The 69,199-nt window shown below is 45.4% G+C and overlaps 1 protein-coding gene across 2 annotated transcripts; it reads right to left on the bottom strand.

Moving 5' to 3' along the window:
- Nucleotides 1-34,031: 34,031 nt before the first annotated feature.
- Nucleotides 34,032-50,857, bottom strand: C16H16orf72 (chromosome 16 C16orf72 homolog). 2 transcript variants are annotated; one of them, XM_048320751.1, is made up of 4 exons: nt 50,466-50,856; nt 49,643-49,723; nt 45,312-45,587; nt 34,032-37,471 (listed from the first exon to the last, which is right to left on the bottom strand). In XM_048320751.1, the coding sequence occupies exons 1-4, from the start codon at nt 50,683-50,685 to the stop codon at nt 37,227-37,229; spliced, it is 822 nt and encodes a 273-aa protein (XP_048176708.1). In that variant the 5' UTR covers nt 50,686-50,856; the 3' UTR covers nt 34,032-37,226. The 2 variants fall into 2 exon arrangements, with proteins under 2 accessions (XP_048176708.1, XP_048176709.1); XM_048320752.1 differs by lacking the exon at nt 49,643-49,723 and having other exon boundaries at nt 50,466-50,857.
- Nucleotides 50,858-69,199: the final 18,342 nt, after the last annotated feature.

The following is a 69,199-nucleotide window of genomic DNA, read 5'->3' on the forward strand; positions in this document are numbered from 1 at the left end:
TTCATGAGGACCTGTTACATTCCTACTCAAAACCTGCTGCACTACGCAATGGCCTTTTATGTTTGCTTTTTTTTTTCCTTCATTAATTCTGACATTGACCATTATCACATCCTGCTTTCTGTAGTAATTACAGCAGACAAGAAAGATGAGCCTGAAACATCAATGGATGCAAGTAACACTTGACTCTACCGTGTTCCAAATCAATTCTCTGTAGTGTGGGCTTATCTTGAGCAAAACAAAAGAAATCTGTGAGAAATTAAGTGCAGCAGACGCGAAATGCAGGTTGGAAAGTGCTGCAGATGAGGACCCTGGTAGTTTTTGAGGAGGATATGACACTTTAGGGTGCAGATACCTGAACTCTTGCTGAATGCACTGGACAGTGTAAACTCGGTGTGTGGTGCTCAGCACAGACCCAGCATGATCAATCCCACAACAGCTTAAATACGTGCTAAAGGGATTACCTGGCCAACATGACATTTCACATGGTGCCAGCTCACCTTCAGTTGCCTTCAAACACGTGGCAAAATGTGGACAATAAATTCCAGGATGCCAGCATAACATCCTGAATGACACCACAGCACTGAGCAGCTCTGGCTCTGTCAGGGTCACATGCTGTGACAAATTCAGACTCACCTCTTTTTGCCCTAAGGAGCATTTGGCAACTAAACAGCAACCTGCTGAGGTGCTCTAAACCATCCTAGCCAGGACCTAAGATGGGAATGTGACTGAGAAGTCCTCCTTTCTCTAGGTTTTGGGATGTCTCATAGACATTTCCCAGCTTTGTCATTGGAGAGGTGCACACGTGACAAAGCTGGGGACCAGAAGCTCACCAGTGTGGCACCATACTGAGGGAAGTGGTCATGGCTCTTGGTTCTCCTCTTCAGCACCTGAATCTACAGCTTGCAGTTCAAGGCTCCAGATATTCAAATCTAATAATTTCACTAGTGACTCACCAGCAAACAAGCATTCTCTGCACTCTTTAGTCCAGCAGGATATATACTTTTCAAAAAGTAAAAACCTGACTTTCTTTGACACAAGGGAGTTATACAATCACTTAAAAGTAAGTAGATAAACTCTAAAATTATGTCTTTTTTATAATTGCTGTGCTGGTTACTCTAAACTGATGGACAATGCCTTTATTAGCTGATTGCAAGTAAGATTCTGTCTAAATGGAGAGGAAGATGCATAAGCATTTGCTAGAAAAAAAGCTTTGTGATTTTCCTTAAAACTCTCATTTATCAATATTTTAGTTCACATTTAGCCTCCAGCCCCTTATTCTGCATAATCTCCATTAACTTTTTCCACTAAGATTTCATTAACTTTTACTACTAACATTATTGCTCACCAAAGTCTAAAGCAAAAGATGAACCTGGGAATGGAAAACACTTGTACATTTTTATCCCTTATGCAGCATGCATAAAAGGAGTATGGTTTCTGTTTCTCAGCATCCCTGGGGGATTCACTGCTCCAAAGAACCCCACCACTGATGAAAATACCTTATTCCTTACCTTTACTTATTTGCCTGTAACTCTGAGAATAAAAGCAACAGACTTTTGCAGGACAGCCAAACTTCGAACTGACCTGGTGAAGGGGGCAAACTCCTCTGCAGTGCTTCTGCTCCCCATGGGAGAGATTTTGACTGCATCCTCAGCAGCACAACCTTGGAACAATTTCAGTGTGGCAGAGCTATTATAAATCCATGAGAGCACAGCAGAGCTCAGAGTGGGGCCTGTCTCAAATGGCAGTTCCACACAACATCCATGTATTGCTCCTTAATGGGCCATCTCTTAAGGTCTGTGAGCAAGAGCACACTGCCACTGCCCCCTCAGAGGCAGAGTGACTCCTTCTGCCTGTTGCCATTCCCCAGAAATGCAGGAATTCCACATACCAGAGACAACAGCTCTGTGTGGCAAAGAGGGAAGATAACAGGGAGGGTACAAATTAAACTCAACAGCACTGAAAGTGCTTCAGCATCTACTTGTGGCAAGTCCTACAAGAATAATTGTAAATGGTTTGGAGTTATTCTAGTAGGAATGATCTAATAGTCAAATTGGTTTTGCACAGATCATTGTTATAATGGGTAGCATGAAAAGGAGGCAGAATTATGCTTCCTCCTGAGCCTCCTGTATTAAAGTTAATTTCATCAGGATAATCATTGCCTGGGAGTACCCAGCCCTATTAAGACCTTTCTTTTCATGTATTAGTGAATTATGTTTTAATTCCTCATTATCAGTGATGGAAATACTATGCAGAAAACCCATCACACATGGATAATTTGGGACCATGCACCCATCTCTGCCAGCTGCCTGCTCCAAGGAGCTGCCGTGCTCCACGTTGTCCTCACACGCCTGAGCAGCACCTCAATTAACAATTTTGTGTATCATTACCTGGACTGAATTTATTCTTGATCTTTGGCTCCTTAATACAGAATAATGCAATAATATTGTGCCAGCCAGAGGGCTGGCTTTCCATAGATCATTCAGAATGTTTTTCTATTCCAAATTTGAAGCCCTTAAAGGCACTCCTACTCCACTGCTTATTGAATCTTGTGGATGTTTCTTATCTCATCTACTTCTCCTTGTCTCATTCTGTTAGAGACCCTCCCTGTTGGATAAAGTCATCAGGTCTTTGAATAAGGAGAAACAATTTCTTTCACTTGATTAACTGCATGACTTAATGCTATCAGCTCCATTAGGGGACAGGAGCATGAGACAGGCTATCAGGGAATCAAAGTCAGTCACAGCCACACAAATCTCTGCAGCAGCACCATGAGGTTTGAATAATCAATTGCACATTCCCAGGGAGTTTACCTCCAATAATAAAAATTTTTTTTGCAGCTTTCAAAGGTGTTGTGCTGCACACGTGATTGACAGTAGAAACAAAATTCCTACAGCATCACTTCTTATGTTATTTGCAGAGCTTGAGATGGGTAAGGTGCAAATTTGGAACTACTCAGATATGAAAATATGCTATTATGGAAAAGATATGTGTAAGTAACTGCATTTATTAAAATGAAATAAATTAACTTTAGCTCTATCCAGGTGCAACCGATCAGGAGAGCACCTATTGCAGAGTGAACTCTCAGCTGCCTGAAGCCTGAGAGAGTCCTGCCCAGGTTATCAGTAACTAATAACTCAGTAAGTGCTTCTTGGTAGGTGTGAGGTCTAAGCCAGTGCTAACCTGCTCAGTGGTTGTTGAGTATTTGAAAGAAAGCTGCCCACTGCTCCAGGTGGGTGTTTCCAAGTCCCAGGGAGCCACACAGTTCTGCCACTGCAGGCACCACAGCACGTGTTGGACATGGCTCACAAACCCCGAGCTTTCCTGGAGCCCAAGGACAGCCAGTGCAGCTCCAGTCCCTCCTGCCCTAGCCATGAGCTCCTGTGCCTCCAGCCCACGAACTGCTGGGCTGCAGGGAGGGTTGGAAGTCTTGCTGGGGAGGAGACAAAGTGCAGTGTGCTGGCCGAGTCAGATAAGGCCTTTGCTTTTAAACCAAGCAGTTTGGTTCAATCACTGATACACACAAGCTATTTTTGTCTGATGGGATTCATCAGTCAATTCTGGTACATCAGTATCCACATCAAAACTGTCACATGTGGTAGATGTCTCAGGAAAAGGAACTGGGACTGGAAGTCTAATAAAGCCAACCAAGACTTCAGAGAAACTCTGAAAATGTGGAGCCCAGGCCAAGCACCCAACTTGGGAAGTTCCTGTCTGAAGTTAAAACCCTTTTACCACCTCAGTCCCAGAAGCTTCCCAGAATAAACATCACTACAGCTACCAAGAACATGGAGTGAACTGCAAAATAATTAAACTCATCATGTGCCAAGGGAAACCTGGCTGATTGCTGCAATGCTGATTAGTTACTCCCCCTGCTCCGGAGAGCATTAGCATGAGAGCAGAAGACAGCTTTGATAGTCACTGAAATCTCAAGGTTATCTCTTTGGCAGTGTGGCTGAGGTTATCGGCCCAGGAAAGGCTTGTTTCAGCTCATTATCACAACCTCTTCCCCTCCTGTTGCCCGTACCTCTGTGAGGGTGAGGCATGACCTCCCCAAACAAGAAATTAGTCCAGTCTAGGGCACTTCCAAGTAACCACTATTCTTCCTGCCTGCTGAGGACACTGCTCTCACACAGCTAGATAGTAGAGTAACTTACTCCACTCTCTGCAGCAGCTGCTTGCCAGAGATTAGGACTTTCAGCACTTTTTTTAACTAAAAGAATTTACATCTTCAATTCCCAGTCAATTCTCAGCCCTGCTGCAGTTCAGCCATCTGACAGAAGTGCACCAAACCTCATGTTTGGGAAATTCGTGTGTATATATATATATATATATGTTCCCAAGTAAGATATATAAATTATCTGAAGCCCAGCCTCCAGGCCCTTTTCAAAGCTGCTCAGCTCCAGCCATCACATGCTGCAGGAGGAAGCAATAGGTCTCATACCCAAGTAGATTAACTCTCCAGAGCTTTTCTAATTAGAGACACCAGCTCCTTGCCAAGGCAATGTGCTTGCTGAAGCTTATTTTAGCTCTGCAGTTCTGACAAACCAGTCACTTTTCTTCTTATGGTCTTGTGTAATTGGAAGACAAACTTTTTCTGAATAATGAATGCTCAGAGACACCACTATTCATGAAGCAGCTTATTTTCATGGTAAAAACAGATCTACAAAATGATAGCTTAACAGTAACAGAGAATTCGCCCCTGTAAATCCCAGAAGCAGAGAATGGTCGAGATTGGAAGGAAACCCCACTCCAGCCCCTGCTCACACTGGAGCCAACCTCAGCATCAGGTCAGGTTGCTCAGGGCTGTGCCCAGTGAAGCTCTGAATGTCTCCAAGGACAGAGGTTGCCCTGCCCCTCTGGGTCCCCATGGCGACATCTGACCACCCTCACGGAGAAAACAATTCTCCTATCTAACCACAATCTCACTTGCTGCAAACAGCTCGTGATTGCCCTTTGCTATGCAGCTCAGAAGAGAGCCCAGCTCTAGTCCTGCAATTTCTCTCTAGATGATATTATATTTATTATTTGAATTGATCCTTGGTGCTCTCCATATTTTAAGCTTTTAAAAACGAGGCCTTATTTAGTTGTGAGAGTTACTGGGTAGAAACGGGAAGAGATGCTTTTCTACACAAGTGGCTCCAGTGCATGAGGGTCCCTTCTGCAAGGAAACAAGGTGACCTAGCACCACAGCCCCAGCAAAAACTCCTGCTAGGCAAAGGAATGTACATTTTCTAACTTACCTTTCCTTTCTGCTTTACTCTGAGGGGTGTTTGATAGAGGTCCCCAGGACTACAGCTCCTGTCACCACAGAGCACCATGCCCAAGTCTCAGCAGCAATTCAGTGCATCATCCAGGCAGTGAGGAGGATTAACATGCTTTCCTAACTCCTTTTGAACTTTTTCCTCCTACTGGGACAGAATTCACAGACGTTTCTAGTCCTTTGTTCTTCCCCATAACAAAGAGGGGAAGAAAAACCGGGTGAAAAAACCATTTTTCTTCCTCTTCCATCAGCTGTGAGCAGATCCAGGCTCCCTGATGTGCAGCATGAGCAAATAGCACCTTTCAGTGGAGGTCTGAGGAGCCAGCAGATGGAGGTTAGGGGTGTACTGGCTTCTCAAAGGAGCAGTCCAAGAGCAGGACAAAGCCAACACTTGGGTGTTATAGAGAATCCCAGAAAACAGAAGAGATTTCCATTTGCCCTGATGGTTTCACTCCATGTGTTACCTGTCTCCTCAAACCTCTGAGCTGAAATCAAGAACTGCCCACCCTTCCCCACAGCTGATGTGTGTCACATCACAGAAACGAGGAAAAGATGGGAGCAAACCAAAGGTCAATGCAATACAGAGGGTTTAATAGAGTTTTCTGTGCTTTTTTCCTTGGACAACACTGAGGGTTCAGCCCTTTGTCTTAACATACCACTACAGGTTTTGGCAGGTATGTAATAGAAAAAATACCACAGGGACATTTATTGTGTTTCCTTTTCTGCTTTTCTCCTTCCCCACACCATCTTGGGAAAAAGTAGGTAGAGGAGTTTCAGCCATTGCCAACTGCTGTATTAAAACAATAGAAATTTGGGAAGCCCCAAAGCAGCAGATCACAGCAGGGCACTGAAGAACTGATTGTGTACCTAAGCACGTTTGCATCCCACCTAAGTTTCAAACATTAATTTAAAGTGTTAAATGCCCACAGCCCCCACACAGCACCCTTCAAACTGCAGAGGGAGAAACAGCTGAGGTGAGCTGAATAACAACCCAGATGTGCCATCGGTCTCTGCTTCCTGCAGAGTGAGCCCACAGGGAATACTGTCCCATCCCATGGAATAAATGTCAAACCTCAGGTGAGGTGAACCCTCCCAACAGCCACTACTGCCACCAACAGCTCCCCAAGGGCCAAACATCGGGGCTCTTCACCATTCTGTATTACTTAAAAATTCAGCTGTTGATTTTAGCAGTCTGTCACATCACAGCATATTGCTCTTCTCTCTTTAAAACAGATAGTGTGGGGTGTGTAAAATAACTGACACCCCCTTTTCCCCTCTATTCAAGCTTTAACTCCACAGAAAAAGTCCTTCTTCCCTAGACCTTTGCATGCTGCTCCTACATGCAAGACACAGGCTAAAGCACTAACCCTGAACGAGCTCCTTGTAGCACAAATTCAGCAACCGCACCAAACCACAAGGCAGATCTTGTAATTTGCTTTCTACTAATTTACATTATACATTAATCTAACATTATACATCAATCAATAGGTGAGAAGATTTCACTGCTCACTGGTTTTGCAGAACCGATTAAAGGAGTGATAAAGAAGATTAATTTATTACAGGATCTGCTAGGAGGCTAAACGCTTGCAGGAGAAAAGGAATTATTGACTTAGATTTAACAGAGGAATAATTCCTGTTCATACATGTGTACATATATATAGAATAAGAAGCAGGAATATATGGACCAAATGGCTTTGGCACCGGCTATCGAGTGGGTTTGCTGGGCACAGACTGGAGATGAAGGGTGGGGAAAAGCAGCACAGACGTTCCTTCTCTTGCAACCCTCTGCACTGGTGGAAAAGCACCACTGTTATCCTCTGGATGCAGAGACTTAGAAGCCTTTAAGTGTTAAAAGGTAATAAAAAACCCACCAATGAGCCTCAGTGAGCTGTGTTGCCACTAATGCCACCGGCTCAGCAGGGAGCATGGGAGGGCACCGGACAGAGTGATGGCCCTGGGTGGGTGGGTGGGTGGCAGCAGACAGGCCAGCACAGCACCACACACGACACAGCCCCAGCATGGCCAAGCAGCAGAACCCCATCAAGCAGCTGCACAGTTGGTTTTACCACCTCCAGCAGCCGAGGTGGCTGTGCAGTGTGCTGTGACATAGATGTGCCCTAACAGCATCTGCATCACTTCTGCTCGTGATGCTAACCTCCAGGGCTCACCTCTGCATCTACCAAGACATGGTGGGCTTGCCTTTTAATTCATCTACCTAAAAAAAGGAGCAGTTTTACATTGGGATTTAGCTGCAGCCTCACAAAACCCTGACACACACACGGCACCAGTGCCACTCATCACGGGGAGTTTGGCCACAGCAGCGCAAGGAGGGACATCCCCAGCAGAGCAAAGATTCACATACAAAGGTAGTGGCTGGGGGACCACAATGGGCAGTGATCCACCCGTGGCTGTGTGTCCCTGTGTGCCAGACTGTGGAGTGCCAGCACGTTGTGTACCGGGCTCGTGGCACGGCCGGGATGCAGCGAGAGCCACCGCAGCGTGAAAGGATTGGCATCTGCCCAACGGGCTCTGCTTAATGGACTGATTTTAGATACATATATTTGGACAAAGAGCAGTCGATATCACACAGAACAGCATAGCACATGCATTGTCTGCAGCCAATTATGCTGCTCTCTCTGCTGTACAATATTAATTTTAATGTTACCCTGAAAGGAGGGAGGACAGCAGGTCAGCCAAGGAAAATGACAGTGTTGCTGTACAATCCAGCCCTCATTTCTTTGAAAACCCATGTCAATCCAGTGCAAATCCTGTCAACCAGGCCCTTAGAGAGCATGGTTTGAGGAAATCCATTAAGCCTTTACCCTGTTCACCATCACATCACTGCCATTTTGTCTTACCAGTGCCACATGTGCCCTTTGGGCTCTGCTGCTCTCTCCACTCCACACCCAACACAGCATCTCCCTTCCCACCAGCTCTCACCAGCAACAGCACACCCCAGCTCCAGCAGGACAGAGTCCCAGGCACTCAGGTCACCCTCCTCTTCCTGACCAAGCACAGGTTGTTTGGGGCAACATAAATGCCCAAATTGAGCCTGGATGCCTGGGGGCCTTAGCCCATGCCTCAGTATCTGACTATTGATTCACCCAGCACAGGGCAGCACCATAAGGAAAGTTGCATTATGGCACCAAGGATGCTGCTCCGAGCCAAAGAGCCTGTCCTCAACACACCACTGCAGTTTGTTGGGTCACAGCATCCTTCATCTCTTTGCACATCAAGTCATAATTTGTGAAATCCCTTTCTCCTAGCCCTCATCTGACTCTTCTCCAAGGCTGAATCTCCCCTCACAGCATCTTCAGTGCTTGGAACTGAGTCTCATATTACCTGCCTCTATTTTAAAGCCTCAAAATGACAAAAGAAAAAAAAAACCCAACACCCAGAATAGCAATTATTTTAATTACTCATTTTGGGTGCAAAAAGACCCTCAGTTGTTTGATGCCCTTGACTCAAAGGTATAGCTGTTATAAGCAGCTGACCAGCACAACACACACTGCTGCCATGCCCTCTGCAGTACCTGAACGTGCTTCTCGATCCCAAATTATAGGATATTAACATTTGCAAAAGCTTTTGAGTGTTACAGGGCAGGAAGCATTACAGGAGGCAGCAGAATCAGTATTATTTATATAGATCTCATTATTATGAACTAGAACTCCACACTGTCACTGTAATAAAGCATTACCCAGGAGGCCACTGAAAAACCTGAACAAAATCCTGTAATACAGGATGAAATAAGAACAAAAAAGGAGGCAGCCTTTCAGATGGCTTGATGTTATCCCTTTAAACGGGGCTGCCTTGACATATGCTGTGCATCGCAGGGGACTGGCACGTCAGCAGAGCTCTCCACGACAGCCGCGGGGCTCAAAAATCCACCTTTCCATTCCCACCTGTATTTTTGGGTTTAGTTCTTCCCATTTTGTTTTTCTACTGATGTGAATATGCCTCTTCTGTTGGGGGATTTGGCAGTTAGAAATCCCAGGAGATAGCCCTGGCAGGTACTGCCTGATTTGAAGGTAATACTGAGCAATCTCCCAATGCTGAAGATCCCTAACAGGGACAGATTGAGGCATATTCCTCCTGAAAGACGGGGCTACTGCTCTGCAGAACCCCACAAGCTATGATGTGCCCTCTCTTTTCAAACAACCAGCTACAGAAAAGACAGCAGCAGCACGTGCTGCAGAAACAGACCCAAATATTGGGTGCCTTTGGACCCTGCCCAAAGGATGAGCAGATTCTCCCTGTGCAGAGCCGGGGTTTATGCTGTACCTCCAGTGTACCAGTGCTGCTTTGCCTCTGCCCAGGCATGGCTGTAGGCTTGGCTGGGAGTGGGTTTCCACCTATGGACAAGGTGGCTCTTTATTTTTAGGCACAGGCTCCTTAAATGCAGTGTCCCAGGAGGTGGAGAGCCCTCCCCTCAGCTCCCACTGAGCCCTTCAGCACCACTGCAACAGGTGAGGCACACCCAGGGGACAGGGAAAGCCAGTATTTTTCGTGCTCTTGCTGAGAGAAGCTTGTTAGTATTGATATAGAAACCCAAAACCAGGACACTCCAGCCCCTCTTATTTGTAGAAGCAATAATTCTCTGTAGGCTCTTAAGGAATACAGAACAAACCATGTGCAAAGTAACCTCATTTCAGATCTGGATCCGTTCCAGGGCAGTTGTGGACATTTATCAACATGTGGTGATTTGCAGCAGAATTTTCAGTCAGCGTCTCCATCATGCCCACATGAGACCCTAAGGAGCAGTGGGCTGGTACAGGGAAAGGCTGAGCTGGGGCTCTGCAGCACCGACAGAGCCCCAGCCCGTGACTGCCCCAGGCAGTGCCAGCCCAGCCCCAGGAAGGGCAGCTGAGCAGGGTCTGCCAGGGCTGCCCTGCTGCCTGTGAGACAAGCTGGGCACAGAGCCAGCTGGGACAGGGACAGGCACAGGCTGACCACGCCAGCCAAATTAAACCCATCCAGAAGCACCCACCGAGCTGGGGCCAGCTAAAGCTGCTGGTTGTCACCAACAGGGTTGCTATATTCTAACTCTCAGTTAGTTTCACAGCACTGCTGGGACCTGCACCTCTGGCCAGAACCTCTTCTCTTGTGACCAACTCTCATTTAACAAACTCCTGAACAAGTAGGTTTGTATTTCTTCCCAGCAAGCATGTGGACACAAGGTGCCAAGGATACCCCTGAGTAGTTCAAGACAACTACTAATACATTAAAAAAATATAGCAAGATCCATCTGAGGACTATGGATAAAGCTCAATATAAGCCAATACATATAAAATACAAATACATGGGGTATCGGGGAACTAAAGATCAGCTAATCTGCATGTCATAAACCATGGAAAATAAAATGTCAAGTAAACCAGGTGTTTGGGTTGCATCAGTGCTTTGACAGAGACCTGAGATTAAAGCAGACTTCCAGGTGCAGCTTTTCAGTCTAAAAGTATTTTATAAAAGAAAAAGGCACTCAAATTATTTTAAAATCAGTTAACCAATAGGTACTACATGATAAACAGACACATAGCCAAATGGTTTCTGTCCTTGATCCAACCCTATTCAGTACATTACTCAATTATCTGAGAAATGCACAAAGCCAGTGCTGATGCAGTGTGTGCACAGCAGTGCTGGGTGCCAGGAACAGCATTAATGATGGGAAGAGATCTGGAAAGCCGGGCAATATCCGTTTATTTGAGCAAAGTGCTCTCAATAGCTGCAAATGGCACGGTGCCTGTCTAAGGACCAAGTACACAGGTCATGCTAATCATACAGATAACAGCAATTAAGGAAAGGAAATGAGGAGGTTTGTACAAAACCAGCCGTACATGAACTCCTCATGTGATGCTGTTACTAAGAGGGGAAAAGCAACCCAGGGCTACATAAATAGGAGATTAACAAGCAAGCACAGGGAAAGGGTGTTATTTCAGCATCCAGTATCCAAGATACCATTGCTAAATGCTGTGAGCAGCTCTGGTGACCATATTGCAAAGATAGGCCTGAAAATATATGAAGGTTTCAGACAAGACTCTGAAGTCATATTGGCTCTGGAAAAGTTGCCTGATAGTAAGAGGCTTTTGTGGCTCAGCCTATGCAGCTTCCCAAGAGGTGGGAATATAATAATAAATAATTCAGCCCCAGTCTGCAATTACCTCTGAGAGAAAGAAAATCTGATAGAAGGTGACTGCTGGCCCAGCCAAAATGGACACAGTGCAGAAGCAGTAAATGCAGCACACATTTTAAAGCAGAACCCTGGGCTGTGATCAGCTCCACTCCACTCAGTGAGAAGCACGAGTGACGTGTGGACAAAATGCCAGGCTGAAGTCAGGAGGCCAAAGCAGAAGGTGCAGGTGGAGTTTGGATGTGCAAAGCAGCACCTCCTAGCTTGGACACACAAGTGAGAAGGGTGTGGGGATCCTGCAGGTGACAAACCCCTCCCGGTTGTGCTTAATGGCTCTCCCCAGCTGCCCCATCTCTGACCCATGTGTGACACATCCCTTAACAGTATCAAAAATGAGGTTAGTGGTAGTGGGAAAAATTCCAAGTGAATAAGAGTAAAGGATGCTCCCTGGAGAGTACCTGAGGACCCAACAGCTCAAACTGCCTGTCAGGGCCATTTGCAGCACAGGACACTGAGATCTTTGGGCTTTAATCCTCATATTGACAAATGAACAACCTGAGGATGGTTTCAGGCTGTGTTACTGTACCTTTCCACTGAGGCAGGATTCAATGGATTTTAAAAACGACAGATCACACACAGGACACTGCCTCCAATGCCTCAGCAGAGCTGCCCAGCAGCCTCACAGCCTCTCCCCAGGTCCCCACGGTTTGCCCAACAGCCACGAAGCCTCAGCAAAGTCACCAGCATGGAGGAGCAGGACAACCCCCTCCCCACTGGCCACCTCACCTCTGCAGAACTGCAGGTCCTGATGCCAGCCTGAAGGCAGAAATACTCATTTCTGCTCACTAGAGAGTGCACTGGGGTCAGGTCAGGTTATCATGCATGAGAGGAGCACAGGAAGGCATGTCAAGCCTTTATGCCAATGATACATAAATGAAGCACCTTCTGCAGTCACAGGTCTGTTGTGCTTTCCAAACCACCACAAACACTTCCACCCAAACCTGTGCATGGATTAGCTGGGGGGGGGACTCTGCACATCATCCAATTGACAGGAGGGGAAAAAACATGACAAACCTCCAGAGTGATTAGGCAACATTTCACAGGACAGAACGGCAGATTTAATTCAAGTCTGGAATTTGTTAGAATGCTTTGACTAAAAAGAAATAAAGGCTGGCAGTATGATGGACTATATTGTAATGGAATCCACAGCATCTTTTCCAGGCAAAAGCTACTTGTTACAATAAATGATCTAAAAAAATCAGTATTCATATGAGAATCAGTGTGCATCCACAAAATAGGAGTTGCAAATACATTAGGCTTAAAACAATCTCAGAAAAAAATCATTTTCAGTTAAGTTCCCCCATATCCTGCCCTCTCAAATGACTGCAAAGAGCATCCAGTCTCAGAAATCCCATTATCTGCCTGTTCTTGTCATAAATTCAGCAGTGTTTCTTCGATAAATTACATTCCTTTCTATTATATTATTTTAGTAAAAAGTACACATCAGAGCTCTTAATTAAAGCTCACACCTGTAAATTGGATTTTTATGTATATAATTGGAATATATACATGTGTAGAATATAAATATAGTACATGCACGTAGAGGTGGGATCAGGATGTTCCATTACCAAAACAGCACTATCATTTCTACAGCTCTAAAAGATCCTATTGTGATCTGTGATTTATGTATTTGTGGGAGCTGTGCTTGTCACCCAGAGCTCCATGCCTCCTTCATTCCTCCGGCTAAAATAGATTCATTTTTTTAGTTTGTCTATGTGATAAGCTATTCTGGAAGAGTTATTCTTGTGTGGATGCCCTCAGTCTGAAATGAAATACTTTATCATTTTGATTTAGCTTTATCCATATGCTCAAAATTCCCCTAGTCCACATGAGGAAACCAAAGAACAAACTGAGCAGTAAGTCTGCTTCCAGTCCAAATGTCCCAACATTCGTGTCAGGCTGAAAAAGCTCCTCAGTAACAAAGTGCCCTCACACACACTGGCTGTACGTGTTCACCCTCCTGGGGGAGGGACTGGTCCAGCCAAGAGCAGAGAGGCAAGGGCAGAGAGAAGACTGCACAAATGCCATCACAGGATGCAAGATATGCCATCATCGTTCTTGTGTTCATCACTTCTGTGAGGCACATTCTGCACTTTCACCCCTTTTGCAGACCAGCAGCTGAAGTGTGTGTGGGAACACAGAGAATTTCAGTCTCCGAGAGATTTGGGTGCTCTCATCACAGATGTCCATCAAAAACACACAGTAGTTCCAGCAGCTTGCCCAGGTGCAGGAAATGAGCCTGTGGCAGTGCAGGGAATTAGTCCTAAAGTGGCCTGAGTCCAGCTTTGGAATTGGCCTTTGCTATGCTCCCACTTAATACAAAATTGGCTTCTTTCGGAAAAGTGTCACTACAAGATTTTCATTTTATATGACTTTACTTAAAATTAGCTTATGCCAAGCATGTAGGAAACAAGAAATTAAGGAAAAGCACAGAAAGCCCGGCCACACAGCTTAAATTTATTTTTGCAGTAGGTGATGGATGGGAGGACGAGCCCTCAGCCTACAAAGGAGCAGGGCTGCAGCTCCCCACTGAGCGCTTCCTAGGGCCGGCCCCGAGGTGTGGGGCTGGCACAGGGACACTGTGACTGCTGCATCCCCCTGCCCACGCCAGCGGCCGGGGCAAAGACTGTGGCCCTGACCCCACAAAGCTGCCTGGCCTTGCCAGCAAGGCCGGGATTCATCTCTTCTCCATTAGCAGCGCGTTTGGCCAGACTCGGTGCCAGCCTGGGGCAGCAGCAGCAGCATGGGAAGCAGAGCAAACCTCGCGGCCCCAGGACACGGTGACACAGTGACAGGGGCTTTACACGCGGTGTCACAGGGGATGGATCCAGCTTCGGAGGCTGCAGGAGCGCATCCCACAGCCCCACCTGCCCCGAGGAGGCGGCCGATGAGTCACGGCCGTAGGTAGGTCAGGCTGGAGCGCTGCCGGCAGCAGCAGCCGAGCCGCCCCTAAAGCATCCCCGCGGGAGACAAGCAGCCCATTCACCTCTCTTTTCCCAGCCGGCAGAAATGAAAAACCCAGCCAGGAGCTTTACAGCCTCTTTATTTAAAAGATAAAACGGAAATAAACTTTCGAATGACGTTAGCTAAAACTTTGTAAAATAAAACTTCCATTAAAAGGGGCGGCTGAAAGCAGATATTTCTGAAGCTGTCGCATCCTCCACAGCGCTCGCGCTTATCGCATCCCGAACCCCCGCCCCCGGAGGAGCCGCTGCCTCCCACTGCTCCAGCCTCGCGTTCCCTGCTCTAGTTAAAATAAAAGGGAAGGAACCCTGCCTGCAAACACAGGCTTGCCCGGAGCCCAAGCTCCCAACGATCAAGTCGCTCTGTCAGGTTAATTAGCACATAAATTAAGAAATGTTTTGCTCGCAGTAGTACCAGGCACAGCCAGGGCCCTCCTTGACACGGCACAGAAGGAAAGCTGTGGGGATGGAAATGAATGAAGCGCCAGGGAGCTGGGGCACAACTTTTTTGTCCTATCTATGGCCCGTGGTGCAGAGTCTCTCAATAACCAAAGCAAATGAAAAAATTCACCCTGTTTCTATCATAGCAGCTATTTCTTCCTTGATTACATTTCAAGTTTTCTGCTTAAAAAGTTAGGAGATCTTTTCCAAATATTTCCAAAATGGGCATCTAAACTATGCTTCAACCACACTCTTTCTGGAGCCAGACCATAGCTGGGAACAGCCCTGAAGCTTCACCACCAGGTCAAGCCCTCCATCTCAACCTCTGCCACCACACCAGAAGAAATTGGTACATCTACAACCACCTTCCATCCCGTATTGCTCCCCTCACACCCAGGCAAGATCTTTGGACAATAGCAATAACTTATAAATACTTATTTTTATGAAGAACCATGAATTACACACATTACTCAAAAGAAACCTAGAAAGCAAGGAGGTCAAAATGTCAGTGTTCACAGTAGTGAGCAATTTCATTCAGCTGCCCAAAATTTTTTCTAGGTTCCTTCTTACCTGAGGATGGTACAGTCACAGAAAGACTTGAAGAAACTTATTCTTCTGAATGGAGAAAAATAAAAAAAAAAAATATCTTACCAGTAATACTGAGCCAGCCTGCCAAAGGAAAATGGAAGACAAAAAAATATGATTAATGATGCCTTAATCTTTTAGTGCAATGATTTCTGCCTTCAAGGGATTTCTGGTAAATAGCACAAAAATTCTCACCAGGAAATTCCCAGACGTATTAATCTTGCTGCTGGGCCCTGGCAGGTTCTCTGTGCAGCAGATCGCAGTCAGAGGCTCCTCAGTGCAGTGAGGGTGTTGCTGGGCCAGCAGACAAACATGAAAACCTATTTCAGCTCTAAAAGCAGCACAGGTTCAAAGTCTACTCCAGCTCGTACCATGGGAACCCCATCTGGAGCTATGCCACCCCCTTACACACTGTCAGAATCCTGAAATTCCTGTTGTCCCCACGTCAGCAGCTCCTCTGTGGAGCCTGAGGCTCTTTCTGGTGCTCCAGCACTGCATGCCCAGGCCACCTCTGACTCACTATCCCTGCTTGCTCCATGTCAGGACAGCACAGCTCCTTCAGGTGACTCACATCCTGTGTGACCAAGCCTGTGGTCCATCCTATGGTCCATCCAGTCACACCTCCCAGCCAGCATGACACCAAGAGTATATCCATCACTCTCCTGCCCTCATCCCTGTGGGGCAAGTAGGCCTGGGGGTAGCAGACACAACAGAACTTAAAGCTGTCCAAAGCAGGGTCAAGCAGCTCTGAAGAAGGAGTGGGTTCACATGAACCCACCATGAACTGCGCTTTTTAGAGCGCCTGTTAATTTTAGGAGGCGCACTGAGTGATGCAGCTGAGGGTTTGAGCTGCAAGTCAAAGTGTGACACAAAAGGCAATGCTTTGTGGAAGGGACCCTGCCCGGGAATGCAAGGACAGGGATGGAGAGAGAGGATGGGTACATGCATGCAGATAGGGATGTTTTCTTTTGACACATCTTTGGTCAATAGACACCAGAAGATTATGTAACTTAATTTATTTTAACCTCCTAATTTGCATACATTTCATCCTCTTCTACCTTGTCTCAGATAGCAGGCCTTGAGGGCATGGATTTGAAGGATGGGGCAGCAGCTTTACAAAACCACTTCCCAGAGCTTCTTAGCCCCAAAGAGGCAACAACTACCAGGCGAACACTAAACAACAAAGGAGGCACGTGAGTTTGGCAAACTGAACTCACGCACATTGGCAAGAATCAGCTGTACAAGAGCTGCCCACCACAGAGGGGCAGAGATTAAAGGGTAGAACTTTAGGAAGTGCTTCCAGGTATGCAGGTAATGACGGCAGAGATGAGTAACAGCAGTGGACAGGAAGCAGTGGGAGCTGGTAGAGGAGCATGTGAGCCATGCTCATACCATCACCCTGGGCAGCACACGTGGGCTCCTGGGGCAGAACCCCACCCTGATGACAGCAGGCACTGGATTGGCAAACCCTGCTCTGGGAACTGCCACCCAGCAAAGAGCTGCTCCTGGGAAACACCCAAGCAGTGTGTGCTGGGGATTTGCACTGGCACGACACCAAGGCCAAGCGCCCCAGCACGGGGAAAGAAGGGTCCCTGCAGCAGCTTGGGATGCTCTCCAAACATCCCATTTAAGCCAATAAACTCCACATTTTTACAGGAAGCTATATAGGGAGTCGCATACATGTGTTGCATATGTACCCTGGGCATCCTCAGATATCTGCAAAGATTAAGGAACTTGACTGTCTCACATTCTGAAATCCATACCACAAACTCAGACCATTGGAAAGATGGCACCAGTGGCACTCTGCTTCTACTGGGGATGTTGGCATTTTAATGCAGTTTAAAAGTGCTTGTTGCTGTTCCCACCTCCTCCATCACTCTTCATACTTCCGCACTGCACTTCCCCCAGTCATTTCAGCACATCCCCGTACATTCATTCATTCATCATCCTCCCCAAGCTTCCTTTATTGGATCCTGCTTTGTATTTGGTGTCCCCAGACATTTCTCTTCATGCCCAAGAAAAATAAACCTGTAGAAGACCATAAATTTGCCTTTAAAAGTAAGAAAGTACTACCTTGAGACAGCTCAGCAGTATGTCAGTATCTAACTAATGAGCATCCTTATTTTCTAACCCCATTGCTTTATTTGCAAGCTTTTAAAGGCCAGGCTGTGTGAGCTGGGGGACATAAAGAGTGAACAAGCTCAGATAAGCCAAATATCCAGTACTAGAAAGACTCAGAAGTACCTACAAGGACAAGAAATATGAGGGTGAGTGGTGGAACTGGTTAAGGAGAGTACTCAGCATGTACTGTCAGGTGAACATTAAGGGACCAGCACCTGCTCCAGGAGAAAAGACTGTTCTAAGGTCCCAGAGCTCATAAACTCAAAAAGGTTTCATTGATGTAATTTCTTTCCCCTCTCTCTCCTCCCTTTCCTTTTCTGCCCATTCACGTAACCAGAGTCTGACAAAATTACAACTAAAGTTCCAGGCTCCCGGCTGTGACTGCTGAAACTTCGCCTCGATGCTCATTTGCACAAGGCTTTTGCAGACTGCAGAGTGCCATCTAGACGGAGGAAGGAGGATGTGCTGCGAGTCAGCCAGCTGGAGGTAATAAATCCTTCAGGGATGCATCACAGAATGCCTACAAGATGCTTTGCAGAACAGCTCTTTGCAGACTGCAGATGTTTTGTGGCAATTTTTTTAAAGTACTAAAATCCTCCTGTAGCTGAATGAGCAATGGTCTCAAATGGCTTGTGGGATGAGACGAGAGCCCTTTTAGTTTAGCATTTGAATATTTATGCATTCTCATAGAGAAACATTTTAGCTCCTTATTTTTTCCAGGCTGTTTAAGGTTCAGATGGCCACTAAATCAGGCGAATTTTTAATGCTGAGCTTTCAGACAGAGCCTCATTAAAGGACACATGGACCTGAATGAGGTGTTGCATGCAAATAAAAGAATTTTTTACGTATGTGGAAATATTTGCCTGTGGAGAGGTATTGGAAGGCATAGAGTCCATGAGCTGTGGATTTTTAGCGAGAGGGTAAAAATCTTGCCTAGATCATAAGTGGGAAAATATTAATCTGAGATGAGTATAGAGATGTGGTGGGCAGCAGCTGCTGCAGCACTGCAGCAGAAGGGGCTGCTCCAAGGGACAGGGTTCCCACAAACCTGCAGTAAGGAACCAAACCACTTAAACACCAAATTTCTGCTCTCCTGTGTCAAGAAAACAGCCATGTATTTACAACCTGAGCATTCTCATTTCTGTAATAGTATGAAAAGTGCAGGAAAGTCTCTCCTAAGCTGATGCATTTCCCTTATACCGAGCTGTGTGTGATCACTGTCAATCCCAACCGCCCCACAGAACAGCAGCAGCCCCATAGCCCTTCACAAACAGTGCTGAAATGCAGTGACCTCCTAAACGTGCTTGTGCAGGACTGAAATGTGCCTTTGCTGCCCAGCACAGCCCTTCTGGTTTAGATGAGCCTGAGGACAAGCTGGTTCTTGTGAAGGTCATCGAGGAGGATGAAGTCCCCATTGACCTGCTTGGGCAGGAAAGCAGGTCCTGCTGTCCCATCATTTTTGTTAAATCCGGCATGGAAATCACTCCACTGTACCTTGCTGTCTGCTCTTGCCCAAGCTCACAAGACAACCTCAGGAAAAATTCAGCAAAAGGCTGAGCTGGGGACACAGCAAGCAGAATAAATGTGTTCACTTTTCTCCTGTCAAAACCCGACCCGACAAATTCACCATTTAAACTAAGCAGCATTGAAACAGACCTGTGGAGTTGTTTGGGTTAGAGGAAACCTTAAAGAGCATCTCTTTTCAACCCCCCTGCCACGGGCAGGGACACCTTCCACTATCCCAGGCTGCTCCCAGCCCTGTCCAACCTGGCCTTGGACACTTCCAGGGATGGGGCATTCACAGCTTCTCTGGGCACCCTGTGCCAGGGCCTCCCCACCCTCACAGCCAACAATAGCCAAAGAATGCCTCATATCAAGAGTCCGTGTTTAAATGACAGCAGCACAAACTGCCCTCAGAAGCACAATCATTTCTTTGGGAGTTATAGAACCATGCACTTGCAGAGCAATCTAATAAATAATAGAACCTGGTGAATAACGCAAATAAAACATTCTCTCTTCCTATTTTTCATGTTTCTAAATATATTTCCTTCCGTTGCTGTCAGGCCTATTCTGCTTTGCCTTTCACAGGCCTTCATGCAGAGCAGAAACAAATTGCAAAGGACTTGGGAGAGAAGCAAAGGGGCTGCTGTCACGCCTGCCTTGTTTCCCCTTCCTCTGCCACACTCTGTCAGGACCAGGAAGCTGGGGGCTGGATTTAGATTCAGCAGGGAGGCTCTCTCAGCCTGTAATTATGCTGACAGCTCCATGAAATCTTTACTTTGGGTCTAATTAAGACTTATTAGGGTTGAAAACAAACAGAACTTGGGTGTTTCCAGTATGATAGACCCTTTCCATGTGCAAAGCAAAAAGGTGAAAACAAAAAAAGGATGGAAATTCAAGGAGAAAAAAAAGCTGTGTCCAGTATTTTGAGTCAGGGCATGGAGTCCTTCATGAGTATCACCACAGGAGATGGTGGGATGGTGGCCAGAGGCACAGAGCCTGACTCAGAGCTCCTCACCCACTGATTAGGACCCATTGCTCCTTGCTCGTTGCTGCCCAGCACACTGTTGCTCATGCTGTGAAGCAGGAGGGAAATTCAGCCTTTCATGGCTGAGAGATGGGGCAGGAGGAGAGGCAGCGTACACAGGTTCTGGGGGTGAAGGGCAGCACTTCCACAACTGCAGGAGAGAATGTACAGCCTGAGCTTGCCTTGGTCAGCATGAATGTCACCTTAGTTTGTGTACTGAATACCTAATGTAGGTGCAGAAAAAGGACACTAAAGCAGAGTTTTTCAAAAACACACTCATAGGAGAGCACCAGACACCAGGAGGTGAAGTTCAAAGGAAAGGGGCAGGTTCCCACCTGGTGCAAGCAGAATTCCCTTTCTCCAGAGAGAGACAGTAAACGCAGTTCATCCACTCTTTTCATAGACTGTTTTCTTACATTAAGAGCAGAAGATGACGAGAGCGTGTGTGCTGAGCTGCAGTAAAAATCCGTCCTTCAGCACCGTCCGGGTGCTGAGCCCAGCACAGCTGCTGGAGTGCCAGTGCCCTCTCCTGTTCAGTGTGCACCAGCGTCCCTGCTCATTCCACAGCATGTCTGCACGCCTTCAGAGGCTGGGGAAGCATTCCCAGCCTGACATCCTTCTAACAGCTCATAAAAAATGGTATTTATAAGGTTAAGGGAAATGTGAAAATGCTGCAGAACTTCTGTGGACACTGTGTCCTCTTTGCTGCAGTCCAGAAGAGTTATCACTTGCATCGGGCCATTTAGGAAGAAACAATCCCCAAACTATCCCATGTCATTATGTACAGCAGGTTTGCATCTTCTTTCCAGAGCACATCTTCAATGACATTCCATTTTACTCTGTGTGGCTGTAACTTGAACTCCAGCCACTGCCAAATGTATGCACAAAGTCAGAGGAGGAAATCGAAGCCAAAGGGAGCCATCAGGGGTCTGACATTGGGGTTTATCCTCCCACCCTACCTGGACAGTTTTCCAGACTTTTCACACTGTCATGTAATTACAACAGCACAGATTCATCCTCATTTTGCCACAGTATTAAAAGCAGTGGTGCTGCTACAAAGTGTTTCCTAACAGCTCTCCTCTCAGCCCAAGGATTTCTGAAGGGGAGATGTGATGAAGTTTTCTGGTCTGATATTATTAACTACCCTAAAGCAGCTGAAGGAATTAAAAGACTGAGTAGCAAACCTTTTCACAGTTGGAAAGTGGGAATATTCCCAGGGACACGGTCACTCAGATGCCTTAGAATTGTTATTGATGTGTCAACAGAGGGAACATTTTTTCCTCCTGAACCACCACTGCCTGGGGCCATGCTATAACGTGGGAATTCCAGCCACTAGGTTACTACAATCAATGAAGGTCTCCAACTCCCATCCCTGAGAGAACTCACACTTAATGACACATGAGAACACAACTCTTAATGGCTTAAAATTAGGACAAAAAGAACCCAAGGCTCCTCAGAACAAACTCAGCTGAGCAAGGCTTCTGGCAAGAGCAGTGCCAACTGAGCAGTGAAGGCCCCCTGATCAAACAGGATTTCCTAGTTCCTGACCTGTCCTTGTAACCCCAGCAATTACCTTTTCTCCTGCCTCCCCTCAGTGCGACCGGGCTCACACAGTCTCATTTCCCCAGCAGCTAGGGCCACCCAATAGCTGAGGAAGGAGAGGCGTGACACACAAACTGTCTCAGCCCTACCCAGAGCACGTTAACCAGACTGACAGAGACAACCCTGATCAGCTGAACATATGGAGAGCAAAAACCACCCAAGTTTAGCAGGGTAGGAACATATTTAGCACATCTCAGCTTTAGGAAGCTTACAAGCATCCTTGTGCAGGAAGGAGGAGATCCTTGAGAGCCTGCTGGGCAGAGCACAACTTTGGTGGCACCACTGCCACCAGCACCAAGAGAAATTGCCCTACAGGGAGCCAGGGGTGGACAGTACCTCCTGGCAAAGTCAGTCTCTCCTCCTGGGGATGCTGGGCCATCTGAAAGCTAAATTGCTCCAACTGGAGCAATACCATTTTGACCAACTGAAACCCAGGGCTCAGGTGAGCTGGCACAAACAGCTCATCCTGTAAAGTGACTCTTGTGCCCCTCTCACTGTCTCAGTTATTCTCACCAACACCAGCATGAACCAGCAATGGATGACAAGAGCAGGGCCTCTGTGATCATAGGTGGGCAACCTGACGTGATGTGTTATTTCTTATATTTCCTCTATGTTTTTCTCCAAGTAAAATAAACAAGGTCAGACAAAATTTCATACTAAAATATTACCTAGGATGTTGGTGGCACTACACTTATACAGTATCCCTCACTTGAAAAGGTGTACTAACCTGTACAGTAGCTTAAATTAATTCTGCTTTGTGTTCTGGCAGGCAGATACAACAAATACAGCTGCTCTGTTATCAGCTGCCAAGTCTCCTGCTACTAGCCTTCTATAAACCTGTTTGCTGGCAGCTCCTACTTGGAGCAGAGACCTGGTGTGGTGTTCACAGGGGTCACAGAAGAGCAAGGCCACACTGCAGCCACAGGGTGCTGCCAGGGTAACACCACAGAGCCCTGCTCCAGCCAAAGAGCAAAGCTCAGAGCACCTGTGCAAAGGCCTTGATGGTCACACCCAGGGGTTACCCACAGCTCCTCACATGCAGATTTGGACATCTCTAACTTCTCTTTTCTGCAACTTAGTTCTATGGAAGAAAACTAATCTGTCCCAGTTTGGATGCTCACACAAAACCCATCAGTATACCAGGGTTTTTCCAATGATGATTTTGGGTTTTGTCAGTTCTTTACATAACATATGCTCACACTGCAATAATTAGGACCAGATCTGGAACTTGCTGAAAGCCAGCTGGGAAATGGGGATTTATCCAAGAACAAGTTTTGGGACTGTTACAAAAGAAGGGGGATGTTGCACCAAAGTAAACAGAAGTTTAGAAGGTACTAAAGGTGTTTTGACACCACAAACTGTATTGCTTGGAGTCTAAAATGAGTTTATGCAAAGACTTGTGGCTGTTACTCCAAACTCCCAGTTTATAGGAGCCCTACTACACCACTTTAAGGAAAAGCCCACCAAGGCACTTCCACATTCACCATCTGTGGATGCCAGACAGACATGCAAGCAGGAAGCAATGCCCCATATTTCTGAGAAAATCAATCCCAGAGTGAAATATGAAGGGGAAGCCATACATCTAGGAGCCTACCTGTATTGAAATGCACCTTCACCAGGCCAATGATGGCCAGTTTCAGGCCAATTTCATCGGTGAAATCATCTCCTTTATGTCAAAACCATCAGGTTTGGGGTCTTCTGGCCTGAAGCAGCAGCAGCAGCTGAGCTGGAGTTTCCTGGAGCTGGTTCATGTGCTGCAGGTGTGGGTATCCCCTCCTGCTGCAGGGCCCCAGCCAGGGTTAACCCCGGCGAGGATGGAGCCATCCTTAGGGAGGTGACACACACCATGTGGGCATGTCCTCTGCAGCTGAGACTCCTGCTGTGGCTCCACATGAGAGAGTGCAGAGCAAATCCAGCACAGGCTGTGCGGCAAATCCACCCCACAACTCTCCTCTGAGCTCTGCATGGCTGCTGAGAGAGCCTGCTGGAGGTTTCCTTTCTGCAGGACACAAACATTAACTAATCAATTACCCTAAAGCTACTTATGGCACTAAAGGTCTCTCCTGAAATCTCTAGTTACATTTGATGCCTGTACCTAGCAAGTTGCTTTTATCTCTGCTGATATTCAGTGGATTTCTTCCATCTCCTCTGTAAGAAGCTTCGAAGTCCATGTGCTCAGGGCAAACTTAGGCAATAATTACCCCTGTGAAATGGCACCCACACAGGAGAGGGACTTGCTGAGGTACAGTGTCATCACTGCAGCAACAACACCATTCCTCACAGTCCCCAGCCAGAAAGCCTCCTCAGTAAAGCACTCACTTCTCTTGTTTTGTGGTCCAAAAGCATCACTTCAAAGTATAACTCTATAAATAAAGATACAATGTATAATACTTGTGATAACCAAATTGCCTTCATAACAAATTGCCAGCAGCCTCTGTAATTTCTAAAGAAGAGATTCTACTCAAAAGTAGAAAGCATTTAATTGCTCTCTGAGTCACTGATGGATTTCAGTCTGTCTGTACTTAAACTGAGTAGTTATCTCCAATAGCTACATCCATATTAACAAATAAGAAAAAAAGGTCAAGTGCCAAGCACACTGAAATCAATACAGCTTTAAATGTACTCATTTGAGATGAATCTAAAACCCTCACACATTAAAAAGTGCCAGCTCAACATTTTTCTAGGAACTGAATCACCTTCCTGCCAGCCCCACAGGACTGCAAAGAGTGATTCAGAGAGGGGAAAAATGTCCAAGAAGCCTTAAAAAATGGGAAAAAAACTCAGGGTGGCAATGAGTAATTTCTACCATGTACTTCCAAAGGTAAGGGAAAACCAGAGGCTACCTAAAAGAAAATTCAGGGAACTACCCACTGAAGGGCTCCTTGGTGTTCAATCTTCTGCTTTCTTTCAAAGGCAAGAATATTTTCTTTCAACTTCACATAACTTTAAAACATGAAAAAAAACCAAACCAAAACAAAACAAAAACAACAACAACAAAAGAAAAACCAACAGTGTAGCAAGTTAGTTAAGTAAATACTGGCATTTACTAATATTTATTGATTGTAAGTAAATAGCGAGTCCCAAAGTCTTGGTGTAAAACCAAGTAGATCTAAATCTGCCCCACGGCATGCAGCACTACAAGCCACAGATGTGTTCACTCCAATACTATTTTGCATGTTTCAAGTCATGTCTCCACTCCTGAGCACACTCTAAGGTTTGATCAACCCTACACCTACATCAAAAGAGCAAAAGGTTGTAGTAGCTGTGTAAAGAATTGATTTGTAAGAAATGGAGTAGGGAAAGTTACTTGCATGGACTAATAACTTTATAAGGCTTCCCAAAAGAACTTGTCAAACCATTTGAAATTACATATCTTTTAGTATCTCATCCACAGTTCATTCTGCAGCCACAGCACATGAAAAATACATCAGAATCTGTGCTCTAAGTTGCTGAAATTCATCAGAATCAATAGGAAACCTGAAACAAAGCATAGCTCCCATCCAGATGAAAACACCTAATTCCTGCTGGCCCTATGGTGATCTTTGTCTCACAACTGTACACTATGGGCTATACAGATCATTTCAACACAGACTTATTTGAAGCAATGAAAAAATTAGAGGATGTGAGGAAAGGGAAGAATGACAGAAAAGGCGAGGTATTGCTGAGTGAAGGCAGAGTAGGGAGGTACCACAGGGGGGCACAAGGGGGAAACGATTTGCCAGAAAAAGATACAGATCCACGGCCTTGGTTCTACTTACATAAATGGTTAAAAATAAAAGTTTAAAAAATGTACTTGCTTCTTTGTAGCAGCCGTGTCTCCTGTTCTGAAGTCCACATGCTTGTCAAAGGCCATTCCTTCGATCAGGAGGGTCACAATAATGCAGCTGTGGTATTGATCTGCATTATTCGGTGCCTGGTTCATCCATACCAAAGGGTGGCACACAGCCCTGGCAGCCCCTCACCTGGCTCCAGGACAGACAGGAGGGATTTCACACTGTATGTAAATTTATTTAACCAGGAGTTTGAGCTCAGAGCTTCACCTCACCAAGGTAAGCTCAGAGGAAACCCACGTGGCGTCAGCGCACTCAGCCAGACTCCAGTTTGCTGCAGAAAAGTGAGTCCTGTTTCCGGGGCTTCACAAACATGGAGTCTGTGGAAATAGTCTGTAAAATGGGATTTCAGCTACACCTGAGCTGGAACTATTAAAAAAAAAATTCTTTTTACTTTGAAGTCCTTGATGCAGGACCAGAGCCATTAGTGCAGATTCAAGCTTGGGAATAATTTTGGTTTGAACTAAACACCTGTTCCCTCCCTGTGTCCCTCTGGCTGGGCAGGAGCCAGCCTGGCTTTGGCTCACATTTTAAGTATGTGTAAAAACTTCTTGGATTGGCAGACAAGACCTGTTTAACACAAAAACAAAGGTGGCAATAGGGCCTAGGTGGAACACATGCCACAAGTTTACTCCAGAGGGGCTTCAGCTGAGAGGCACCAGAGCTGTCTCCGACCCCTCCCACACACCCCGACAGTCTACACAGGGACCTGTAAACACCAGCCAAGACAACCTGCCCAGCCAGGGGCAAGAGCCTGGTGCGAGCCCAGGGCCCCTCGCCAGCCCCAGAGGCTCCGGCAACACTGGGGAGCTCATGGCAATGCCAGAAACTAAATCCCCATGTCCCCATCACCCCACTGACACCTCAGAACAGTGCTCCTCTTCAGTTGTTTATGCAGCTTTTTCCTTGGAATAATATGTTGGAGTGAGGTGGTGTGTCTGTGTTCGACCCCCAAACGTGGCTCAGCCCTGGCAGCTGCGGTGGGCCATGGCCTGGCTGTCCATGGGCCCTGGCCTGGCTGCCATGAGCTCTTCAGGAGAAAACCCTGCAGAGCAGGCTGTGGACAGTGTGATAAGGCCGTGGATGGTGCGATAAGGCCATGGACAGGGCGATAAGGCTGTGGCTGCCCGTGGCCAGCACTGAGGCTCTGCTGGCTTACACCCTAGATGGCAGCAGCACCCAAGCAATGGGCTGGGAAACCCAAAACTGCCCATGCCTGATGAGGTTTCACAGTCACATAAAACCCATCTGAAGGCCTCCATCTAAAAAGAAATTCTTCTGGACACCTGAACAAAAGGAGCACGATGTGAACATGGAGCGTTTCTGGAGGCTGGGAACCGAGGTGTCGGCTCCCTTCACACCAGCAAGGCCAGAGCCAGGTCTGCCAGGCAGCCTGCAAAGATCACAGGGACAGTCTGCTCCTTTCTGTCACCAACACGCTCTTCTGGTGCAGTAATGGCAATAAACCTTCTGCGAAGGGGTAACTGGGAGGGCTGAATCACTGGGGAGGGATGACACCCTTAACATGGGGAAACCTTGGCCTATTTTGCTGTGTAATCCTTCCTAAGTCATGTCCACACCTTACAATAACTGTCTTTGTCTCAGTACCAGTGCACCTCTTGCCCAGCTCCCTGATTGTTCCTCGATACCCAGACAAGGGGACAGCCACAGTCCAAGAGCCCAGATCTGGCAGTGGCACAGGGCATGCGGGGGGAGATGGCTGCGTGGGACAGTGCTGGACAGCAGAAGCTGCAGAGACAGTCCCATTACATCCACCCAGCAGCAGTGGACACACACCCCGTCAGGATTTTTCCAGGCCCACAGGGTAGCAGGCAATGCTGGTGCCATTCCCCTGCTGACACACAGGACAGGCACTGCACAGCACTCGCTTCACTCTGCAAGGTGTCAGAGACCTTCAGAGAATCCAGGGAAGCCAGCTCACAACAGACTCTTCTCTCCCTGTCCATGCTGGCCCAGCCTCTGCTCTCCAATGCTCTTGCAAACTCTGCAGTACTGCAGTCAGGGCTGCAGTGAACTCCTGGGAGTTCACTCTGTTCCACCCCTCATTCTGAAGAAACGTTAGTATTTTAGCATCAATAACTATTGATTTTCGTTTTCCTTCTTGCATTTCTTCAGCACGTCCTGTATGGAAACAAACTTGAGAGAGAAGAAAAGAGAGCAAATAATGTTGTTTAATTTGCAGTGTACTACCAGCTTCATGATGTGAAATGCTAAGGCTGGACTTTGCCACATGGATTAAGTTCCACTGTGGCAGATAACGGACACAATACAGCTACAAATGAAAAGCAGAATGAGATACAAGTAGCAGAAGTGGGAAAGCATCACTCCATCCACTGCCTCATGCATCTCCCTGCAGTAACCCAGGCACCAGCCTGAGCCTCACCTCGCTGGGCTGGGCTGGGCAGTGCCACAGGTTGTAGCAGATCACCTGAAAAGCATCTTGGCCACCTTGTCACCCATTTTACTCCTTTCTGAAAGAGTTAACTTTGGGCTAGGTATTCAAGGGTTACTCTTGTATAATAAAGTCATGATTAAGGAGATTACACCAGCTCTACTGATATATTTGAAAGTTTAAACACAAGAAACACACAGGATTAACAAAAAGTGACAGTTTCTGCTCCAAGGGCCTGCAAAGTTCCCTTCAGCCACTGAGAAAGTAGGCAAAGCAGGCTGTCAAGATGGATTTTGATCTTTATAAAGGCAAGATGACAGCACACTGCGCTTCTAAGGATACAAATACAGCTAGTAAATTCAAGATTTTCTGTTGCATAGTTCATCTGATAATCTTAGGAGTTCATCAGCTATAAAAAGCATTGATTCCTCACCAGTCACAGGAGCAGGCAAAGGCACTGTTAGGAAGCAAACCCAGAGGGGAGAGATGCAGCCCTGCCATCACACAGGGCAGAGCATCTCTTGGCACAACCTGCTGGATGCCACATTCCAAAGAAAATCTGGGCTAAAACACAAGAAGCAAAACTCCAGACCCTGGGAGAGCCAGGACTCATTCCCCACACCTCAGGCTGCCCATGCCACCTTGCCTTTTCTCTTCCTGCTAATATGGGGACAAATGCTGCTTTTTAAAAATATTTAGGCAGTAGCTGGATCACTGCCACATTATGGGCATGCTCCAGGGTGAGACTCCCAAAAAAACCATGTGGGGCTCCACCACCACATGGGACTTAGGGACATGAGATCTCTGTAAGCTTTGAGAGGATTCTCTCTTCCCCTCTCTACCTGCACCCTGCAAAGATCAGTGAGCTGCAGCACAGCCACTGCTGGGAGGTTCACTCCTCCTCTTTCCTGTGAGGCTCCAGCATGGGAAGAAGTTCCTCCAATTCCTTCCCAAGCAGTGGAAATTGGCATGGCTCCATAAAGCAGCTGAAGATCTGGCTCCACTTGATAGCAGTTTTATCTGAGATCATGATGAGCTTGACTAGAGGCTGCCAGCTGGATTGCTCTGGGGAACCATATTTAGAGATAACACTTGAAAGGGCAAGTTCAAGGTGATGGACCCTGGTGGCCCTTTTTTGCATTCCCTCAAGAAATCCTTGTTCACACCTACTCGAGTGCTTGCCAGGCAGGTTGGAAAGGCAGCAGATGAGAGCTCCTGGTGCTTTGTGCTTTTTCCAGCCTCCTGGCAGGAGCACTGCTGCCATCTTGCCCTGCACCACAGGCCATGGACAGCTGACACGTAGCTGCACATTCTTCAGACCAAACCTTCCTTTTTGTGGTCAGAGCAATTTGGGTTTTTTTCTCAGAGCAATGAGATTCTCAGCGCAGCAACAGCATATCACCACTTTTTAGATCCTCTGAGCACAGTACTTGTTACTTGACTCTGGGCATTTTGTTTCACAAAGAAACAAATCATTGGCAAGAATCACCTGAGGAATTATTTTTGTTTGCTGAAGGACTGGTTTTCAAAGGGGTAAAGGGACTAGGCATAGCAGCTAAATAATCTCAAGAGCTCTTTGCATTGCTTTAAAAAACTTGGGAGATATTTTAAAGCATCAGCATCACTCCCATGAAATCCCCTGTGACACAAACAGGGATGTCTCCACTGAGCTTAAACCATGAACCAAAGCCATAGGCTTAAAAAAGGAGAAAGGAGTCCACTCCATCATGGCTTTATTTGGGAACTTAGGCTACTCAGCTTTGTGTAGCTCTGTGTAATACTGCACGTGGACCATTGTAAAAATGACTTTTTGAAGTCACCCAAGCCATCCATTGGCCACTACAGCCAATGCTTAACCAGGGCCAGCAGGAGTACAAACATGCCCCAGTCTAAGCCCAGAGCTGTTGCAGCTGAGGGCAGTGAGAGCCCACAGGAAAATTCCCTTCACCTTCCAATGCTCCTGTACCACCTCTTGCACATCACTTACTCCTTCAATTTTTCAGCATCTCCTGCTGACCATCTGTGCATGACCTCGGCTCACTCAGGTGCTGGAACAACTTCAAATAAGCTGAATTTCTGGAGATCTTAGGCTGAAACAGAATAACTAATCTGGGTTCTATTTTTCAGGCAATATCTCAGGTTTAAATTGCAAAACAATTTCAAGAAGCCAACACCTCATTTGGTGCTTTTCTGAGACACTGTCCAGTAAGTAGAAAGTTTTAGACCTTTATAACAGGTGTAAGGTCATGGTTAGGGTCACTCAACAAGTCATAGAAGAAACAGACATAACGACAGTTAGAGTCTTAACTGATTATGTATCTAATCTTCACTGTTCTGCCCTTTCCCCTGTACCAAATCACATCAGAACACACAGTAACAGAATCCAACATATACAGCGTTTCACTCCCCAGTTCACCAGATTAGTTACCAACCTGCCAGATCATTAATGAGGGACTCGGCCTCAATACAGAACCACTTCGGGACTTCTAATTGTGTATCAGCCCTTAGCAAATGGCATTTTTATGCCTTTATCAGAACCAAGCTCTGGCAGATGTTCTCCTTCCTTTGGAGGTGATGCTTCCATCAGGTGACACAAACTCCCAGCACACACCAGCACGTTCACAGCCCAGCCCAAATCCACCCAGTTACTTCAAAGCTCATGAAATGTGCAAGATGGAGACTTGTGCAAGAAATCCACTGAGTCAAATTTGGGGTTGGTTTCTGCTTTGAAGCTTAGGAGTAGCAATTTTGATGACAACCTGTAAGTTTCCAGAGGAGCACGTGCCTCATAGGAAAGGAAAATTCCTCTATTCTTGTCAGGGGTCAGTGTCTTTGAGCAGCAGGCATGGCTTGGCAGCAAGGACAGCAGTGCCTTTTACTCCCTCACAGAGAGAACTATGTTGAAAAGGTCAGGACAGAGCAAATCCTAGACTAATTCAGGTGGAAAGGGAACCTGGGAGGTTACCTGCTGCAATCTCTGCTCAAAGCAGGTCCAAGAACAGGATGGAGTCTGCAGTATCTCCAGGGGTGGAAGCCCTACAACCTGCAGGCAATCCAAGATTATGTTAATTTGATAAAACCACCACAAATGATGTACAAGCACTTACCAGAAACACCTGGACCTGCAGACAGGCTGTGCTCAGCACAGGGAGAAGCTTTCTGGGTATGGTCACACACAGGAGGAAGAAAACCAGATGCAGACAAGGCTTGTGGGTCGTGCTTCAGGAAAGATCACGCCAACCTGGAAAATTCCTCTGAGGGAACTCTTAGGCCTCGTGTTGAAAGTATTAAAGACCCAGCTGTTGGGATTTAAATGTGTTGAACCCATTTTTCTGCAAAATTTCTACACAGGACAGATGAACGGCTCATATTTTGGGATATGCATCTAGGCCTAAGGAATTCTGAATTTTGGCAAGACTACATCAGAAGCTGTTACACAGCAAGCAGATGCAGACAAATCAGGTTTTAATTAATAATCTCAGACTCCAAATGAGTTGCATCCCTGTACTGTCATCTGGAAGCACACAAGCCTCCGCAGCTACAACATTCAGAGCATCTTCAGCAGATTCCTGCTCTGAAAACTGCAATCGCTTAAATCAAAGACTTTAAAATTCATTTTAGCAGCAAGACACGCATCTTGAGTGACTCACATTAAGGACAACAGTTTCTCCAGGGAGAGGAAAAAAGCCTGCCTACCCCATGGGAGATCACAGATGCTCTTTCACAGGAAGTAATTTAAATGTAGCCAGGAAAAAACAGGTTTCACTGAGGGAGCTTTTTCAGCAGAAAAGCTTAGAGATAAAAGCAAAAATACAAATTATAGTTCCCTCAGTAGAATAAACAGTTGGATTACTGGCTGGGCATTCAATGCAAGTCTCTAGAAGATGGTCCCCCTCAGCTGAGAAGTTCACTCACCTCTAAGCACAAATCATGCATTTCTTTTTGTTGGGGCTTTCAGAGACAATAGGAAAACAGGCATTAGAACACTTTTGTTGAAGACAACATTAGTTATCTTCAGCTGTACTTTATGAAATAGATATGGCAATATCACCCTTTCAAACTTATGGTGAAGGTCTCTCCCAAGAGCTTTGAAATTTGAAATATATTCAAAAAAGCACAGTAGGTATTTTTTAAGAACAGCCATAAGACTGGCCTAAAGCATTCAGAAGATGCAGAGATTTTTGTGGTTTGAAAGTGATCTAGAGACCATCACTTTGCAGAGAGGGAACACTAGAGACTTGAGTTATTAACTATATGAGATCAACTAACTACTCTGCTAAACAACAGAACTTGATATTTTCTCCCCATCTTGATCTTCCATACCCCATTATAGATGGTACTTAAGGAATTTTTAAACAGCAATATAAAAATGGAAATGCCCAGGAAAGTAACAAACTCTAACCTCTGGAGCAGGCAGCACTGGCCTGTTCTGTGAGCACAGGTACACAGGGCTGCATGGGCAAGAGCTGGACGTGGCCCTCTCAGAACTCCAGCAGAAACAGAACAAGGTTCTGAGCATACCTGGTTTAAACACAAACATTTTGTATCCTCTGCTTCAACGTTTTGTAAAAAACACACCAGGAGTTCAAAATACCAAAAAAAAAAAATTCCTATGGCTTGAGTTTCAGAGCTGCAAAAACACCTTGAGTTTTTCTGACTAAGATGCAAAGTTGTTACACCACGACAACACCAGCAGGGACCGTAGGATTCCCCTTCACGCATAGCTTGCTGTTCTACAGCACCCAGAGTCAGCTTCACCTTAAAACTTAAAATAAATCTGACAGAAAAATGGTGAGATATTACAAAGCATGATTAAGACTGGTCTTATATGCTGTTTTAGCCAGTTGAACAATGCATTTAATACTGAACTTTAAGATTTTCTACAAGGCAGTGTCAGCCCACTGGGCTCACAGCAGATTCCAAGGAGATCCTAGTACCTTGTGCACTCCCCCCCACATCCCATCGTGGCCAACAAAAAGACAGTCCTGGTGTTCCACAACCCCAGTAACTGCTGGAACAGCAGCACCACCGACCAAAGCCACATGGGAAACACTGCAATCTCACTACCCACTGAGAAACTCGTGGCTTCCATCGCTTTCATAAAAACCCCCAGAGCCAGGTGGTGCTTCCCTCCTACACAGAAGGGAATCTGGTTGGTTTACACACTACAGCCCACGTGCATTGTCCTTTGGAGATGGTCTGAGAGGGGCCCAGTGGGACCCACGCAGCAGAAAGCACCAGTGTTGACTCAGGGCTCTGAGGGAATTCCCCAGGCTCCATCTATCCCAGGAGTCCCATGCACAGACAAGGAGTGCCAGGGCCCTCCTCCTGACTGCACAACCAGAGGCTCTGGAATGAGCAGCCCACGGGGCATTGCAGCCACCCCACACAACCACATCAGCCCCACCTGATGCAGAGAACCCAACAAAACACATCAGGCATGCATTCCTCATTGCTGCCAAAGGATTACTTAGCTCTAGGCTAATAACTGAAAGATGCTGGGTTTTAGAAGCCATTTAAGAATCTTTCTAAATTCCTGCTGAACATTTCAGTGGCTAAGTGAAAAACTGGTAACATGAATTTAAAAGATACTTTTTTAACTTGAAAGCGCCTATGAAATAAAGCTTTCCTTCATAATGGAATTCTAAAACCTGCTGATAAAGTGGAAAATAGTTTGCAGGTTTAGGGGCAACCACAAGAAGCAGGAAATGCTGCTAATTAAAGCACCTGATTTCACTTAAGTCCAAAGAGTCTGTTGCAAAAGACTGAAAGCTCTACTATTGAAGTCAACACCACTTAACTTCCTAACCTATGCCACTTAAATCTCTTTAAGATGTTTTTTTGAAGTATTAGTGATGTTGAAGTCTGCAGAACATCTTGTACAAATGTAGTACACCCCAATTTTTTGTACCTTCATTAGTCCAAAAGGGACAAAAGAAAAACCTGTGTGTATGCTACACCAAACAGCTACCAGCAAATTGCATTCAAGGAAAGTCCTGATCTACAGAACCAAGGCAGCCTGTCAACTCACACTAATCACATCTTATTTGGGATTACCCACAGACTGTATTATTCAGAAACTTAAAGAACTACAAAGCAGCCTGATTAGTTGTATTTTTTTTTTATTAGGTTTATTATGACTTAGAGTTTCTATTACTCCAGCTGGGTAAACCACATTTGAAAGTAAGTTTAACTGCAGGACTTCAATTTCAGCCAAAATCATTTTTGCATTACTTTATTGTAATATAGATTTAAATTGAACATTTAAAACTTACTTCATTAATAAGCAAGCCAAGCTCAGTAGCTTCAGTGCAGGATGTACTGTATGTAACTGCCGCACATTCAGGTTAGATTGGATGTACATGGAGAAGAGACCGGGCAACTGCACGACTCAGAGGAGAAAGCAAAAGTAAGCACCATTTTACCAAACTAAACAGTTCTCAAGTCAGTGTTCCTTACTGAAAATCAACTCACTTCTGGCTCCAGGAGCTGGTTTGGATAATAGCCAAAAGCTATTACCAGAACATCAATTTTCTACACTGGCACAAGAAATAGTCTTCAAAGCAACAGGTACTGGACTTTTTTTATTTTTTTTTTTTTTTAGAGACAACCTGTTCTCCTGTGTTTATCAGGTGAATACATGCATTTTTGATCATTCTGGCAGAGGTCAAAGAGCAAACAACAGTTGGGGCTAAATGAAAAACAATCAAAAGCCGCCAAATATTTAAGGTATAAGCAAAAAAAAAAATTAATGCAACCAGTTTAATATCAAAGTCTGCTTTCTTTCAAAGAAAAATGGCACTAATTAAATAAGAAGCCAGACAAATTTAGTTTTAGATGGTAATAGACTGAATTAATGCTTCAGAGCATTAACAGGATTTATTTAATTGCAAGGAAGGGAAGAAGTAATTTGAACAGGCTCTGTATTTGGGCTAGACCACCAGCACTGCTACAGTTCCTGTGTGCAGAACTGATACCAGTACGATGTCACCTTTACCACATTAAGAATAAAGTGTGTTAGAAGTTGCAGAGCATAAGCATCTTGCTTGTACAAGCCAGTTAACAAATAAACAGAAGAGCTCAAGAATGGTTCTCACACATGTCCTTTCTGCTCAGGACTCCACCTTTCTTTCAGAACAGAAAAATCCCTCTGGAAAAATCCCTCTGCCAACAAATCCTTCAGTCCAATAAATACTAACATATATTCAGATACCATCTTCAAAATCTTTGCTGAAAATGCAGTCTCCAAATGAAAACTAGCTTTATGCAGTATTAATATCTTACATAAACTAAACCTTATGAATTGTAGTTAATAGCAGTAACTGAAATTAATGTATATTGAGTCTTCAAGTGATGTGCAAGTTCAGCTATGTAACACAGGGGGGTTGGAGCAGTTCTTACCACTTCACTTTGGACAGTTGTGACAGCTGTCCATGAACTACAGAGCCTCTCACTACAGTACTGTGCAACTGCTGACATCTTCAAGGACTCTTCGGTGTAAAGAAATGTGATGGAAGCACCACAAGGCAAGGAGATCATGCTCAAGTAGAGAGCCTTGAGTGACTCACACAGCATTGCTGTCTTGCCTTGACAACAGACATCAATGAGAGGGCACCAGGGTAAAAAGGGCAAACCTACAGTGAAGTCTGTTTCAAACAGCAAAGATAATACAAAAGAGATCTGACTCTACAAGCACGTAAGCAAACGTCTTGAAGAGCTGTGTATTAACGTGGAGCTCAAGGTGCCTTAACTTTGCTAGAAGCCACAATTTTTAGTATTGGGAATCTAGCATAGCTACATTTAATCCCAGGATCAGCCTATGCTTCCAGTTAAAGCATGCATACCACCTCACTAAATACCCCTTTCCCAACGTGCAGGTTTGGAGCTCTTCATTTCTTATTCTTCCTTTGTTATTCCTCTCCAAGGCAGAGATTTAGAGGCCTAAAAGCCAGAGCTCTCCACCAAAGACTTCCTCCCTCTATGTATAAAAATAGTCAGGACACTCTGAGACTGACATCTGTCCTTCCCCATTCAGAAACAGATTTGCAGCAGATCAGTCTTGATCTCTAGATCAGTTTTAGACTATGCTTAAGTTACGGCAGCCAGAGTTCAATCCTATGAATGTAAGCTAAACACAAAAAGAAAGCCATTTATCCTTTTAAATTCATGCTTATGGCATGTTTATCCAGAGTTTTATCATCAACTTCCAGTTTTAAATTATTTTCTTAGCATTTCACAGAACCTGCATGTCACTCCCTCCTGAAGGGGATGGCATCACACAGAATCTTAAGTTAGTCCAAGTTTCCACATGTGACCAGAAGTCTTACTTGTTAGAACACACCCCTTTTCCAACTATTCCCCACATTCCCTCTCCTCCCACCCCTCCCCACCAATGGGCAATTACTTCACAAGAAATGTAAAATAGGATATGGGTGTACACAAAACCTACCCTTCACTAATACTGAACAGAAAAGCCTATTTTCCAATTACAGGACATTTTTCTCTAAATTTAGGTCAGCACTGGTGCAGTCTGCACTGTGTATGATTACCACAAGGATAATACCAATAAGTACATATATTTTCTCAAACTGATTTAAAAGCCTATGAAGTTAATCGGGGAAAAGTTTAATATTGCTACTTCAGAGCACTAGAACACACAAAGTGAATCCAATAAAGATCCTTGTATTGATTCAATATTAAGTATTAATTGCATGACCATCATAGCACCTCTTTACATTATCACACAATCACCAGAATTAGCAACTGCTTTTAAAACTAAAAAGGGTACAGTCCAATATTTATAACTTGCACACTGTTACTATACAGAAACTAGGTGCATGGTACAGTGCTGCAAAAATGGAAGCCTGCAGTTTTGACAAAGATGCCAAGTCATGTTGTAGACAATTTCAGTCAAACTGGCAATACTGTTTAAGCAAATACTCAAAGCAGGAAATAAAGGACAAAAAAGAGAATTCTATAGCCAAATAAACATCTGAAATTTCCTTTCCCTTTAATAATACAAGTAAGGTCACTTTTAGCCTTGGAACAGATACATGTTCGCCTATGATGATCTTGCTAACTACTACACAATATCTGATGTCCTCTGCTAAGAATATAGTTTAAGAAAGCCGCAGTTACAAGAGGCATCTAATGTAATATCTAAAATTTCCTTTATGGCATTTATTGAATTCTTTGTCTTAAACAGTGAATATGGAAAGATGGCCTCATGTTTCCTTTTCAATAGTACTCTGAGGATCAAGTGGCTTTCAAGCAGCATGGTGGGTTTGAAATTTTTGCAGTTTAGATCATTCTGTTGCGTTTATGAGTTGGTGAGTCTGTAATGACATCGCCACACTGGGCTGAGGTACGCTTTCTAGTTCCACCATTGTCCAAGTGGAGTGCCATTTCTTCTGATATGAAAGTGTTCAAATCAACATCATGGAGTCCATTTCTCCTTCGACTAGCATTGGAGCCACTGCTCACGTGAGTAGGCGAGCCTGGGGTACTCGAGCGAACACTTATACTAGCCATTGCACCACTAAGACCTGGGGAGAGAGAGAAAAAGGGCTTCAGTCAGACAGCACAGAAAGTTCAGTTCCCACGTGCGCCAGAAAGGATCGCACTCAGCCAAATTCTGCTGAGATCTTAAAGGCACTTCATCCTACTATTTGTACCATTCCAGTCCAGAGCACACCTTCTCAGCTTTCAGTCCATGGAATAATCCAGTAATTACCAGAACTGCTTTTCATGACATTAAAAGTGAGTTTATACACCAGGTTGTAACAACAAGCTCTGGCAAACATTAACTCCATCAGCATGACATGCTATTCAAAATATGGACATACTCAAGAGCAGACTATTTCAATTTAAAGGCTTCACACTGGACCAAGAGTTACACAGCCCTGCCAAGGACTTTCCAGTTGAACCGACTCAGTCTTGTTTCAATACCACCACCCTGCTCCCTTTCACTCCCTGAAGGAAACTGCAGTATGGCAGCAGACAGGTGTACACCACAGCTAGTTTATAAATACAAGCTTTATTTCATGGCTAACACTAACAGCCAACACATTAGTATTAGTAAATTCAGAAAGGCACTTAAATAACAAGCAAGAAAAACCACGTGACAATCACCCAAAATTTGTTATTGACAGATCTGATACAAATCACTATCACAGGTACCCTGCAAGAACTTTGGTTTGTGTTCAGTTAATAGTGTTTGATTCAAACTGAAGTTTATTTCTTGTAGAAACAAGGCCATAAAAAGACAACCATGAACTTCATACCAATTTAAACTCTGCCTTCTGTAACATAACAGTTTTACAAAAGTGGGACATTCCAAAACATAAGTTTAGTAAGCCTAACTACTCTTCTCAATTTGCAATTCAGGCTTATTTGGAGATAAACAGGAGCACAGAGATAAGACAAACCTCTTTGCTATCATAACATCTTCAAATCTGTGTAATAGTAGGAAAGTACAAAAATATCTGTTGGCCCTAGGAAACATAATGAACAGAAGATGACATGATATTTTTCTAACAGTAAGAACAAGGAAATGTTAAACTGCCCCAGAAGATTCCACTCTCAGCAACTGTCAAAATCTTAGAGCTCTCTTCTCCAGTCTCAAACATTCTATAGCTCTGTCCAGCCATCATAAATCTTGTGTGTGCAGCCATTTAATTCACATCTCCATATACTGTCAAGTAAGCAGCCAAAAGTCACTGACTGACAAGTCAAGTCTAACAAAACTCAATCCACCAGCTGCTGGTAGGCCAAATAGGCAACTTCAGAGGCTCTGGGAAGAGAGGACTGCTAGAGCTACAACACCACTCACCAGAAACCTCAGTTAGAAGCTGAAGTCTAAAGCCATCTGCAGCAATGGCAGGTTAACACACAAGTCAGGATGGAGCAGGCCAACCGACTTCATTCTATGGAACATTACTGAATGAACATTTAAAGCTTTGAATTTGTAACAGCACAGGAAATACTTTTACACAGATCTGGCATTATATAACAACCAGTGGAAACAGCCACTAATCACTAATGCTTTCTTAGGGCTTTTGCTTACAGCTCTAAGTGGTGTTCAAACAGGGCTCAGAAGCATGGTCTGAACTGAGAGGTGCCCTGCAGATTTCATTAATAGCAAAATCATCTTTCACTCACAATGGCAAGAGTTATTTAAACAGCAGAAGCTGTTTTAGTGTAAAGGTAACTCAGAAACAAGGTTTGTGACAGTATTCTCAGGATTAAGGTCAAACTTAAATCCAAAACCATTAGGAAAAGAATTTCCCATGAATCTAACCAAGAAAGTAAAGCAGCTACTTGATGACAGATGTATGAGATAAAGCCAATTCAGATACCATAACCTGGATAAACTACCAACATGCACAGTTTGGGCAGGTAACAAATCACTTCACAATTCAAAGACATCAGTAGTTTAATTTCAACTGGCATGACATACATTAGAAAAAAGCATTAATTCATCCTGTACATTTAAATTGAAAAAAATCTGACAGCATACAGGTGACATTTTTTCAAATCCAAACTGATTGTAGAGATTTCCCCCCACATTACTATTCCAAGCAAAACTGCTGTGACCACACAAGTTCAGTGTATTACTTACACTTAAGAGTCAACAATTTACATCACTTATCAGTCATTTATTGTTATACAACTCATACCAAATGAGCAACATAGTAATTCAGTTTTATCACAACATCTTTTTATTATGTCTAATGCTCAAGTAAGGGGAGAAAAGTTATTCTAAATAAACCCCAAAACTTCCCTGTGATGTGAAAAGACATTTTTCAGCACCACTCAAGAACTGTGTTTTTAAGTGGAGCCTTTTCAAGTAACAAGCATGCTTTAAAATAGTAGATACAGTTAAAAGATGCACCTGTAATACACTGCAGCATAATCTAAACCAGACTGCCAAAGTTCACAAGCAATGCCTAAAGCAGTCACTGACTTCCCAGTATTTAGGTAATACTGAATCAGTGTACATTTAGATACACAACCTTCAGGAGAAGTTAACTAGAAGTTAAAATCTTCAATACAACGTGATGTCAAAGACAGGAGAGTAGCTTTGAATTAATTTCTACAGATCAGAATACAAGGATATTGCATCACAGCATGGACTTAGAGCTACAGGTTAATCTTGTAGCTCACACAGGTATTTAGTACTAGTAAGAGTCATGACTGGGTACGCTGACAGACTGAGTGACAACCTGGGATCGGTTCCTGGCAGTTAGCCAGATTACACAGCACTGCCCATTCATCCAGGGGAGCAGAACTGCCAAACAAAACACTCAGATCACAGTTTAGGATTGGCTAATTGAGCTAACATGGAAGAGTCAAAGCAAACTCAAGGCCTACATTCAAATATCAAGATGCAACTTCATGTAACCAACATCTCTGAGAACAATCTGCAACGCTCAAAGAATCTACTTTTGGTCGACAGGGAAAAGAGTTAAGTTTTTTTCTCAGGAAGCTATGGCAAAGTAGAGGAAATCTCAGAAAAACCATTTACTGTGAATTACTCTGAGTTTAAGCTTTCAGTGGACTCAGAGCTCTTCCCAAAACATTTAAAGCAATAACTGACACTAGGAAGTGGTAAGATGACATGACTGTCAGCAAACACGATTTCCCAACCTCAAATTTCTATATTGTGATTAACATGGCCTAACCACAGGCACACCAGTTTTGTCTATGTAACAGGACCGAGATCCAAACAGCTGCTAAAGTGGCTTTACTCTTCCCACAATCTCACAACCACCTCTGAAGTCTCACACTCCTTTCTACCAGGGACATCTCCTTTATCATTAGAGGCCATTAAGAAAGCACACATGGCTCTTAACCCCTTTTTAAACTGGAAAGGTTTGAAGTGGAGGGCATATCTCAAATACTTTGCAGTACCTAGTACATTCTGATTCCTGTCATATCTTTCAGACATCAACAATATGACATTTCATAAACAATTTTACAAAGAGTTCTATTCTGAAGGTTTCATAGTACTATTAGAGAGAGCTGTGACCAATACTAGCCAATTTACAACAAAGTACCCTCCAAAACTATCAAGATATTAGAATTCTTGACTGAAAGTATGTTTCATGGATTACAAAATACTTAAAACTGTCAGCTCAAAATTAGCAAATTTATCACCACTGGCCTAACAAACTGTAAATGCTCTTTCATCTGCACTACAACCACATCCATGTAGGACTTAGTCACGTCACCACCATGGCATAATATACTGGGTAGCTACCGTTCAGTATAGTAATAGCATTAACTATTGTTTTCAAGAAGTTTTAATCAGGAAGTATCAAAAGGAACATTCACGCTTAGATAAGTGGGACTAAAGCAGGAATTAGTTAATAACCCCAGATAAATACAAAATGGCATGCAGAGAGATCATTGTCACTCTATGTCATATTCACCCTTTCACAGTACTGGCTCAAATAGCAAGTTTTAGCAGCACATACCAACCCACAATTCCATCACAGCTACATATACACACAACCTTTAAATTAAACTATGTCAGACCAATCTGAACTCTGTTCTCCCACCCCCTCTTTTACCAACTTCTGTTTCTCCACTCTGCTAAATGCTCTGTTTTAAACTGCACTTTAGTATTTTGACAAGCAAATATGAAGGGCTAGTGGAAATTCAGCCTCTTAAGCGGCCAGGCCACACACTTCTACATGCAAGTGTTCTGTCTACCCGAAGAGAGACCCAATCACGTGAATGATATACATCAACACTAACGCTGAGGAGAAAAAGAACTAATATTCTCTCACTGTACTGTTGCCCTATTTTTTTCCCCAAATTCACCTGATTTTTGTTTAAGAATGCTCAAGTCAAATGCATTTCAACATTACCTTTCCAAGCTTCTTTCCCCTCCTCAAATCACAGCATTTTCTCACATTATGCTGGGAAGGGTGGTCTGTGAAACATGGAGTACATTCCACAGTAAAGGATATGGGCTGTGCACAAGCCTTGGTATGCCAGCTACAGCCAGGCACAAAGTGGTCTAGCACATGGCAGCGTTTGGTAATCCTGTACTGTTAGCTCAGATTGATGTAATTCTGTCATTTGAAACTCATCTCTTACAGAACTAGAAATGTCAATACACATCCAGAGAGTAGGCCAAGATTACATCCACACTCTCCCTAGCTGCAATCACATTTCAGGGGCTAACAGAAGTTAAAAACCCAACTCTCTAATTGAGATGTTGGACAACGAAGGTACTTATTATCTTCTACTACCACATCTTGAAACACCAACCATCAGACTGATGTTTCATTGAAGTTTCAGAAAAATGCACTGGCACTTCAGAGTAAAACATCATGTATTACCTTGAGATAACTACCCAGCTTTTCTAAAAGGCTTGAACTTCTTTTCAAATATTCACAGTTCACACTGCCAGCCATGCTTTATTTGAAAGCTTACCCACTAGCATGCTAACAATGAAAAGCTGGTAATAAGGAAAGAGATTTTGTTTACCAGAGTTTACTCTCTCAAGAGTAAGGTTCCAAAGTCTCATTCTCACTAAGTAACACTAAAGACTTCAGTAACAACTGCAGAACACAGGTGCAATGAAGTTAAAAGGGAGATCACATACACCTTAAACATTCTCATGTTTAATTTTTTGTCATGATAATTTTGCTTTTAGCTACTATAACAAGTACTTCTCTACTGTTCTGCTTTCAAGACAAGTTTTCTTGTAGTAGAAAGACTTGATAATCAGTACTACAATATTAAATTCTGGGTTCAACATCCCTAGCTTTTGTCAAAAAAAACTGTCAACCATCTTGCAGAGATATAAGTCAGACATTACAGGGTTGTAGACAGAAGAGGCAAGGCTAAAAATCCAATTTTAACATATTTCTTTTCAGATGAAGCATACACTTTAAAGATTGTACTGATACCTAAAAGATGCTATTCTCTAATGTTTTAGTCTGGGGCATACACCTAGAATTGTGTTTGATGTTCCAGGAAATACTGAATTATTAGCTATTTTGTTACCACTGCTTCTGTCAAAATTTTCAGACATGTTTATGGTACATTTAGGGGTTACATGATGAAAAAACAGGCATTTTCCATCATCAAAGGGGAAGATTAGCAAGTTATAATGCCACGGTCTTCAGACATGTATTAGTACCTATTTCTGAGAAGTCAATAGACCAATTCTGCTTTCACTGAGCTTTACCTGGTGCCATAGGCTATTCATACCTATCTCTGCCTCACTAGAAGAGGTCTTGCTGTGAGCAGAAAAGTTTTAGCATTATCCCTCAAATCTAATTCAACCCATCCACATGATCAATAAAGAAATATTCCATTCTCACAGGAAGCCAACCAGCACAAAACAGCCTCGCTCCTTTACATGCCAGTTGAAAACTCCCCTCAAAACCTTGGTGCCTGGACTGTTGTTCACCATCATCAGGTTCTCATGTTCCCTCATAATACCTAGAAGTAGCACTTTCAAAGAATGTGCCAAAACTTACAATAAGCACAGGCCTGATGAAGACAATTTACACACACCTGAAGATCCTTGGCAGGCTTCAAAATCAAAACATAGTTTTGAGAAGCCCTACAATAAATAGGAAATGAGTTCATGAGATTGCTTAATCACAACTTCCCTAATGTTAAAGGAAAAAAAAAAAGGGGGAGAAGCTGGAGGAATGCAGACATCATAAAAACAGTTATGAGGCCCAATATAAGCCTAGTCACTAAAGGATTAGCACAAAAGCATTTGTGTCAAGGACCAGATTGAAACCGGTATCAGGAGAACCTAATCCAAAAGGTGACTGACATGTAATCTTGTCAACCAGCTGATGAAGGGGAAAAGTACATTTTGAGCCCCTGCAGTGCCACTACACAGCACAGAATTTCCCCATGACCCCGCAATACATTATGAAATATGGAAAACATTATGCATCATTGTTCAGATCCTCATGCTATAGAGAAGTGACTTCCATAAACCACCTCTATACAAAGCAGATGCTAGGAAATAATACATGGACACAAAAAGAGCCATATTACCAATAAAAATGCCTCTGAGTTTACTCAGAGAGCTGACTGTGCTGAGTTGAGCCTACCTAAGCTTCCTCTCACCTGAGATTGAGCCCTTACAGTTAAATCTAACTCCACAGATTCAACTATATTTTCAGAAAATAATTTTTAAGAGGGTGATCGTCATAGTGAGAGCCAGCTTCTGCAGTTGTTCTCATTAATTTTATCTACACTGAGTAAGCAACAGGGGTGCACAGAATTCCCTAACCTGCTCCCAGTATGAGACAGGAAACTGCCAAAACCGACATGACTAGGTGGAAGCATGTTTGGTTTAAATGGCAACAGAGTAGCCAATAACACCAGGCTTAGGCTGTTACCTCGAGTAACACTGTCTGAATTGTGTATCTTGAAAAACCACCACAGCACAACAGAGGCAAAGACTGCATTTTCAGGAATTCACTCATCTAATTAAGTCATCAATTCTAACCCCACTGAGAATACCCAGACAGTAAAATTTTCATTTAGGTTGCACTTCTAAATAGCTTAACTTTTACTTTTAGAATGGTCTACGGTTTGTACCTCAAGATATCTGCTACCCTTTTGAATTCTAGAAGGCATGACAGCCAGAGGTGAACTGCCTCATCTCACCTCAAGAGCAATTTAAAGCACATTTGTCTCTCACTTGCTAAATCATAATCCAATACAGAATAAGCTACTGAATATTCAGATCTGAAATTACATACACCATCAACACTGCTGGTGATGGCAAGGAAGGCAATTCAGTATGACACTGGAAGACATGTAAATCTGAAAGTGAACTAGAACAAAGTTCTGAACAGCACTCTATTACAAAAATGTGCACATGAAACACCCTTTCCAGGGTATATTAAGCAGAATGCCAAACTGCATTATCCAGTGCCTAACAAAGGTATTAGAGAGCTAGAGACAGAAGCCTCAGACATCAAATTCCCTCCCTAAGCCCCCAAAAACTTGCTAGTAGTCAAATCTTAATATTTAACTAGTTGCCAGCATAGCATTACCATTTTCCAAGAATTCTGCTTGCTTTAGCATTGGTATGAATGCCAAGCCTCTTCATGCTTCAAAAACACTACCAAGACTTGATACTTAACTGTTGAGTTCACAGCTGTGGAGTATTACAGACCCAAATTTCATTTTTATTCAATACCTTTTCTTCATTCAAAATACTCAGCTATACAAATTTTTAGCAGCCAACACAAGCCTTATACATGCAAAAGCTCCCTTAAAGAATGAAGGGAATACCTTCAGCTGGAACACCAGGTACATTACATATGCCAAACATGCTTTAAGAACCCCCACCCAATTTTAACCAAGTAGTATTGAAAAAGTGACTGTTACCATGCAGAGCTATGGCTTCACGGAAGGGTTGCAAATCAGTCTCTACAGATGAGCTAGTTTCTGTTGAAGTAGCTCGGTTAGGGGATACTACAGTCAGTCTTGGGGGAGCTCTAGAATTTCTTGGAGGAGGGACTTTTCCACAAAGGAAGCTGATCAAGTCTTCTCTTCGAATAGTTCTTCTGCGTTTTTTAACCCAGGCTAACACATCCTTATTCCGACGCTGATAGCCAATCTGAATTCCTAAATCAAAGCTTCGCTGGTGGGCATCCACACTTTCTGCAAGAAGACAGAAAAAAGTTCTTTTAGTGTTACACAGCAATGTGTAGCATGGCACAGCACTGATGTGGCTTCCTGTCAACCACGGGAAAGAAGAAGTATCTACATCTTCTACAGGTCACACCACAAGGCAGCACCAAGGTGGCTGCAGCAGCAAAGATGAGCTCCACTAAACCTAAAGAGAGTATTAGCCAAAATGTTCCATCCTCTTTACAAGCCAGATAGTCAACAGCAACTCCAGCACCACTTAAACAGCATTTACTGTACTTCAGGTCGACACCACAGCACTGTTTATTTACATTAAAACACACTTAGAGCTTGTCAGTCTGAGGAAGATACTTAAATCAATGGACAACAGACACACAAAGTGCATCAATAGAGCCAGGAAGCCCCAAAATAAGAAAGGAGTAACTGCTTCTCTTCATTCTGACAGGTAAGGAATTGCCTGAAAATTCAGATTTCTTTCAAGTTCTTCTATTTTCAGCGGAATTTCAATTGCAGAGACAATTCATAGACCATAGTTTTGAAACTAGTTAGAACACGAGTGTCCTAAATGCCTCTCAATTAGGCAACATACCATTTACAAAGGGAGGCTAAGAAAGTATCCTTCCCCGTTTAGGATCCCACTGCAATTTTTGATATACAAAAGCTTTAAACACACTGTTTGCAATAAATCCTACTACAAAATGCAGTTTCACTCTGTTGATGTAACTAGTCACCTGTGCACATCAGTTACAACTGTGCCTCCAAAAGACTTAAATGCCATGTATTAAGTTGCTTTCAAACTTCGGGAAGTGTATTTCTGGCTACCAGTTTGAGTAACTTTCAAACCACAGTAACAGGTGGGACAAATCCAGTTCACTACATAATTATGCTCATCTTGTTTGTCATATGTTTGCTATCAGAGCTTTGACAACAGCTATTTCAGTTTAATGTAAAATATTATGTTGCTCTTGCTCCTTAAAAGACATCAACATATGCACTCCAATTTTGTTCACTTGAATTCCATGGATTTTTTTCAATGTGGCAAAGCTGATTTAAACAGCATTTTATATTCTTGTTTTATTAATGAAGTCCAAGGCAAAAGCCATTTGCCCAGAACATGAAGCTATTTCTTTAAGAACAGCTACCCCAAGATACTGGTTTACAAACAGTGACATACACATCTAATGTAGCTTTCTCACACTCCAGAACCCAAAAAGAACCACTACTAAATGCTATTTTTGGACTTATATTCTAAGGCACCACGGCACAGTCCATAAAAGATAGCACTGAAATCTACACTGCCGAAGAGCAGCACTTCAAACCTAACACAACAGACCAAAACCACCTCAAACCGAGCTGAGTTAAATCTTGGTGCTTTTGGAATACAAACTAAACAGGTACACAAAGTACACTTAGCCTGTTACTTTTACCCGCTCTAAGAGTATTTTGCCTGTACTACTTTGTAATCTAAAGGCTACATTTACAAATGCTAACTCCTCTGAAAGCAATGGCAACATGACAGGTTATTCCTTCTGCCATTTTATACTCCACAGCAGCCCAGACACCAATGCATTGGCAGTAAAAGCTGCCCAAACACTCTGGAGCCAACTTGGAAGTGAAAATATTCCTTTAATCACTTCCTGAAATACCAGGAGTGTCCTTCTGAGGCTTGGAGGCTGACTTTACATCAATACCCTGCTTTCTTTGTGTATCAGAATGCTTTACAAAGTGCTAACTGTGAATTAGGTATGAGGTCAAACACGGACTGCTTATGCAGCCCAGAGAAGTTTCAAGCATCATTACCCTGGGAAGATTAGATTTTTATGGTAAAAGCCACAACTACTTTGTTTACAAAGTTAAGCTGGCAAAACCTAAGCAGTAAAACTGCATGCATTCTGAAATTACCAAGTCAAAATTAACATTAGAAAATATTCAGGGTTTTTTTAATAAAAAGGTAAACTATAAGCTCAGAAGTCTTATTCTAACATGTACCTAAAACTTCCCACAGTGGCCTCAAGTTCTAAATCCTCCATTACAAGTCATGCCTTCACTTTTTTAGTGCAATCTGGAAGATAATCAAGTGCCTTGAATGCAGTCTCTATCACCAGCACCAGAAATTCAGGACGTAAGACCATCAGTGTGGTTTGATATTAAACTTCTCATCTATATTCAGAAGAAATGCTGACATTCAAGACATCATGGCATTCTCATTATGCACCATTCCTCAGGTTGCTCTTGTTAAAAAGATGATGCCTCAAAAACCCAAGTATTTATCAGATCAGAAACCAGCTGACAAGGCAGGAAGCAGTTTGTGATGTTCCCTTCACCACACCAAGTCTTCCTCCAGTGTTTTGACAGAGTCCTCCAAAACAAACAGTACTGAGAATGTGAAAAATAGGAGTTTTTAAGAGCCATGTTCATCACTAGGGAAAGCAAGTTCACAGTAAGAGACTCCAAATTGTCAGATATGACAGCGTTTAGCTGGTTCTACCACATTCTCACCAAATTTCTACTGACTTGCAAGTTAACTGAAAATTGAAAAATAGCATTCCTGAGTAACTCAGGTACTCTAGCACTTTAAGATCTGTTTGAATAAAACATTTGCTTCAGGTGCTGGTTTTTGAAGCATTACATTACACCTGCCTAAAGTCAGCTTCCAACTTAAATCCTAGTTTCCCTGACCACCTACTCTTCAGTTAATCACATCATTGCCAACAAAAATGAGGGCTCATTTTGCCTAGAGCACAAGTAATCAAACAGAAATAAACAGCCTAAATCTTCATACTAAAGATGCTGTAAGGGAGAGCCATGCCATTTTTAAAGACAGACTGTAATTATTCCAGACTATTTATTAACACTACCACCATTCTCAAATGACTGGCATCCCCAGCCACGTTCTAGTGACCCACTCCCTCAGGCCAGCACCTTCCTACTCTGAGGTGCTGCCCCTTTACATGACCTGACACACGTACAAAGCACTCAAATGCACTTTCTGCAGGAGGCAAGTCTCTGGCAGCAAGGGTTGTGCACCAACATTTCCTCCCTGCTCAGTCCGCATCTGTCAGAAATCTGATCACCCATCACAAACACATCAAGTTCAACTGCTTAAGGCAAATCCAAAATGACAAAACTGAAGGTATATGAAGGAATATACAGATAGAACTACATATAATGTTGTACAGACCAATTAAAAAAAAAACCTCAAGGAAAAAAAAAAATCAAACTACAAGCCAGAAAAACAAACGTCTGGAACTTTAAAACACTTCCCTCCCTTGGAATGGAAGGCAGTAACAATAGGAATCACAATGTGCCAATTTCAGCCTTTCCTGATATGTCTCATTTTAGCACAACCTTTTAAACAAACCAAAAACCACTGAATGATCCTTCTGCAGACAAGAATTCCTATGACAACCCAAAGAACTGCAGAGTTCAGAAACACCCATTAAACCAGCACTAAAGCACAGCCACATGCAGAGTACACTCCTATCAAAGTTCTGGCTAACAGTGCCTTCTTACAGCCACACTGGACACAGCCAGAATGACATTCTAGTGCTTAAAATAAACTGGGAAGCTTGCTTAAGAAGCCTCACTACCACAAGAAGATAAAACTTTCTGTCACATAACATCTGTGCAGAATTTTATGAACACTAAACCCAACTGTGCTCCACCACAAAAGCGAAGGCAATATACTGACACCCCAACATCTAATGCACCATGAAATATACACAATGCAGAGAACTTCAGTGCTGTTTAATAAACCATTGGAAGCTTCCCTGAATGCACAAGAAACAGACACATATTAAAGACACCCTTTTTCAAGGGGCTCAAAGTAAAATAGCTTTTAAGTTTATGAGTCACTGACATGAGGCAACAGAAAAGATTCAGCTACCGTCAGCTAAAGCGGCCCAGGGAAAACCTGCAAGATTCAGGAACCAGTCTCGGGTTAGATTTTATCAGGGTGAATAAGAGACATTAACAGGCCCTACTTATGAGTAAGCCGGGGCAGGAGGCAGAGCAGGGCCCAGCTCGGCGGGGAGGGCTGCCGGGGCAGCGGGGGGGCAGCCCCTTACCTTTGTAGAGGTTGGTGACCGCAGTGGCGGCGTTCTGGAAGGGGACCCAGAGGGAGAGCCCCGGCTGCTGGCACACCCGGTCTGCAGGGAGGGAAGGACACACGCTGTTTATTTTGGAGTCACCCGCTCCGAACGGCCATGTTAGGTTTCGCCATTTTGTTCCACCTTCTGGAGGCAGCTCCGGATCGGGGCCGAGCGGGCAGCGGCCCGCCCGGGGCAGCGGGCGCGGTGCCCCCAGCGCGGCGGGGAGCGCCCGGCCGCCCCCGCCCCGGCGCACAATGAGCCCGGCCCCGCTCTTCGCCATTTTGTCGGAGTCTCTTCCCGGGGCTGGGCGTCAGTAGCCGCCGGCAGGGCCGGGCTTCCCGGATCCCCCCCCCTCCCTTCCCCCCACTCCTCCCCGGCACTCGGGGCTCGCCCCCGCCGCCCGGACCCTCCCGGCGCGGCCCCGGCGGAGCGCCCCGACACCCTGCGGCCGCGCTACGGCCCGAGAGCTCCGGCGGCCGGAGGAGGGGGTGCGGCCGGGCCGGGCCGGCGCAGGAGCCGCCCCGAGCGCTGTCCGGACCGCGACCGCGGCTCCCCCTCCCTCTCGCCATTTTGTTTTCCCGTCCGTCTCTCAGGGCGGCCGCGGCCCGGCAGCTGCTCCTCCCGCCGCCTCGGCCCCTTTGTACCGCTGCGGGCACGTCCCCACCCCGGCGGCTCCGCGGCTGCTCGGCGCCCCCACCCCCCACTGCCCGGGCCCCGAGTCCACCGCGCTCAGGCTCTACCGGCCTCTCGGCCGTAGCCGCCCCAGCTGTGCCCTCCCCAGGCCCCTGGCCGTGCTCACCCTTGTAGAGCTGCGCCACGGCGGTGGCCGAATTCTGGAAGAGATGCCAGAGCTTCTGCTGCTTGTGCTCAGGCTGCGCCGCCGCCTCGTCCTGCAGCTCCGGCGCCAGCGCCTCCTCCTGCTCGGCCTCGGCCAGGCACTGCCGCTCCCACTTGCTGAACCAGTGCTCGGGCCCGTGCTCCTGGATCTCCGCCTCGCCCTCCTCCTTCTTGTCCTCCATCCTCCGCCCGGCTCCTCGTCCCACCGCCACGTACACCCGGTCCCGACAGCCGGCCGCGCTCGTTCCGTGCGCCGGGCCGGCCCTACCTCACCCCCATGCCGGGCCCGCCCGTCGCTCCGCCGGCCCCAAACACTCCGACCGCCGGCACCGCCCCGACCGCACTGAGAGCCCGGCCGAGGCGCCTGGGAACGCGCAGCCGGCCCGCCCCGCCCGCAGCGTCCGATTGGTCGTCACCGCCCCGGCGCAGCCGGCCCGTGCGGAATTCCCAGCGCTCATTGGTTTGTTCTCGTGTCCGTCAAGCGGGGCACCCCGGGGGCGGGGCTAACGCGGGTTTGGTTACACCGTCACAGCCCCGTGCCGGGGGCGTCGGCCTGGTGCGCGTGCGCAGTGCGCTGCCTCGCGCGGCCCCGGCCCCGCCCCTGGCGTGAGGCGGCCCCGCCCGCGCCCCCCCGGCAGCGGCCCCGGGGCCGCCCCGAGCGGGCGAGGCGCTCCCAGCCTCGGGCGGCCGCGGCAGCCGCTGCCCGCGGCGGTACTGGGTGGTGGCAGCGGCCGCCGCGGCTCCGCTGAGGGGCAGAGTCCGCCCGGGAGGTGGTTCCTTTCCCGGCCCCGGGGGAAGATGGCGGCCGCGCAGGGCCCGAGGGCCGAGCCCTGTGACACGGCCGGGCCCGGGTCCAGCGCCCAGCAGAGATGGCTGAGGGGCTTGCACCGAGAGTTCAGACCCACGGCATCACTTTTCTCTCTTTTCTACACATTATTTACCATTTCTTGATTCTGCGCTGTACCGGGCACAGTCCCAACAAACAGACGGAAGTCACAGCTGCTTTGCGCACGTTTAAAAACACTCGTTTACCTCGCGATCTCGTAGCTATGCTGCTGTGAAAAGGCACTTCCCAGCTGCTCCAGCCACAGTTCCAGTCAAGGCAAACGTCCCCCAAGCTGCTGTGTAGCGACGGCCGGGCACACCTGCACCCACACCCGGGTTTGCATCCGCTGTCCCCAGGCTGCGATGCCACCGCTGTCCGCGGTCAGCCGGGTCCAGATCGGCTGCCACATCATTGAACTGATTATAGACACACTCTGGCAGCCTGATGTGCCCATCCCATCCCATCCCATCCCGTGGCAGAAACACTCACAGGCTTTATGGACTGTTTCCTCCTCTGACAGGCTTCCTTATCCAGTTCATACTTGTTCCCTTTTTGAACTTGGATCTTCATACAACTTCTTAAAACATTCAGAAATTCAAGCCTAAATCATATGTACTGGGGAAAGAGGTGGCATGAAGGTATAATTAGGACTGTCGGGTTGGGGTCTCTGAGAACAACTGAAAACTAAAGCTGCCGCTACCGTACTTCCTAAACCACTGAGACTAATTACTAAGGACCTCGTGGTTGTGGGTTATGCCTTGGTACTCCATGTGAGTAGAAGGGATAAGAGCACCCATAACTTTGTGCATGTCTCCTTAAACTGAAATTGTGGCATTGGCTTTTAATATAAGTATCTCATATATATAGCACTAATGCACAAACACAGAGGCATGGATATTCCCTTCCTCTCTAGGCAAGGCTCTGTCCAATTCTTGTTTAGGATTATGAACTTCAGCCGAATTGGTTTTGTAAATCATCCATTGATCACATGGCCAGTAAGTACCTATTGTGGTGCAACATGGATTTTTCTCCTGTGCAACTGTTTAAAGAAAAGTAAAGAACAGAAGAGGAAATCTTCTCTATTGTATAGGATTTCTTATAAAGTACCAACAACTTGAAAATATTCATTCCTTATACTCTTAAATTGCTTAAATATTGTAAAGATTCACATGGGAATGCGTGATGGGATTGTGTTCTAGTATTTTCCAATGAATCAAGTATTTAAATTCATCTCCCTCATCAGAAACAGCTGAAATTCCTGTCAGCTTTCATGGACTTTGCAGATGCTCTCTCAGATCAGAAGTTAGTGCAGGGAGCTTGATGGAGGAGGAGACATGGCTATCCTGGACTTTGTATGCCACACATCTGTTTTTCTGACTATTTCTAAAGAGTTGAATAATGTTGGCAACTGTGAAATAAACAGTTCATTCCTGCAATACAATGTAGTGTCAGTCATGATTTATAAGGCAGACTGTCCCGAAATTTGGCTATGGCTGATGCCCATTCAGTGCAAATCAGACAGAGAGCTGTAATGCATCTCTGGGAAATCCTGGGCACAAGCTTAGCAGCCGAATTTCCTGGTTTAATTTAGACAAATCTGGCTACCCACTGTTCTCTGGAGTAGCTATGGCTGATAGAAACCACTGGGATTCTGAGAGTTGTTTTCCTTTCTGCACACTTTACACCAGGTGGGGTGGGTAATGTTGGAGTTATTGTATGAATTGTTTGTATAGTTTTGTGAAGTGGCCATTGGGAATTTCTGGGATAATAATGGAGAGGGGCTTAGCTGAGAACATGGGGATACTGAATTTTGAAATTAGAAAAGTGTCATTTTTTGGTAGAATAAAGAACTCTAACTTGGTCTACAGACTTCTTTATGCCACCTGAAGATAAAAAGGGTGTTAGGGCCTCGGGAAAGGAGCCAAGCACTTTCTGGGACTGGAAGAATAATGTACCAAATGAGTCCTGCAGGTAGAGAAGGAGAATTAAATGGAGAATGAAGACAATATTGATTGACTTTTTGAGGTAAATTGTGGAGGAGGCAGCAAAGGAGAGAAGGAAAACGAACAAAAGCGCTGTGCACAAAACCCCTTAACACACCCAAACACTCTTCTCCCCAACGCCTCCTAAGCAGCTCTGAGCAACGCTGATTCACTAAAGAATCTTTCCTCCCTAGAAATAAAGAACAACTTCAGTGCTTCTGACCCACCGCCGGTGGCCTGGCACAAACATGAGTGTGCTGGTTTTGGTTGCTGGTAAGGGATTTGTTGGCCAGAGACAAATGCACAAAGACTGGGAGGACACTGGTATGCACATGGTGAATGTGGAATCTGAGTAATCTCGGTGTTTTGCCTCTTAATTTCCCCCATGGGAATGCTGTAGTGATGAGAGCAGTGTGGCATCCCAACTGAAGTATCAAGGGAGATAATTACTGGAGCATGATGAGAATATGCTAATTGTAGAAGGCTCTGAAGACTTGTTTTATTCCCTTATGCAGACTCTTACTGGGAGTTAAATTTAATGATAAATAAGGGAAAACATTTTTTTTTAATATGAAAATATGGAATGGGGAATAGAAAGGTTTATTGATAATACAATCTATTCAAAGTGAACACTGACATTTTAAATTATCTGAATGTATAGATGGCTCAATACAGACATGGGAATGTTTTCACAGTGCTGCAGCCAAACTTGGATACTTGTATAAGAGAACTTTCACGATATTTTAAGAGGAGGAACTGAAGGGAGCAGGTATTCATTTCACCAAAGGGAAAAAAACAGGTCTGAGTGACTATATTTTCATTTCTCTTCACCATTTTGTCCTTTGGAATCAGAGACTCAGTATGCTGTTCTCCAAAAAAAGCAGGTCAGCAGGGAAGGCAATTACTCAGCTGCAAATTGTAATATTTCTCAGACAAAATTTTTCATCCCGAGTAAGTCTGACATAGTGTGGCTGAGCAAGCAAGCAGCAGGTATTTATGAGAAGTCTGGCTCGCAGAGAGCAGCCGTGCACTGACTGTTGTATATCACATTATCAGGACAGTTTAACCTGCTCCTAATACACTCAGATTGAGTTTTTATGTCTGCTGGCTTTTACTGCTGTTCCCCACTGAAAAATGTGACAATAGAGCACCCTTAGTGCAAACACTTGATCAGTCTGAAACAGAAACCGAGTGACAAAGGTTGAGACCACCAAAGTATGATGGTCCTTATGGTTGCAAGACTCTCATATTCTCCTGGTTTTGAGTCATGGGAAGTAGAAAAGTAATAGAATAGGATTAAAGGATTTCTTTTCCAGTATGTGCTCCTAGGTAATGGTTTGCTCTGAAAAACCAAAACTAGGTAAGCACTGCAAAAAAGTTAGTTAAATGCTGGTTTGAATTTTAAAATGTTGATAGCCTTAAATAAAAGATGTGTATTGCAACAGAACCTGTATCCTTCCTGTAATTTCCTGGGAGCATTTTAGTAACAGCACTTCTAAGACCATGATCAAAATTCTGTCACATAAAACCAACTTGAAACTATGTGATTAAAGCTTGGTCAATTTGGGTTTGCCTAAAATAGTGATCCAGAGACTTTGTCCCAAAAGCCATGCTCAGTTTGAGAAGGAAAGCAGTTTGACTCTGTGAGAACAAGAGTCTCCAAACCTCATGTCAGGGCTCTGATACCAAAATCATTAAACAATCCAGACAAGGAGCAAGATTCTCCTTTTGCAGGAAAGACCACACGACTCCTATGGGATACAGATAATTTGTGAGTTCAAACTCTACCAAAAAGAGTAGGAGACACAGTTTTCAGTTTTGCTGGGTAGTACCTCACTACATACATGGTTCCACTGAAATTAATGGTATTTCTTGCATAACAGGATAAAACACGTGGTGAATGTGCAGTTGTCCTCCTGCTCGGTACTTCAGAGCAGCCTAATCTTTCTTCATGCCTTAAGAACTGCTCTGAAAGGAGAACTTTACTTGTCTATAAAACTTTTCTAAACAGTTCGTTTTTTCTTGAAATTCAATTCTCTAGTGTGTCATCAAAAATAAAAACAGTTTCTACATAGCACACTGATTGAGATTTGCCAACAAGGGCCTATTGCTGAGGGCTGCATACAAATGAAAGAGATGGTCTTTGCTGTGAAAGACCAGCAATTTAAACACATTTTCATGCTATACAATGAATGAGCAGATGACTTCTAATAACACCACCCCATTAGTCTGTGCACAAGCTGGTAGTCCTTAATGTTGTCAGCACTAAGACAGGTCTCCAAGCTGAATTCAGTTTGGGAGCTTGTGCTCTGCTTATGGTTAATAGAATTGCTGGCCTAAATATGGAAATTTTTACCCAAAATTGAAACCCAAAGCCATGTCCAATGCTGCAGGAGAAACAATATCCCATAATCTCCAGCTGCTACAGGTCCCATTCTAACTGTAAAACCATCTTAATTGCTTACTGCCAATACATGACTGTACTAAAAATAAAGAAAGTGTTGGGAAAAAAAAACAATGTGGGGGTCATCTAAGTGGTGTTTCCTTTGCTAGCAGAGTAGATTATTTGCTCCAGTACCTTCATGAGACAGGAGACCAAGGGGTTTTAAAAAACTTTAATGAAAGTAGAATTTTTCCATGTGAACTTGTGGTGGGATGCTGGGATATTTGGCACTATGCAAATTACTGCAGCTGGCAGGTGCTTCACCACTTACTGTCATGTGTTAGTTGAAGGAGGAGCAAGATGCCAAAGGCCTCCAGTAGGTTGTCTGTGTGCTCCCAAAGGCAGTTCTGAGTCACTGCAACACTTAGTTGCTCTGTTTTTAGAGAGCATCAGAGACTATGAAAGAAAACGTCGTTTGCTGCATCAGTCTTTGCAGAGTGTTTTGGAATTGCAGATTGCAAGGGTGTTTCTTAAGATAACCCTGTGCTGAGGTGGGTTGGTTGGTTTGTTTGTTTGTTTGTTTGTTTGTTTTTAGTCAGGAAGTCTCAGTCCAATGGCTTTCTCTCTGAGCTGTCAGCAAACCTCCACACAGCCAGTAATGTCACATAGCCCACCAGTTCTGAAACCCAGAAATGGGGTCATAGGCAGAGCACGAGTTTATTACTTGCTGTGGTGGGTGCAGTCATGCAAACACTCGTTTTGTACTGCTGGAGTTGGCTTTGGAGAGCAGCATCTTTTCATACCTGATATTGTTCCCAATGAGAACAAATGCCCTCCCTTTATCTGGTACCCACATCAGTGCTGGAGCTGAGCCTGCCTCAGCCTCACTAACTGGCCTGGACACACACCAACAGGAGTGCTGGAGGCTCTGATTTGCTTGTGCCCCCAGAGCTCTGCAGGGAATGATTTTAGCAGGATTAGATGGCTGAGTAAGCCATGACAGCCAGCTCCCTGATCCAGCCTTTGAGGCTCAGCAGAACCCCCACTGAAACTACTGAACATTTTGCTTGCTCAAGGACAAATGAATTTGAACTTTTTCTTTAAAAGAGCAAGTAGATATATTGTGCATAGGTGGGGGCAGTAGTATGAGCAGAGGGTAGACATTGGATCTTGGATACCAACTTCAATGTCCTCTCAGTTCTCCACCAAATTATTTATTTCAAAAAGTGCATTTCTCCCCACGCTCTTCTTATCAGTTGAGTAGGAAAAAAACAAACCACCACTCCCATGTTATAATGTATGTAATGGCTGACTGCTCAAGTTTAAAGAATTTCAAGTGCTAAATATAATATTTGCAGTCCGGCAGCTCAGGGATTGGAGGATTCAAGAGCAGTTGGAATACCAGTAGTCTCTTAGGACCCTGGCCAGGGAAGACTTCACTTAGTTTGTGTGGGAGTAGGATGCACAACACTTCCCAAAATGAATCCTCTAGCTTCTCTGCTCAGTTCTCCACCTATTTAAAGGAGATAATACATTTCTATTCCATCAAAAGTATGGAATAATACCTGCACTTCAGGGATCCCCATAGTGTCAGTTCTTTAAAATCTTAACAATTTGTCCTCAGCAAACAGAACATGAGCTGGTGATGGTAGTGGAGTCATTCAGTCTCAGTGGATAATTCATGTGGTTCCTCTTCTTCAATGACTGGTTTTCTAGCTCAAGGAAAATAAGGGTGATGTTCTACTGACTCCAGAAGTGCTTCATGAAATACCTTGTCTCACCAGGCAGACTGCATAAAAGCAAATTCTTGCCATGAAGTGTTAATAAAGTGTTTCAAATGAAACAGGATGAAAATACTAGAGAACACAAGGTTTAACAGACAGGTTCTGGTTTGTAGATGTAATGTGACATTGTCACCTCTGGCTGCCTGGCTGGTGTTTGCCAGAAGCCTCAGCTGGGACAGCGAGGGTGGCAGGGCTGTGTGAGCCCCAGCACCATCTCCCCCAGTGCAGCCCAGTGACTTGGCCTAAAATCATTTACCCCAGGGCTCAGGCCATGATCTGAGCCCCCTTCTTCAAGGTGGGGTAGTAGTACAGTGGTAGAGGGCAATGTTGTGAAGAGCACAACCAAAACTTCAGCTCAGGTCATTAAACCTCTCCAGTACTCTCCATAAAGAGCAAGTGCTGGGCCCCAAAAGGTTGCTGTGTATTGAAGAAATTGAAGATACTCTATCCCAGGTTTGACCCCATTTTTCAATAGCTCTCTGCAGCATAAGAGAGCTGCTGCTAATGTTCCCAGTCGCTGCTGTTGGATGGAGTGCAGGAGACTTTAAGTGGCACTGGAGCTGGGGCTCTAGCTTCGAGTGCTACTTCAAGTCCTGAATGTATCAGTCTCCTTTGAGAAGCAAGGACAGGGAGAGATGGGTGTTGCAGAGTGCAAGCCTTCTGTGATGGGGCAGTTTTCTGGGTTGCCATGGTGAGAGCAACCACCATGCTGTGCTCTGTTGTGGCAGCCTCAGAAATACAATGGCCAGAGTCTATTCCAGTGCAGATTTATGAGGATGCTGAAGCACTTACTCCAAAGCATATTTTTCTCCCCCCATTTCTATAGTCAGTTGTTGTCAACAAATGTTCTGTAACTCTTGCTGTATTTTACTCCTGGGAACAGACAGAAACAAACCCTACAATCCAATAAACATGGAAATGGGATATACTTTCTTTAAAAACTTTTTTTTCTTTGCCTTTTACTCCAGATCTGAAGTTCTGGTTCTGGCCTTGCAGATCAAAGCATTTTGGGTTGTCTCTGCCTACTTTTGCTCCAGCTCACCCCATTTCATTGCGGGCAGTGTCAGCCAAAGGGGGACAAAGTACAGGCACTCACCAAAAAGTCCTCAGCCAGAATTTTCCCTCCATTTCTTTTATGTCAGCATTCCCAACTGTCCATCACATGCCAAAACAGATCAGATTGAAGGCATTTTTTTCATCTTACTGTGTTTGTAAAAGTACTGGTTTTCAGTCAAATTGGTTTCCCAAGCTGGTCATTGGCCGCATGCAACATGGAGGTGCTGAGACACATTATGGTGACAGAGCAGACATAAATCAATATAAAGTCGTCAAGCAACAGCAGCTAAATCCTGTGTTCTAAGTCATTCTTCTCTTCTGCAGGTGAAATATTAACTGCCAAGCTCCTTCACCTTTAGGTTATCTTTTGGGAGGAAAGAAGAAGGAATAAGAAAGGGAATGAGAGTTTTTAAACATTGGCCTTCCCTGAGGTAAAAATGTCTGCTGAAATGGTGAGGAAAAATCATAAATAACCCCAGTACAACCTGTAGAACAAATAAGGAATTCTAAAACTCAGCTGAAATTTGTTTTAAATTCCCTATGCCCCCACTGGCACACACGGGCTTTGGCAGGCTGTGTCAGATGGAGCTCTGCCAGCCCGGGGTGATCCATCCAGGTGGTTTATCTGGAATAAAGTGCCCTCCTGGCAACCAGAAAGTCCTGTCTGCAGGCGGGTGCTGGATGCCAGGTGTACCAGAGCCTGTGGGATCTGCTCAGGCTGGGAATTCCTGGGCTGTATCATCATTTGGGTTGGTTTCCTTTGCTGCCTCAGTGCTGCCAGAGGTTTGAAGACACTGAACGTGCCCACTTGGAGCAGAGCAGTTTTGGTACCTTTGTGTTTACAGTGAGTACAGTGAGTTCTACCTGGCTGCCAGGTACCTGTGATGTGTTTTCAGGGGCAGCAGTTGGGTCTTGCTGGATATTTTATGAACTGTTTTTAGGTCTGCGGTTTTCCTGTACCCAAAACCCAACAGTTGACACAGAGCACACCAATGAGATCAGCTACTTGAGACATTTCCCTTCTTCCCAGGAATTCTCACTATTCTTCCTCTGAAGTCATGCTTTCCTGCTGCCACCTCTTTTGTTGTTTTGTTAGTTTTTTTCAAAACTGAATTGTTCTAGTCCACATGGGACATCATGTTTTCTACATAAGGTTTGCTCCATTTTGGGGAGAGTGATCATCATATATCATCATATATCCCTTTCAAAAGCTGCAATGGTATTTCTTTCTGTCATCTAAAGATCACTGTGCCAGGTCCTTCCCTCTGAATCAGTGGAAACAGATTGTAAAAATACGTATGGGATAAGAAATGTCTTAATTTTCTTGTCTGGAGCAGGCTCAGTGTCTTGGCCCATGTTGTGCCACACCTGGAAGTTCAAGGGATGCTGGGGATGAGGATAGAGAAGGTGCGTGTCAGTGCACAGATATTCAAATATTTGGAAGGAAAAAGATAATTATTCCGTTCTAAAAAGCAATATGTTTCTCTAAATATCCTAGAAGCACCAAAATGAGTTAGATTTGGGAAGGGATGTACTGCTGATTTTCATTTGGGGGGCTTAATACTGTATTTTTTACAACTGTTTTATCTGAATTCATGACAGTTAGATTTTCCCTTGGCTTTATATTAGTGTCTAATATATTTAATATTCATAGATCCATAGTTCAGCATGTGTAATCAAATAATTACAGATGCCATTAGCTGAGTTATCATACTAATCTGGGTGTATTTCAATGGATAATAATTTAATGAAATTATCACTTAATTTCTGGAGCCCTCTTCTCTGCACAGAAATGAAAACGAAATGAAAGTGCTGCTCTTTTTTCTTCATTAAGGAACTCCAGCCTTGATTAACAGGATCTGAACATCCAAACATTTAAAACTTGGTTTCCTGAATTTCTGCTCCCAGTGGCATTCACAGGAGGACACCAGATTAAAAAATGGAACAGAAACTCCCCATTTACACAAAGGCTATGTGGGAGGGAGAAGGGAGCAGTGGTGCCTCCTCCTCCTGTGCTGCACTCCTGGAGCAGGGAACACACCAAGCCCTTGCATAGCAGGAACAGCCATGGCAGGAGAAGCCACGAGGGGGAAGATCTCTGTCCGTAGGCAGCTGCTCTCCGCCCCGAGAGCCTGTCCGTGGAAGGTGTTGCTCATCAGAAAGGCCCGGAAGACAGGGTACCAAAAACGCTGGGAAAGGACAGCAGAGAGGGAGAAGGGAATAGATGGCAGAGAGGCTGTGAGTGTTCCCTGCAGCCTCGGGCACGGACAGAAGGCTCAGCTCTGGCTGTGATGGGGCCACTCCTCACCTCTGCTCTGTGCAGGGCTGTGTCCTTGCTTTAAGGGGTAGGTTACTGTAAATGGCTCCTTACTGTCGCTGACAGCAGGAGTTGTCTCTGCACTGATTTTGAACCAGCCCAGAACTCATATTCTCTTTCTCACAAAGATTTGGGAACACTGATATGAGCTCAGTGCAAGGCTGGCAGCTGCAGAGCAGTTGGATCTCCAGGTGTTCCCTCCAGATGTTCTCGCTCACCTTACCTGGTCCCCCCATTACCTCAGTGCCCACATCCTTCACCCCTACACCCCATACAAAGGCAGTGTTGGAATTCCATGGCATCCACAGGGGACAGAAGTGGGACAGTGAAGCTGGCACTAGCAGATCAGGAGCACCTGCTCCCAGATACCCCAGTCCTTGGCTGTCAGCCACTGCAGCCCTTCAGACAGGAATGCTGCACCTGGGAAAGCCTGCACCTGAGCATTCAAGGGAGATGGAAACAGCCAGGGATCTCATCAGGAATGCCAGAGAAACAAAATAAAGGTATTGAAGAAATTAATAGATTTATCACCAGCATCACAAGTGAGCTGGATGCTTCTGACTTAGGAATTCCCCAAGTTCCCACTATAAAGCCTGCAGGAATAGGGCCAAGGAGGCTGGCAACTGTCTTCAGCAGTGAGGCAATACAGAGCAGCTCTTCCCTGGTGCACACTCTCACAGCAGTGGTTTATTGACTTCCTGAGTCCAAGGCTCCATCCATGTCCAATAATAATAATGCTGATCTGCCCCTTTATAAAAAACCAGAGCTGTTGGGAAGTTATATATTATGGGATCATTTTCAGCAAACCAGACTGTAAGTAGCTTTTTTCCTTCTGTTTGACCCAGGAGTGAGTGCAACTTGATGATGCAGAAGGATACTGTGGTACCAGGGTGAGTGTGGGGACCCTGCCCTTCAGCACACTTGACACTCCCCTGGTGTAAAACGTTGTGGCTGAAATCCTCTGCTCTGTCATACGCAGAAAATCAGGCAGATTTTCATAATAGCGTTTCAGCTAAGCAGGGAAAATAAATTGGAATTCTAGATCAAGCTTTTTGTTGAAGCACTACCTTATTTCTGGGTTTAAATCCCTCCTCATTTTCAGACCTATCCTTGGATGTGGTTCTTCACTTTCTATGCTGGGTATTGCTGTGTGCTATTAAGGGAATGTTATGTTCCACTTGAGAGGTGGTAAAGTGAAAATCACATAAATACTCAGGAAGAGCTCTTTGAGATGCTTCAGGACTTAAAGAGCTATGAATTTGCAAGCTCTACTAACATGATCTCCTTTTATGGCATATGTTTGTATCAAAATATGGTATTTTTACACTCAGATTTGACACGTGGATTCCTTCCAACAGGAATAGGAAGATGGCATCAGTCATCTGTATTTAAAATCCAAATGGAGGACATTGCATATAAGAACCGGCATTGGGTAATGAGAGGGAAGCCACCAGTGACTCCTATTGATCCTCAAAGTGTGACCCTGAGCAAGTCCTTGAATCTTCTGTGCCTCAGCCTGTGATGCTCAGACATGATTAGCATGTGTACTTTATCAGCAAGGTTGTTGTGCAAGTTTAATGAGTGCTTGCAAAATGATTTGCGGCATTTGAATGGCAGAGGCTGTGTAATTGCACAGCCCTGCTCTGGTGTATAATTGCAGAGGCTGCAGGGAGCCTATGGCGAGCTGCTGGCTGCCTCCCTGCTGAATAACCCACGGACAAATGAGCATTTTAGTGCTGGGAGGAAAATCCAGTTACCCTGAAGCATAAGTGTGGATCCTCCGCATTTCTGGGCAGTTCATGCTTCCTTGTGTAAAACTCAGGGGTAGAAGTTTGCTGCTGAGTGCTAAGCAGATTTTCCTAGTGCTGTCTTCAGACTTGAAAATATTATTTAAGCAGAGAAAAATCTGTCAAAGTCAGCAACATTCTTAACAGAAGGGAGAAAATACCATACTTCAAGTGTGTCTCCACCAGGATGAAGAGCTTGCCACTGGAGGTATCTTTGTCCCAGAGAAGGAGTGCAGTCCTTGCATGTATTTTGTCAGGCCTCTCTCTATACCCCTGTACTCCTCACATGTCCAGCTGGAAGGTCAGCCCGTGGATGGCTCTGAGCTGTCACATAACACTAAACCCTGCCAAACAAATATGTCCAGCAGTGAGGAAACTGGGCACTGGATCTCGCTCCAGAGCCAGAATCCTGCTGCGCTTGCCTCTCCCTCTGCCACCTCTGCCTTCGGGGCTGATGTCCACCCTGATGTCCTGCCCCTGAGGACACCAGACAGAGCTCCAGCCAGGGCTTTGACCTTCTGTCTGTGTAAATAGAACAGCTTTTTTCCGATGTTTGCACTAGAATTCCCAAACTGCAGCAGTGCAGAGAGGGACTGGTTCAGCTCTCACTTTTGCTGTCGTTTTTTCTCCTGAGCAGGTGCCTTTATAGAGAATTCTGGTTTAAACTTCCCAACTGTGTCAGGAGGTTTTGACATGCACCTAAAGGCACAAAATATTTACTGTTAAAGAACATCTGTAGGACCTGCTCCGAGCACCAGCCTATGCTGAGGAGATGAATTCCTACTGATTTGGCCTTTTGCGCCATACCGTACCAGTTTAATTAAAACTTCCTCCTCACTTTTTGAATCATGCTCTTCCTTTGCAGAGCCAGGGCTCTGTGTGTCTGTCTCACCCCATGTATGCACAGGAGAACCCCTCAACTCAGGGTTTAAAAACACTTCTTAAAAATTAGCCTGTGGTTCATTTTGTTCCATGTAGAGGCATATGCCCGTTCATTTTGAATGTGAGTATAAAGTCCATGGATTCAATGTAATTGCTTCATTCCTCAGTAGGGATTTCACTGGGATGGAAGGAATAAAGCTGCTGCCCACCCCTGGACAGAAGCTGACTTTGGAGGGGATTTGCTAGTGTTTCAGCTTTAAGGTAGCACAAAGACAAGAAGTTTGGATTGCTATAGCTATCTTACCTGGATTTAATTTCAGTCCATTTCCTTAAGGAACTACTAGTCAGCATAATTTGAATAAGCAGCCTTTAGTAATAAGCCCAGATGTGCTTTTGATTGTGGGTGATTTGTTTCTATATAGTGGGTGTTGAATTACTCTTTGTCATTTGGGAAAAAAACTCCTGAAAGAGATTTTTAAACAAATAAACCCATTTCTTAGGCAGATACCAATTTAGGTGATAATCTAGAAATAATTATTCTTTCTACCACTGCAATTTAAAACAGCCATGGCATCACATTGTGAGCTGTGCTTTGGACAATGTTGTCAAAAACCATGCCCAAAGTCACTAAAGGCCAGGAGGCTCGTTGACTGGAAAAATCATGGTCCCAACTCTTACTGTCTTCCAGAAGGAAAGAAAGCTGTGAGAGCACTTCAGATTTCTTCATTCTGAATGCAGATCTAATTTTTTAGGCCAACTGAACAAAATGTCTGTCTAGAGAGCTCCAGAAAGAGGAACAAAAGTAAACTATAAATATTCAGCTCTTGATTTCAGATTTTAATAAATTATGAGCTCTGGGAGATGCATTTTTTCTTTCAAATAACAACTGACTTCATTCATTTTATAATTTGGTTGTATAGTGCCTGTCACCTTCTATCTGGATACAATCCATCAGTCTCTGGCAACGCTTTAAGATGACACATCCCAAAGGAAATTAGGTCCAAGGGTCTGATGAGGAACAACCACTCCCTGTGGAAGCGCAGTCTCTATCTCTGTATCCCTGTCTATAGCTATAAATAAAGTCTCCTGCACGGCAAGGTCTGATGTGAGACACGACACTCAAAGATTGCTTAACCTATATAACAACCAGGGAGTTCTCCGGTGCCAGCCCGGGCTGGGTGGCAGAGGAGGCTCCCTGGGCTGCGTCCCTGCAGCCCAGCCATGGGCACGACGCTGCTGCCAGCCCGGACACCTGCTCTGTGTGCCCACCTGGCACACCTGGGGCTGGGCGCACCGGGCTTCCTGACCGCGTGTCTTGTAGCCCGCCCGATGCCGCTGGCCTGGATTAACAATCTGGATGCGGAGACACTTTCCGCTCCAAGGGAGGTTAAGCCAAAGCCGACACGGGCCGGTGTGAATCGATAAATCGCCCCTTCTTGGTGTTCCCCAGGACCCTGCCGTGACCGCGGCGAGTGTGGCACCCAGGGCCCGCCTGTCGCCGGGCGGCCGGGCAGCCGCGATGCTGCTGGCTCCCACCGGGCCCCGCAGCGCTCCGGGGAACCGGCAATGAATTATTATTATTATTATTATTATTATTATTATTATTATTCCGCCACTTTGGAAATTGCCAGTTGTTTTTCAGTGCTCAGAGGCGGATCTCTGGATGGGTCACACCACGAGCGAGATGAGCTCTCCCCGCGGCCCGGAGCACTCAGCGGGAACAGAGGGAAGGAAAGGCTGGGAATGCCAACTGTTGCACACGCAACCCACGGGAAGAAATCTGGGAAGGTGAATGACAGGGGACTGGCTGCCCTCTGCTGTCGCCTGCCCGCCGCTGCTGTCCCCTGCTGTCCCCTGTCCATCCCTGCTGTCCCCTACTGTCCCTGCTGTCCCCTGCAGCCCGCTGCTGTCCCCTGCTGTCCCCTACTGTCCCTGCTGTCCCCTGCAGCCCGCTGCTGTCCCCTGCTGTCCCCTGCCCATCCCTGCTGTCCCCTACTGTCCCTGTTGTCCCCTGCCCGCCGCTGCCAGTTCCTGTCTGTCTCTGCTGTCCCCTGCTGTCCCCTGCCCGTCGCTCCTGTCCCTCGCTGTTGTCCCCGTCCATCGCTGCTGTCCTTTGTCGGTCGCTATTTTCCCCTGCTGTCCGCTGCCCACCGCTGCCCGCGGCCACCCCGTGTCCCAGCCCGGCTCACAGCCGCTTCCCAGCGCTTCCCCCGGTCCCAAGGAATATTTGCAGGCAGCGCGTGTCCCTGAAGCCGAACGCTGCCTGTGAAAAGAGTTCGGTGATTTTTAAATGATTTCTTGTAACTTCGGGCTAAGCAACATTCCTCCTTTCTTTCGCTTAACGCCCACCTCCAGGGCAGGAGAAGGGGGCCGCGCTTCCCCGCAGGCTTCCCCTTACTGACCTTGCAGGGCGGGTTAATTATTTTAAGATCGACCCAAAATACATTTAGAAATTCCAACAAATAACTTTTCCTCCAAAATAAACGCTTCCCAGCGCTGCGGGGTTTACCATATCATCACCCTGCGCTTCAAAGTGAAGACATGAATAGCTCACCATAAATGTGACTCGCGCACTCCGCTGAACGCATCGGCAAAATTTCACAGAGAACGTTTTCCTTTAATAGAAACCATCCGTTTAAATTCTCCCTGCTGCTTTAAGAGGGGGAATTCAGTTTACTCTCAAAGATTATTAAACACTAACGCAGCTCTAACTTCGGGAATCTGTTTAAGAGTGGTTTATTTTTCTAGGGAAGAAAAGCCTTTTGGAGTGAAAATAACGAGTTGTGTAAGGAGTGACTTAGACAAATACTAGAGAGAGAAATCCTGGAGTATCAATCACTGCTCCAGGTTACTTGTAGGGCCATCCAACCCCTCTTACTGAGCTGTTAACGAGGGAAGGTCAGCGGCTTTTGTGTGGGGCACAGAACGGATGGGCTGCGCGTTAGCCCTTGATTGGCATCGTTAGTGCCTGTGAGGCAGAGAGCCAGGTCCCTCATGGTCCCGCGGGCACCAGCAGCAGTCCCTTGTTACCTGGGATTTGCTGTTGTGAGCAGATCTTTAGCACAAGTTCTGGCCCACACTTATTTTGCATCTTATCTCAAACTGCTGCGTCCGCTTCTCTCGTTCCAATCGGCGGTGTGACACCTTCGGCTCCTCACGCTGAAAGATGCGCTGGCAGCGCCGTTTCGATGGGATGGTGCCAAAAACGTTTTTCCAAATACCTTTCTCTGGGTGTTGCGGTGCCGCTGTAAGGAACATTACATTCCTACCGCCACACTCACTCTGGACATGACAAAATAACCGGGCTGCTGCCCTTTCGGGAGCGACACGTTTTGCTCAGGAGCCCCTGGGCCGCCTGCACAGCCCGGGCTGGCTCCCCATCCTTCCCCGGCTCGGCCTCTCCATCCTCCATCCCACTCCTCCTGCAAGGGAAGCAACAGGTCTTTGTCCCTCTTCTCGCTGTCAGACACTGTGCTGTGTCTGCCCACCTCACCCCTCAGGTTCCCAGATTTTAGGGAAGTTGCTCTTCGGGTTGATAGGGCTGATCCCGAGTTCAGGCTGTGATGAGCAGCACTTCTTACGGGCACTGCCTCTAAAAGCACAAAGCTTCCCAAGTCACCTTCCCCTCCTCTGAAAGAGCAAGCTGCAGGTTACGAAAAGAAATTATCTAAAATCCGAGCTGAAATTCTCACATGTTGACATAATTCCAGTGCGTGAAGCTTAAAAAAAAAAAAAAAAAAAAAGCAGTCAATTACACAAAATACTGCGAAATGCCTCATATAATAATTGAGAATTGGCAGCGCCGCAGGAACCTGTGTACCTGAAAGGCTTTTTCTGTCTCCCGCCAGCCCACTTTAGGGACAAATAGCTGGTTGTTGTTAAGATCGGGAGATTAGGGGGAGCTGGCAGAGCCCAGGAATGTGGGCTGTTAAGCAGACATCTCCCATCCATCCTGGCTCGGGGGTTTGCGCCAGCAGCTGCCCTCCCCCCGGCGCCCTTCCCGCACGAAAGTCACACTTTCAGCCCCAGAGCTCCCCTCGGACTTGCAGCCTTTACTTACAGCTTTAGCTCTGCCTTGTGTTTAGCTTCCCCCAAGGCGGACCATGGTTTACTCGCTCCTGAGGTTGGCGTCGCTGTGCCTGTGTTGTGTCACATCCTTCTGCTCGGACTGATGGCATCCACTCACTTGACATAAAGAGACTCTTTTTTGCTAAAATCCTCCTGCAGCAAAGGGGACTCGCATACAACACCTGGCAGGAGCTCCTTGCGGCCTGACTCTGATTGTCAGAAATTCTTGTTAAGGCAAGGCTGCGAAGTTTTAAGCACAACCTTCTGTCCTTCCCATTCCTGCTGAGCACTCGGATGAGCTGAAATCCCTCTTGATGACTCTTGAAGTATGAATGTGCTCAGATACAGAGTATTTGTCATTGTGCACACTAAATGTTTGTGTCAGTGCCATCGCCTGTGGGCAAAACAACGGAACTACCTTTTCTCCAGAAGTGGGAACAGAGGTGGCCTCTCTGTGAGCTCGTCTCTGTCTAACAACAAAGCGGGATTCGCAGATTTAAGTTGCATCCAGCAGGCCTGAGGAGATCCCCCCTTCTGCATCACTGTCCCACCTTGGAAAAATCTGTGCAGAATTAAAGTTTTTCGGGTGGGGGTCTGGGGAGGGCAGCCGTGGCAGCCACGGGGCCAGGGATAGGCTATGCCTGGGGTTTGGCAGCTCAGCACTGGCACAGCTCTGGGGGAAGGAGGGAGCTGCTCCTGCCCCAGATGAAGGGGAAGAGAGGAGCACTGGCAGCGGGGAGCAGCTCGCTGTGTCAGGGCGGCTGTAACCCACATTCTTAGGGAGCAGGTTTAAGGTAACACGGTTATAGCGATGTTTTGATGAAAGCCGATTCCTCATGGACACAGCAGCCCAGAAAATCCCTTCAGATCACGTCAGTGAGGTCCGTGCCGGGCAGGCCGTGGCAGCCGGGGGGGAGCTGGCTCTGTCCTGGGAATGCTGCGGCAGGGGCTGCTGGGCTCCCGAGCCGGCGGCGCCGGGAGAGACGGAGCGCAGGGCGATTCGGGTACCTCGGACGAGGTGCCTTTGCCTTTAGAGAAGTGTGAAAGGCCTCAACAGGCACTTTCTCACCAGAAACACTCTCCAGTGTGTTTGCCTTTAGGTGCTGCATAATCTCTGTATCTTTGGTGCCTCTGTCCCTGCGCTGTGTATCTAAAGCAATATTCCAAATTCAAATGGAGCACCTTATGGTCCTAATGGGGTTTGGTTTGGTTTTTTTTCATTGTGCAGCTTTACAACTATGTCTTTCTAATGAAATGAGAAACCGAAGCCGATCCTGAATGACTAATGTCGCTGTAAACACTTCTACAGCACACATTCCTGGGATAACCAGTGGATGCTTTGCTTCCTGAAAAGAAATAATTTTCAGGCACCTTCATGCTGATATTTCACATAAAACCTTTGTCTAACACCTGTTAAAGGGAACAGACTCTCAGCTGAGGCAGGGAGGAGGTCAGGGTGCAGGGGAGAGTGGAGGGAGGGGATGGATGAGCTGTCCCGGCCCGGCTCTGGCTCCTGGTCCTTGTCCAGCCTCCGGAGCCCAGCCTGCCCTTCCAGGGACGGCGGGATTAGCTGGGAGCCAATGGAAACCGCAGCTTGTGTATTGAACCAAG

The sequence above is a fragment of the Corvus hawaiiensis genome, chromosome 16 (assembly GCF_020740725.1).
Source record: "Corvus hawaiiensis isolate bCorHaw1 chromosome 16, bCorHaw1.pri.cur, whole genome shotgun sequence".
Lineage (NCBI taxonomy): Eukaryota > Metazoa > Chordata > Aves > Passeriformes > Corvidae > Corvus > Corvus hawaiiensis.

Bases quoted from the DNA above. Each gene is read 5' to 3' on its own strand.
- C16H16orf72 (XM_048320751.1), bottom strand. From the start codon at position 50,685: ATGGAGGACAAGAAGGAGGAGGGCGAGGCGGAGATCCAGGAGCACGGG. The intron at 45,588-49,642 runs GTAAGGGGCTGC...GTCTTCTTGCAG, and splicing joins GGTCACCAACCTCTACAAAG to AAAGTGTGGATGCCCACCAG. The intron at 37,472-45,311 runs GTAACAGTCACT...CTCTCTCCCCAG, and splicing joins TGAAGCCATAGCTCTGCATG to GTCTTAGTGGTGCAATGGCT.